The sequence below is a fragment of the Anabrus simplex genome, chromosome 4 (genome assembly GCF_040414725.1).
Source record: "Anabrus simplex isolate iqAnaSimp1 chromosome 4, ASM4041472v1, whole genome shotgun sequence".
Taxonomy (NCBI): Eukaryota; Metazoa; Arthropoda; class Insecta; order Orthoptera; family Tettigoniidae; genus Anabrus; species Anabrus simplex.
Genome location: NC_090268.1, coordinates 88,456,058 through 88,528,146, shown reverse-complemented (window position 1 = coordinate 88,528,146; position 72,089 = coordinate 88,456,058).

The following is a 72,089-nucleotide window of genomic DNA, read 5'->3' as shown; positions in this document are numbered from 1 at the left end:
TTTTGAAAAACAACAACAAACTTCACAACATTTCATTTAGTGAGATAACAATGCCGTTTCAAGTATAAAATAGAGAAAAAATTCCAAGATTTCAGAATTTTAACACTCTTGTCCAGCTCAAATTTACAAAGATCACAAATTTATTCAAAGGGCAGCAATCCCCCAATACATGGAGCACCTGCCCCAACAATGACAATCTCAGGCCTCCCAGAGGCACTTTTACAACACTTGAAAAAGAGCTAACGTGCTCTCAGTTCTCAAGCCTACTCAAGGCAACACCAAAAATATCTTACACCTTTTGGCCTTCCATGGCCCAACTTACAAATTGAATCAGGGGTATCTCGTACCTAACCTATAGGGCCTTCGTGTAAACAGAAATACCAGTCAAATAAATGGCCCGAACACAAAATGAAAGGAGGCGAATGCTTGCGCTCCTAGATATGAATTCCTAAAACCTAAAGGACACTAGGCCGATGAAACAGGGGCTATTCCCAAACTACGGAGGTGACTCATATAAGAATAAATTAAGACTTTTCGGAAAGGAAGAAAACCAGTTACAAAACGTAGTCACCTCAAACCAATATGAAGGGGAGCTCGAGAGGGTACATCGCTCTATATCCCCGATTTACAGTTGAAGATTTTATGAAGTTATTACATAAGCCGGCAGAAGTTACATTTTAGAAAAGGTTACATAGTTAAAGTTTCGGACCTCTCCCTCGGGTTAAACTGCAGAGCTAGCAAGAAATAAAGAATTGGCCATTACCTTGTCGCTGTATTGCTTCCTGATGAATGAGGCGTCTCCCGCCTCCTGCTTGACACACACACACACTAGTTCAGATGACGATCAATTGGCCAAGAGCCGTGAAAATCCGCAGTTTATAAACCCTCAGGGAAGGTTCGAGATCATTCATGAATAATCAAGACACACCCACAGAATTTTATTGGTTGAGTTCAAAAGTGACAATCAGAATCGGAGAAGAAGCCTGTGATACGTGGAAAATTAATTACAGAAATTATTGATTGGTTTGATTCAAAACTTGCGGAAAGAAATGATAAATGAACATCAGTTAGTAAAATAAAACTTATGAATACAAAACTTCTTCAAAAAAAAGTTCTTTCACTTCGCACCAGGGTGCATGATCATAGTTTTTTAGCAATGACATCTGTTGAAGAAAGTCCAAACTTCTTGATGAAGGGCAAACAAAACAAATAGAAATTCACACAGTACAGGTAACTTCACAATATCAAAATTTCATCAGATTTATGTAGTGACATCTTCTGAGTAAAGGTTCAAGTAGGTATAGTTTCAAGTTCACGGTTCCTCCAGTAGATGAGTTCTTTTAGGCGCGAGATTTAAATGTGCGGCGTAGAGGTGTACCTCCCGGTACACATATTAAGACCTAGGTACTTACAATGATACTTACAGGGAACTTTCACCCCATCAACGCAATAATTAAAACTGAGAGTCCTTTTCCTGTTTGTGAAACTCACAGCCTGACTTTTAACCCCGTTTATCATCATACCATTGCCTATTGTCCATCTCACAACATTATCGAGGTCATTTTGCAGTTGCTCACAATCTTATAACTTATTTATTATTCTGTACAGAATAACATCGTCCGCAAAAAGCCTTATCTCTGATTCCATTTCTTTTCACATATCATTGATACATATGTGTAAACATAAAGGTCCAAAAATACTGCCTTCAGGAATTCCCCTCTTAATTATTACAGGGTCAGATAAAGCTGCTTCTACTCTGCTGATGATGATGCTTGCTGTTTAAAGGGGCCTAACATCGAGGTCATCGGCCCCTAATGGTACGAAATGAAATAACCAAAAGTTCAAATTAATCCACTGAACAAAATAAAATAAAAAATGTCATGAAGAATGAATGGATGGATACGAACCCTATATAAAAAAAAAAAAAAAAAAAACAAACAAACAAACGGTTACGGTACACAAGCCGGCTATCTCCATTTCACTCGTAGGCGCCGTAATATGCTGTTAAATATGTTCGTTAGAGTACAAGGAAGGAGTAGAGGTGCGAAAATACTAGGTTTTTGTACTATTACCTGCCATATAGAACACTGAAGAAGACACCATATAGGACTGGTAGAGCACATGGCGACCATGTTTACTTGGTGACGGAGGGGTGGTGACGTCATACCTGACGTCACAGGGTGTGTGAGAGAGAGACAGGAAATTAATATCCGAAAACTAAGTCCGAATTTATGCTACTGCGCATGCGCGACCAATTTTATTATTTAACATTCCATCGTGAACAGCAAAAAGGATCGTGACGTCATAAGTATGACGTCACAACACCCCCTAGTTCTGCTATAGACAACCCATACAGGACACCTGTAAGGATGTGACGTCAGACAGGGCCGCCAACCCTTCCGCGCGCAACGAGGGGGGCGTTACACGTGCGGTCTCGCTGTGCGTTAGTGCATCGAAATATGTACATATCCATGGCACATAACGGAATATTGCACCACATGCATAATCAAGGTGGAGGTTTGTGGACACGATAATTTGCATGATATTAATTTTCGTGGGTTTTCTTGAGCAGCAAAGCGATGAGGAGATCGTGTGTCTAACCTCCAGAGGCAAGGTCTCTTGAACAAGGCTGGGAAATGTCCTCGCTGTACGGTGCCGCGTATATTGGGGGAGAAGAGTGAATTAACGTCCCATCTCGGCCATATCCTTCGCTGCAGAAAGTGTACGAAGAGGAAGTCTTTAGCTGAAGGTACATTCTTTGCGAAAACGCACCTTTCGGTGCGGAATATTCTGCATTTAATGTTCCTTTGGGCTACTGGCTCTACTGTCGGCCTGGCTACGTTGCAATCCGGCATGAGAAAGGGTACTGTGGTTCAGTATTTCACCTTCTTCCGCGATATCGCCTCATGGAAGATTATCCAGGACGTCGATGGGTACCGTTTTGGTGGGCCCAATGTCGTCGTGCAGGTGGTTGAGTCGGTGGTTACACGCAGGAAGTATGGACGAGGTCGTATTGTACCGGCACAATGGGTACTCGGAATCTGTGACACCGTGCTGAAGCGAGGCGTAATTTGGCACGTTGTCGCTAGGAACCGACGTACCCTGTTTCCGATCATACGCCAGTTCGTACTTCCCGGCTCAACCATTTATACGGATGAATGGCCAGCTTATCGTGTTCTGGGTACTCTGGGATACGACCACAGGAACGTTTGTCATAGGGATGGGTACCGTAATCCCGTGGATGGGACCTGCACCAATGCGGTTGAAGGATACTGGAGCCGATTTAAGCGGTTCTGCCGGCGACGATGTGTAAGTACCGCTATTGTACCATAATACGTGGATCCTGTCCTTTGGCGATGTGTAGTGTGTGACGTATATCGTGGGGTTTTTTTAGGTCATGAGCAGTCCTCTCCTTCCCCAGCATATTGACGAATTCATGTGGCGCGAAACGTATTGTAGGCTCGCATCAAGAGCCTTTCCTACAATTTTGCGCCACATCGCCGAGCGGTACCCTCAATAATGCAAGTTGCTTATTATATTGTGTGAATGTATTGCATTCTGCTTCTATGCTATTGAAACAGGGCGCCGTTCCATAATCCGTGAGGTCATGTCCTCTCTCGCCATGTGGTTACGTTCCTTAGGTTGGTACGCCTCCCTCGAGGGTGGAGGGGCGGTGATTAGCTGGAGCAGCAGTCGCCATTACCACGTGGTCGTGAAATTTGTGCCGTTACTGTCAAATCACGTTTCGGATATGTATTTCCGTAATGGCTCGTATATAACCATTGTGCGGTATCGTGTACATGCCCCGTAACGAATAAGGCGTACATTCCATGTGGGTTTATGTGCGTTGTTGTAGGTGTTGTATTGCGTATCCACATGCGATGGAACGAAGATCGTGAGTGCTGTTATATTGAAGTATGCTAGCTGACTTCGTAGACGATGGCCGGCCGTACGGGCAATGGATACCAAAAGGACCGTCTGTATTAATTGGTGAGTACCGTTAGAACACACTACTTCCTATTCTTGGTACTGTGTACATGTGCCATGTACTGTAGCGGGGTCGAAGCCGCGGAGCGGCCCTAGGCCAACATCCCTCCTCTAAAAGCAATTCCATGTACAATGTACATTCGTTGCACATCCATATGATGTTATGCCCGGTGGACTGCGGAAGGTAAAATTTTGCTAAACAGTAAATATATATCATAGGTATGCCGGCGGGTTGCATGGCGGTAATGCTGGCTATTTGCATGGTGTTCCCGTCCTTATACCATTTCGAAGCGGCGGGGCTGCCCTAGGCCTACATTCCTGCTCTACAGGGAATTCCACGTACAATGTACATTCGTTTAACGTCCGTATAATGTTATACCGGGTGGGCTGCGGAAGGTAAAGTTTGTGTTGTAAGTAAATGTATATTATAGGTATGCCGGCTGGTTGCATTGTGTTTAAGCAGGCTATTTGCATTGTGTTCCCTTCCTTATACTGTTATAAACGTTCGGATGCGGAATGTACAGTTTTACCCGGTTCCTTTATATCATAGGTATGCATTCTGTGATTTGCTGTGCTATATTTCTGCTGTAAACCATGGGATGCGTAGTTTGTGTTTGTATGTACATTTAAATGTCAGATGTTTCCTCGTGACGTCATAGTTTCATCATGGCTGACCTTCTAGAGGTTGACGGGATGAACTATGACGTCAACATGGCTACCCTGGCAAGAGAGTCGTAGCGCTTGGCACATATTGGCATTTATTAATTACGTACAAATTGCAAAAACTCTTATTAATTTTCGCATCTAAGTTCTTTTTTTGGACATGGTAGAATTCGCCCTTTAGGTTAAAAAATTTCTGAGACCCGAATTGGAGATAGCCGGCTTGTGTACCGGACCCCAAACGAACAAACAAACAAACAAACAAACAAACAAACAAAAACGGTGGATCAGACACAAAAAAAGGTCGTGAATAATAGTATTACTGACCAAGGGACCATTTATAAAGCACAATGATGCTTGATGTCTGCAGGGGTGTAAAATCCACGACTATGGCCCCACAGATTGGTACATGTCGCGAGTAAAGTAGAACCATGGTATTTGTCATGTTGGGGTACTAATCAAAAGTAGCGCAGACTCACGGTGTTCCACACAACATGGTACTACTCACAAGTATTGTACGCCGTACAGGTAACGCAGACCTATGGTGTTTCCCACACAATGGCGCCACTCATGGCCAACGCAAACCGATGGGGTACCTCACTTAGGTGTACTAAGCACGGGCGCCGGTATTCCCGTGGTGTTCCTCACATAGTGGGTACTAATCACAGGAAACGCAGACCCATGGTGTCGCTCATATAGTGGTACTAATCCCAGGCAACGCCCAGATCCATGGTGTTGCTCACATGGGTACGACTCACGGGTACTGGAAACCCACAGTGACCCTCTCGCTGCTGCTACTAAGCACCAACCTATTGTGTACCTAACATAGTGGTACTACTCGCAAGTAAAGGTGACCCATGGTTTTCCCCGCGTGATGGTACTATTCAAAAGTAGTGTCATGGTTCTCATACAATCATCCCTTGGTCGCCCCTTTTAGTCGCCTCTTACGACAGGCAGGGAATACCGCGGGTGTATTCTACATGTGCGTCCCCCACCCGCCGGGGGTAATGTGTTTGGTCCGCGAGAAGTATTTTATTTCCCTCAAGTCCGCCGGCAAGCCGGTTAGGACCCCCTATCCGCCACCTGGGACGCGCCACGTGGGAGTATCACTTCTCCCCCTGCTACGCCAGCGTAGTAGGTTCGTGGACTGAGGCAATGAGCACTAGGACTCCCTTCCTCCAGTAACCTGCAATAGCACGTACCCCATAGCGTATACAGAGCACTAAGTATAGAGAGGTCGGACTGTAGTATATTTTGGAGCTCAGTCTCCTAAGGTGTAATTGAGTGGAGCAAAGGTACTCTTTGAAATAGTGTACCTTTGGAGCTACAAGTTCATTTTGTAAATTATTGTGTACCTGAAGTTTGACTTAAGTTATTCCTGTCATCAGAGCTGACGTGCTCATGGTAATTCTACCTAACTGTTATTTGTTGTTATTCATAAAAGTTTAAAGTCAGAAAAAAGAAATAATTAAAATTTCCAATTTTAGTGTTTTATATTATGCTCTCATCTTTTCTTTGTCCGCCCATTCACGCCCGCACCTTTTTACACCTCTGCAAACCACGGCATTCCGTAACCAATACTGCAAAAGCTCATTAAAACTTTTATAACAAAAGTATTTTTGATAAATCACACCTTTTGTGGGTTTAAAGTACTTCTAAAGGTATAGCGAAATTATCATAATAATTATAACCTTGTGCTCTCTAAACTTCGGCAGCAGGAATACCGTGAGTATACGCAAACGTTGGAGCATTTTCTATGATCTTCACACACAAGTCCCCTTAACATGCCTGGCAGTGTATAGATTCCTTAACAAACTATGCCAAACTAAGAGTTTTCATGAATAAGACCTACAGTCCATATGTACTTGGTGTCTGAATCCCCATGAGTAATACCACATAATTAATTGAAACCAGCATACGAGATCTCTTAAGAAACGATAATGTACTAGACAACGAAATATACGGTGCAAAGGTCATACGTGGTATGGCGAGGAGTTGAAGAGATAGGATATATGAGGCAGAAGAGAACACATTTTGTAGTAACAGAAGACTGTAGAAGACGGCTAAACGAAACCAGTGCTAAAATAAGCTTAGTTACCGTGGTCACCTTCACGAGCAGAACACTGTATTGGCGGGAGAGATTATTTTTGTTTCGTGTTGATAATCATACGGTTAACGGCCCCTGCCGCTGTTACTAAAATATCGTCGTCATGCCATGGCTGGTATCTCCGAACAGCATGCCTGCATTCTCTCCTGACAAGTGCTCTGAGATAAACATTGACACAGGTGGTCGTTGTTTGCATGGCGGCGATATTAGTTGCCGCTTGAATGATTTAGCGACTGTGCCCGAAGGCTTGTTTCCAATAAGTGGCTAACCTTGTCACCGGGATTGTTTTATAAGGGAAGCTGTCATATGGCAAATATGCGTCACCAATTTCCTCGCCTGATGCGTAGCTGAATACCCTGACTCTGCGTAAAAGTTTATCACTTCTTTTAAAGAGGATGCTCCATATCGGGGCTATAACTGTATGTTATGATGATTTGAGTATGGAATGATAAGGATTATGTTTGTTGTTTAAAAGTGCGAGATGCAACGAAATGAAATGAAACCTGAAGGTTGTGTGAATGATGTTGATCCACGATTATCACTGTAATATTTGTCACAAATGGAAGATACTCATTTATTTTACTCAATTAAAGTCTCAAATCGGAGGTTGATTAAGAAATACCGTCTTAACTAGCAAGAAATATGTATACGTATTTACTGGCTGTAAACAGGAATCCATTATTTTGCATTCCGCTGCTTGCGCCGTCTCGTTTCTTTCTTGAGGTCCAGGGCTGTCACCGAAGAATGGGAGTGCGGGTATTTTGTTGAAAGAAACATAGCATGATCCTGGACCAATATATATATTAAAAGGAAAATAGCATGATCCCTGGACCAATAAATCGTTTAATGAATCAGTTAGTGCACATGAAGTGACAGCCCATCAAATTACAGTACATCGAATGAGAAAAATCAATAAAACGACACCAAAGAACTTCAGTGAGCAAAGACATCACAGACGACAGTGTTGGACAAAGAAAACACTTACGGAAGCGCTGCGACATAGCAGAAATAGTAGTTGTAAGGCAGTAAAGCATGTATTCTCTAAAATAAAATATTTCGTATTATTTCTTAATCAACCTTCGATTTGAGACTTTATTTGAGTAAAAGCAATTAATATCTTCCATTTGTGACAAATATTACAGTGACATTTCGTGGATGAACATCATTCACGTAACCAACCTGAAAAATCTATCCACTGAAGCATAATATAAGACCATGAAACAAATGACCATGAATCGGATCCATATTACAATGCCTCATATTCTGATATTAAGTTTGTTGTCCAAAAGGGGTCCAAAATCCAGGTCAGCGGCCCCTCTTAATAGTAATCACTGGTTAAGCAGAACAATAGTGTTCCTCCTATAGTGGTACTAATCACAGGTAATGTGGAACCATGGTATGTCACGCACAAAATAACACCACTTACAGGTCAGATGAACTAACAGCATGTACAACACCCCATCAACATACCGTTTCCCGATTTCCAAGCTTTCCTTTTTCTCCTCGCATGTTGTCTTCTGCAATTCTCGTCGTCTTCTCCCAACGCGAGTTTTACAAGTATAACAAACAACACACCGTAAAGAAAATTGCAGACATTTTTTTCTGTAACCGGCCACCTCAAAATGTTGAAGACTGACGAAGCCTTCGAACAGGTCAATGCAAGTGAGCGTGCGACAAAAACACGGACGAGTTGCGGAGATGATGTGTTCTACAAGGACGAGCCATGACACGGGCACGTTACAGTCCTATCACGGTATAGTGATGTCTCTCCCGAACTTCATATAGTCTAGTGCGCCGAGAACTTTCTCCACAGTGAGCCCAGTTAATGGACTGCGGTTAGCGGAAGCATATTTTGGCAGTGCAGCCGTGTCACATCCATGGCACGGCCATATATGGCAAAAGCTGATGATGATGATGATACTTGTTGTTTTAAGGGGCCTAACATCGAGGTCATCGGCCCCTAATGGTAGGAAATGAAATAACCAAAATTTCATGGATGGATGGATATGAACCCTACAAAAAAAAAAAAAAAAAAAACAGTGGATCAGACACAAAAAAAGGTCGTGAATAATAGTATTACTGACCAAGGGACCATTTATAAAGCACAATGATGCTTGATGTCTACAGGGGTGCAAAATCCACGACGAAGGCCCCACAGAATGGTACATGTCGCGAGTAAAGTAGAACCATGGTATTTGTCATGTTGGGGTACTAATCAAAAGTAGCGAAGACTCACGGTGTTCCACACAACATGGTACTACTCACAAGTATTGTACTTAGTACAGGGAACGCAGACCTATGGTGTTTCGCACACAATGGCGCCACTCATAGCCAACGCAAAGCGGTAATGTTCCTCACCTAGGTGTACTAGTCACGGGCGCAGGTATTCCCGTGGTGTTCCTCACATAATGGGTACCAATCACAGGCAACGCTGACCCACGGTGCCGCTCATATAGCGGTACAACTCACAGGCTACGCCCAGACCCGCGGTGTTGCTCACATGGGTACGACGCACGGGTACTGGAAACCACCAGGCCAGGCTTTTTACTGCAACTAATCACAAACCTATTTCGTACCAATTTAGTGATACTACTCGGAAGTACATGCAACCCATGGTGCTTCCCGCATGATGGTACGAATCTAGAGTAGTTTCATGGCTCTAATTCTATCATCCCTTGGTCGCCCCTTGTAGTCGCCTCTTACGACAGGCAGGGATACCGCGGGTGTGTTCTACATGTGCGTCCCCCACCCGCAGGGGGTGTGTTTGGTCCGCGAGAGGTATTTTATTTCCCTCAAGTCCGCCGGCAAGCCGGTTAGGACCCCCCTATCCGCCACCTGGGACGCGCCACGTGGGAGTATCACCTCTCCCTCTGCTACGCCTGCGTAGCAGGTTCGTGGAGATTTTTTTTTTTAACTGTCAACTAGTATCTGGATTCTACGAAGTTCCACGCTGAACCAAAAGATGGCAGTGTAGTATAGCATCGTGTATTTTGTCAGCTAAGACACACCAGACGAGCGGTGGGCGATAAAATGTCATGGCGGGCCTTGCCCGACATATGACCGGAACGGGAATATCGTAATGTCGTGCCTCACCCGACAGACGAGGGGTAAGGGTTAAGAAATAATCCGAAATATTTTATTTTAGAGGATACATACTTTACTGCCTTACAACAATTACTATTTCTGCTACGTCGCAGCGCTTCCGTACGTGTTTTGTTTGTCTAACATTGTCGCCTGTGATGTCTTTGCTCACTGAAGTTCTTTGGTATCGTTTTGTTGATCATTCTCATTTGATGTAATTTGAAGGGCTGTCACTTAATGTGCCCTAACTGATTCATTAAACGATTTATTGGTCCAGGGATCATGCTATCTTCCTTTATATATATTGGTCCAGGGATCATGCTATTTCTCTTTTAAGAAAATTCCCGCGCTGGATATATGGAAAAAAATGAGAATTCACAGACTTAGCACTCCCATTCATCGGTACCAGTCCTGGACCTCAAGACAGAAACAAGTACGTATACATATTTTTCTCTAGTAACGACGGTATTTCTTAATCAACCTCCGATTTGAGACTTTATTTGAGAAAAATCAATTACTATCTTCCATTTGTGACATATATTACAGTGATATTTCGTGGATCAACATTATTCACATAACCTCTATGGTGAATGTAACAGCCACTCTTATGTTAATGGAATTTCCCAATTGGAATATAATTGAACATTTCGGGATTAATATCACTGTTAAATATATATACACACACACCTCTCTTGTCAATGATACTGGAATTTCCGTAGATTACGGAGATATAAGAAGGTGTGAATAGTTGAACAGAGAAAGGATGAGAGCATAATTTACAACATTAAATTCTGAAATGTTATTTATTTCCTTTTCTTTCTGATTTCAAACTCTGATAAATGATCTGAATCAACAAATAACAGTTAAAGAGCTCGTCAGCTCGGATATCAAGAGTGGACTTTTAAGTCCAAAAATCAGGTACAATAGAGAAAAAATTTTAGACAATAATTTACAAGAAATGATCTTTGTAGCTCTAAAGTTACACTATTTCAAAGAGCACATCCAGAAATTTTACTATAGTCCAGCCTCTCACAGGCACAAGTTTTGAGTCAAATTTTACACTAGATAAACTTCAAAACCGTGTTTACTCTCAATTCATCTCGACAGTCTATTACACACTTGTCAATAACTAATGACGCTTTAAACAGGGGCAGTAAGTGCCTGTTCTAAATGACCTTAGTGTACAAATGAAAACGTTTACGATATCGGCCATAAACAAAATGCTAGGAGGCAAAACACTTGCACTCCTTTTGAAATACACTTAAAATTATACATGGGCTTATGGACTGAAGTTACAGAGGTTGATCCTATGCTACAGAGGGGTGACTACATGCAAAACATTAAGTTCCAAAATGGTTTGAAGAATTTAGAGATTTAGTAAATCATAGGCACTCCCATACGAAGTTGAATGGGAATTAATAATGGGTGAACACTCTTTATTCAGTAAGTTACATATTTATTTATTATTTATTTATTAATGTCTTTCCGTACATGGCGGGGCTCAGGCTATGAAGCCTGCTATTATGCCCTACCATATAATTATGCACCTGCATAAACATAATATAATGAATATTATAACTACTTAAAATTAAAAATAATTTTGTTATAATTTAAAGTTAATGTGAAGTGTAATTTGAATGAAATGTAAAGCATCATAAAAATCATTTTAACCTTTTTAAAATTAATTTATAATATTTACTATTATTAAAACTATGTCTCGAAAAATATAAACTATAATGTTTCTAACCTTATATTGACATTTTATTCATTTAACTTAATAATGTAAAATTTAAGGGTGCTTCTAAGAGTAAATTAATCTGAGTGTAGATAAATTTTCCAGCACATTCTTCCGAATAGCTTTAGGTTGCTTATATCTCTAATTTCAGCCGGGAGATAATTCCAGGAACGTATGGTCCCCGGTACAAATGACTTGCTATACGTACTACTGTGATGAGTGGGGATGGACAGCAGGGTTCGTACTGATGACCTTGAAGGTGTTCTACCTGAAGGAGAGAGGTAGTTTAAATCTATTCTCAGATAATGTGGTTTACCTGTTCGCAGTATTTTGTGAAGAAGAGAAACAGCATGGTACTTGCGTCTATCACATAATCTTAACGAGGACAGCTGATGGAGGAATGGGCTGATGTGGGAATGGAGCGGAACATTTAGAATGAATCGAATGCAGGCATTATGCGCCCGTAGAAGTTTAGAACCAAGTGAACAACGTATGTTATTATAGACTACATCGCCATAATCAAATATTGGTAATATTAGTCCTTGAACGAGCAGTTTCCTGGTTTTGACAGGTAGAAAATCTCTCAGTTTGTATAGTGAGTGTAATGAACCGAATACACGTTGACAAATTTTTGTTACTTGCTCTGACCAACTTAAATACTCATTAAAAATGATTCCGAGGTTCTTAACGGAGTCTTTCAGTGCTATAGGTGTTTCATTGATCTTGACAACCGGTATATTGATGCTTTCTAACTTGGCATGCGCTTTTTTAGACCCTATCATGATGGCTTGCGATTTTATTGGGTTTACATTCAGGCAGTGGCTACTAGTCCATTCGTTAATGTTAAATAAGTCTTCGTTTATCTGTATGGTTGCTTCTTGTATGTCAGTCGGCTTGGTATGAATATACAATTGGATGTCGTCAGCGTATAAGTGATATTTGCAGTTCGTCAGTTGTTCTGATAGGTCATTCATGTATAGGGAGAACAGAAGTGGTGATAACATCCCACCCTGTGCTACCCCTCTCTCAGTATTTCGCCACCTAGACATATTGTCTCCCACTGACACATATTGTTTACGTCCACTGAGATAGGAACGTACCCAGCATAATACATTATTAGAAAATTTCATCATTTCTAATTTAGCTAGTAAAATGTCTTTATCTACGCAATCAAATGCCTTTGTAAGGTCGAGAAGAATAAGGATCATCTGTCCGTTATCCATTGCTAGCTGAATGTCGTTAGTTACTTTTACTAATGCTGTGCTGGTACTGTAGTTCGATCTAAACCCTGATTGATATCTGTCGAGTAACTTATGATGTAAGAGATAGTTATTTGTTTGTGTGCTAGTTTCTCCAGTACTTTTCCTAGTACAGGGAGGATACTAATAGGGCGGTAATCGTCAAGGGTTGTGGGGGTACTGTTTTTCGGCAAGGGTCGGATGATGGCATTTTTCCAGTTCTCAGGAAAGATTCCAGTCATAAGAGAGGTGTTAATAATATGCGTTATTGTAGGAAGAATTATGTCTAGAATTCTTCTTAAAAGGGACAGGTTTATTCCGTCGTGTCCAGTAGACTGATTTTATGTCACTGAGGGCGCTCTTTACATCACCTGGAGTCACGAGAGAGAAGTAGAATGTTTCACCACCATGCTTTCCTTTTGAAGATATTCTGTCAACAGTGGCTCTCTTGGTATTTCCGTTCATCTGGACGTTTCTTGAGCTAAAATACTCATTCAGATCATCCAAAGGTACATTACAGTTACTGTCCCAACACATACCAAAAAAAAAAAATCAATTTACAAACGCATATGGTTTACAACCGTATAGAATAGAAAGTTCCCTTGAAAAATTAACAGTCCGTCCTACCGCCAGAGGCGGCATTTAAGTCGACAGTAGACACATCTGAAGACTAAAGGGCCAAACTTCTTCAGCTACACAGTTTCGGATTCGTAACACAGGTGGCCTTCTAGAAGGCGCGCAGTTCAAATGGACGGAGATAATGTACCTCCGGTACAGTCAGAATACATATTGGCGCTAGAAAATACATCACACGCAGCGTTTTGCAATTTTTGGAGCTCGAAGCGACGGATGATATATTTAACTTATATGTTTATATAAATAGTAAAACAGCACTTTTCAACATAAAATTCAGGCGCAGAGTGAGCTCTATATTCTAATAACTATGATGGACTAACTGGACATTTAGCAAGGACGGAACTTCAAAAAAATTATTGCTATAAGAACGCGCATTGTCTTGTTCTGTTCCTGGTCAAGACTATACAGTAAAGTTTATTCGTATGTTCAGATAGATGCTGAAATAATAATTTTATTCGAAAACAACTTAGATTTCACAAAGTACCATCTCTATCCCATTCTATTCCTAGTGTCTTGGAGACGTTGAGGTGCCGGAATTTTGTCCCTCAGGAGTTCCCTTACGTGCCAGTTAATCTACCGACAGAAGGCCGGCTTGTTTGAGCACCTTCAAATCCTGAACCGGAATCGAACCCACGAACTAGGAGTCAGAAAGCCAGTGCTCTACCGTTCCAGCCATTCAGTCAGACTCTGACAGAAACAAACATTTACACAATAATCAGCGGCAACTTTCTTCCCTTCGCGCCGTGGTCCTTGGTATTGAAATCTCTCTTGTCTTATGTGAGAAACAACTAATCAGGCATAAAAATGCCATCATTGAAAATGTGATTTTCAGTGGCTTTTAATATTTGCGATGTAGAGAATACGAATGCGTTGAAGTATCATATTCTGAAAGAAACTTGACCACTTTCTGAGACTGAATGTGTTGCACCTTGAAAGGAAACTTCCACACTTTCCAAAGTTTATACTGCTGATAACTCGTTAATTATGAAGAATATATAGAATCACTCTCTTTGTGTTTGTGGCCATTGCAGCTCCCGACTTCTTATAATATTGCCATTTTACATTCTCCTACCACACAGTGGTGGTGTGAATTATTCTGGGAAGTTTTCAGGAAATATTCATGCAGGAAGTCTTCCTAATGTAGATAATAGTACGCGGTGGAACAAAATGAAAGATAAAATAATATATTTAATGTAGAGTCCTATAAAGTGAACTAAAATAAAAACTTTTGGTTATAGATAGTACCATTTATATTACAAGAAAAGATAATAAAACTACAGAGTTGCTCCTGTATAGGGCTAATGGGTCAAAGTTTGTTAGAAACCTTGGTATTACGTCGATAGTATCAGTCTCATTTCTCTGTTAAGTGTCATATGCCAAAAGGCTTAATAGTGTGGGTCTGGAATTATTTTAATGGCGTATTTATAAAAATACCGAGCTCGATGACTGCAGTCGCTTAAGTGCGGCCAGTATCCAGTAATCAGGAGATAGTGGGTTCGAACCCCACTGTCGGCAGCCCTGAAGATGGTTTTCCGTGGTTTCCCATTTTCACACCAGGCAAATGCTGGGGCTGTACCTTAATTAAGGCCACGGCCGATTCCTTCCCCTTCCTAGGCCTTTCCTAGCCCATCGTCGCCATAAGACATATCTGTGTCGTGCGATGTAAAGCAAATAGCAAAAAGAACAAAATATATATATTACCTGGCTCCTTGGTTTCAAGATCAGGGTTCAGAGGGGCCTAGGTTCGATTCCCGGCAGAACTGCTGATTTTAACTGCATGTGATTAATGCCTCTGATGATCATGATGATGATGGTGCTTGTCTAAAGGGGCCTAACATCTAAGTCACCGGCCCCTAATGGTACGAAATGAAACGAAATATAATGACAATTTATACGTCCAAAACTCATCCAGTGACCAGAATTCAAAACGTGATGATTAAGAATGAATGGATAAACATGAATTAAAAATAATCAGCGGATCCAGCCCGCATTTTTGAAAGTTAAAAATAATTCCAAAATCAATCCACTGACTAGATTTAAAGAAAAGAGAAAATGAACAATGATTATGAACTTAATACAATCAGTGGATTCGAAAAGCAATGCAGCACTTTCCTAGAAACTATCTCAAAATAATAGTATATAACTTACTGACCAAGGGGCTGCTTCCAAAGCACAATCCTGAATCGACGGTGCTTGTTGTTTAAAGTGGTCCAAAATCCAGGTCAACGCCCCTCATAATGATACTTATCGCTAGGAAAGTAAGAACCATGGTATTTCTCATTTAGCGGTACTAATCATGAATAACATGGACTTATGGAGCTCTAGACATTATGGCACTACTCACAGACCAATGGCGTTTCTCACATTACGGCGCCACTCATGGGCAATGCAAACCCACTGTGTCCCTCGTATAGGTGAGCTAATCACAGGCACTCGTACAATCCCGTGGTGTTTCTCACTGGTACTGTAAAACCCATACTGATTCACCCTCTGTTGCTACTGATCACAAACCTATTGTCTATCTGACACAATGGTACTATTCGCAAGTAAAGGCGACCCGTGGTGTTCCTCGCATAATGGTGATGATTATGATGATGGTGCTTGTTGTTTTAAGGGGCCTAACATCGAAGGACATCGGACCCTAATGGAACGAAAGGAAACGACAACAAAAAATTCAAAATCATCCACTGACCAAAATAAACAAAAATCGTCATGAAGAAGGAATGGATGGACATTAACAAAAAATAACTACAAAAACAACAACAAAAAACGAGCAAACAAAAAAATAGTGGATCCAACTAAAAAAAAGATCGTAAATAATTGATTACTGAACAAGGGACCACTCAAAGCACAATCCTGAATCGAGGATGCTTGATGTCTAAAGGGGTCCAAAATCCAAGTCTAAGGGCCCTCAGAAAGGTTCATGTCGAGAGTAAAGTAGAACCATGGTATTTCTCATGTTGGGGTACTGATCAAAAGTAGCGAAGACTCACAGTGATCTACACATGATGGTACCACTCACAAATATCGCACTTCGTACAGGCAACGCAGACCCACGGTGTCGCTCATATGGGTACGATGCACGGGTACAGGAAACCCCCAGGTCAGCCTCTTTACTGCTACAAATCACAAACCTATTTCGTACCTAATATAGTGGTACTACTCGCAAGTACAGGCAACCCATGGTGTTCCCCGCGTGATGGTACGAATCAAAAGTAGTTTCATGGTTCTAATTCAGTCAGCCCTTGGTCGCCCCTTTTAGTAGCCTCTCACGACAGACAGGGGATACCGCGGGTGTATTCTACATGTGCGACCCCACCCGCAGGGGGTAGTGTGTTTGGTCCGCGAGAGGTATTTTATTTCCCTCAAGTCCGTCGGCAAGCCGGTTAGGACCCTCCTATCCGCCACCTGGGACCTCGCGTGATGGTACTAATTACAAGTAGCCTTATGGTTCTAATTTTATCATGCCCTGATCACCCCTTTTAGTCGCTTCTTACGACAAACGGGGGTTACGGTGGGTGTATCTTTCGTCTGTGTCCCCCACCTACAGGAGTTTATCAGATGAATTACCGACCCAGCCTGGAATTAAACCAGGGCTTTCTGAACCGAAGGCAACCATGTTGACCATTTAGCCAAGTTATCGGACATACGTGAATTATATTTCTTCCAAATTTTGTTACGATGTATATCAAGCTAGGAATTGTATTATCTACAAAGTTCTACGGGTTCGCCCTTGGAAGATTCCTTCATCTTGAACAAAGAAAAGTAATTAAGCCATCAGAGCAGAGTTCCTTCAAGAGCAGGGAACAGAAATGATACAGATGTACAGTAATTACATTTACTTCTAATTAAAGAAGATGGAACGCAGTTGATATTTATTGGGTTGTAATTCTGAACATAAGCTCTGGTTTGAAATGCTCGCTAATTTGTTTCTACACGCAGCTTCAATGGAATTAAAATACAATCCCTGCTATTTACCGGGATAAGAATAAAATAAATGGCGGCATTCATTGTATTAGAGCTATTCACAATTTTACTTCATAATTAATTGAGGTTTAACCCGTCATCGGGTAAATTAATACCATGAATAAGTAGTAGTTGAATATTTAACAATGATGGGCTTCGATAATCACAATGCAAAATAATTACATTATATTTAATGGCTGCAGCAGAAATGTTGTGGTATTGATGATGATGCATTTTTAGATGTAGACTAAGGTCCACATTATAGAAAGGCTTAAGATGACTTCGATTAAAGTTGAAACACGAGTACTCTGAATGGAATATGATGTTGATGATGATGATGATGAAGATTGTTGTTTGAAAGGGCGTGATGATAATGATGATGCTTGTTGTTTAAAGGGGACTATCATCCAGGTCAACGACCCCTAATGATACGAAATGAGACGAAATGTAATGACAATTTGAAAATCCAAAATCATCGACTGACCAGATTTCATAACGTGAGGACGAAGAATGAATGGATGGACAGAAATTTAAAACAATCAGCGGATCCGAACCGCAATGTCTCGCCTTTACACGAACTGACGTGAAACAATAGTATTACTGACAAAGGGACTGCGTTTATACCATAATACTGAAACGATGATGCTTTTAGTCTAAAGTGGTCATGTTGTGGTACTAATCAAAACTAGCGTAGACTCGCGGCATTCCAAACAGTATGGTACTACTCAGAGGTAATGAAACTCGCACATGGAATACAGACCTATGGTGTTTCGCACATTGCGGCGCCATTTACAGGCAACACATGATGATGATGATGATGCTTGTTGTTTAAAGGGGCCTAACATCGAGGTCATCGGCCCCTAATGGTACGAAATGAAAGAACAAAAAATTCAAATTCATCCACTGAACAAAATAAAATAAAAAATGTCATGAAGAATGAATGGACGGACGTGAACCCAACAAAAACAAACAAACAAAAAAACAGTGGATCAGACTCAAAAAGAAGGTAGTGAATTAGAGTATTACTGAACAAGGGACCATTTATAAAGCACAATGATGCTTGATGTTTGAAGGGGTGCTAAATTCACGTCTAAGGCCCCACAGAATGGTACATGTCGCGAGTAAAGTAGAACCATGGTATTTGTCATGTTGGGGTACTGATCAAAAGTAGCGAAGACTCACGGTGTTCCACACAAGATGGTACTACTCACAAGTATTGTACATCGTACAAGTTACGCTGACCTATGGTGTTCCTAACACAATGGCGCCACTCAGAGCCAACGCAAACCGATAAGGTTCCTCACCGAGTGTACTAACTACAGGGACTCGCACTATCCCGTGGTATTCCTCAACATAGTGGGGACTAATCACAGGCAACGCTGACCCACGGCGCCGCTCAGAGCCAACGCAAACCGGGAAGGCTCCTCACCGAGTGTACTAACTAGAGGGACTCGCACTATTCCGTGCTGTTCCTCAACATAGTGGGTACCAATCACAGGCAACGCTGACCCACGGTGCCGCTCATATAGCGGTACAACTCACAGGCTACGCCTAGACCCGCGGTGTTGCTCACATGGGCACGACGCACGGGTACTGGAATCCACCCGGACAGGCTCTTTACTGCTACTAATCACAAACCCATTTCGTACCGAATATAGTGGTACAACTCTCAAGTACAGGCAACCCATGGTGTTCCCGCGTGATGGTACGAATCAAAAGTAGTTTCATGGTTCTAATTCAATCATCCCTTGGTCGCCCCTTTTATTCGCCTCTCACGACAGGCAGAGAATACCGTGGGTGTATTATTCGTCTGCGTCCCCCACCCACAGGGGGTAAAGAGAGAGAGAAAGGAAGAAGAAGGAAGGGATCCGTCACTTCGAACGATGAAGTAACGGACGAAGAAAGGCAAGGGCCACGAAGGGCGTGAAATGAAAGACTCCCTAGGCCTCGAATGCTCTAATACCGTCGGGGTCGGAAAAGAACAAGCGTTGACCAAGGGAGGTCGGACAGGATAGACGAAAGTGAGGAGCCTGACACAAGTAAGTGGAAGCAATGCAAAGACTCAGCTAATGACTCCGTGGTCGCCAATCCACACTCCCAAGTTGAGAGCCCCTTAGGCCCCTGTTAGTCGCCTCTTACGGCAGGCAGGGGATACCGCGGGTGTATTCTACATGTGCGTCCCCCACCCGCAGGGGGTACAGGCAACACAAACTTATGGTGTTCATCATATACAGTGGCTCAAAAAATTATTGGTCTGTCGAGATATGCTACATGTGAGGACGAGGAATCGAATGGAATGATAATAAAAATTGACGTATACTAGAATCCTTGATTATATATCATCTTATGAAACATGTGCAGTCTGAAAAACATAATTTTTCTACGTCCATATAACTAGAAAACCATAATTTAAAACAAGCATTTTCACTTGCCACCAAAAAAGTATTGGTCTGAATTATTTTAACGCAGTTTCTTGATCCTTTGTGAACGTTTCAGTACTTTGTAGGTTCTCATTTCCTCTTTTATAATACAGTCTCATCTAACCTATTTGGTATCGATCGTACCAAGGTTTCCGCAGTTTCTGTTGGTATATTGATGATGATGATGATGATGATGATGATGATGATGATGATGAAGCATGTAGTTTAAAGGGGCCTAACATCTAGGTCATCGGCCTCTGATGGTACAAAATGAGACGAAATGCAATGACAAAATAAAATCCTCCACTGACCAGAATTCAAAACGTGAGGAAGAATGAACGGATGGATATGAAGTTAAAACAATCAGTGGAGCCAACACGCAATGCCTCAGTCTCAGAAACTGACGGAAAACAATAGTAATGGTTGATGATGCTTGTTGTTTTAAGGGGCCTAACATCGAAGGCCATCGGCCCCAATTGGAACGAAATGAATGACATGAGACATGAAGTTAAAATTTAAAAAAGTATCCACTGACTAGAGTTAAAAAAGAATGGTGATGAAGAAAAATGAGGGTGAGATTAAAACATTCAGTGGATCTAATACGCAATGCCTTATGTTGTATTAAAATAAGAGAAAATACAGGAAAACGAAGGAATAAGGCATTGCCCAGTAATACAGATATTAACACATAATTTACGTTAGACGTTAAAATAACACATTAAAATGCGCAACACAAACTAAAATGAAGTCAATGAGATAAAAACGCAACTGACATAAACAACACTAGGACAAAGGACATCACACACGATAAAACGGGCCGCTATCCCTCATAAAGCGGATGACGAGGTCTGCTGACTGCTCGTCATCTCGCAAGATAAGGGAGATTGTACTCGGAAGGTTAAGACTACGGCGCAGATCGACCAGGTCCACACACTCCGTAAGGATGTGTACCACGGTAAGATGGTCGCCGCAAGTACACACCGGAGGGGGTTCTCCTTTCAGTAGATGGGAGTGCGTCAAGATACCGTGGCCGATCCGAAGGCGACATAATACCACGGCTTCCCTCCATATCTTCGTTGTTCCTTTTATCGCTCTCAGCTTATTGGGAAGTGGGATGGCCTGCCACTCCATCTCCCAATGAGACATAACCAGATGTCTCAGATGAGAGCGAATATCACTTGCTGGAACCTTGAAAGGCAACGGGGGCAGTGTAACTGCCTCCTTGGCAGCCTGATCTGCTAACTCGTTTCCCTCTATGCCCATGTGGCTGGGTAGCCACACAAACGTAATTCTGGTGCCGGCATCCAAACACCCGGCCAGCAGGTCCTGGATCCGCTACACCCGAGGGTGCCGAGGGAAACAGGTATCAATAGACTGGAGCGAGCTCAAGGAGTCAGTACACACGAGAAAGTGTCGGCGTTCATTGTACAGTGCGTACCGCAGAGCTCCACAGATAGCATAAAGCTCCGCTGTGTACACACTACAGGTTTCCGGGAGAGCAAAAAGAAACCGATCATTTCCGACAACGAACGCACAGCCCACCTTCGTATCTGTCCTTGAACCATCCGTGTAAACGACGACTGAACCTGGATAGCGGCCAACAACGGACAGGTAGAGCCTCCGATAAATCGAAGGGTCCGTGTCTCCTTTCGGGCCAGTGTGCAAATCCAGGATGATTTCAGGTCGTCGTACAACCCACGGAGATACCCCACTTGGTTGTCTGACAAGGCATGAAACGGAAGGTACGTTAAACAACCTGTAACAGCTCTCCAAGCGTATGCCAACCGGCCGCGTTGCCCGAGGACAAGCAGCGTATAGAAAACGGTTGCAAAACTATAGTAATACTGACCAAGGGACTGCTTCTATAGCTCAATACTGAATCGATGATGCTTGCAAGCTAAAGGAGTCCAAAATATAGGTCATCGGCCTCTCAAAATGGTACTTCTCGCTTGGAAAGGAGAACCATGGTATTAGACATGGTGCGGTACTAATCAAAAGTATCGTAGACTCGCGGTATTCCACACATTATGGTACTACTCACAGGCAACGAAATTCGCACATGTAATACAGACCTATGGTGTTTCACACATAGTGGCGCCATTTACAGGCAACGCAAACCTATGGTTTTCATCACATAAGTGTACTAACCACAGGGACTCGTACTATCTCGTGGTTCCCTATATAGTGGGTACTAAGCATAGGCAAGCCAGAACCCTGGTGTCGCTCATATAGTGTTACTAATCACAGGTACCGTAAAAGCATGACCGCACAGTGCTCCTGATTGCTACTACTCATAAACCTATTTGGTACCTAACATAGTAGTACTACGCGCAAGTAAAGGCGACCCGTGGTGTTCCCAGCGTGATAGTACTAATCAAAAGTAGTTGCATGGTTCTAAGACCATCATCACTTGGTCGCACTTTTAGTCTCCTTCACGACACGCAGGGGATACCGTGGGTGTATTTTTCGTCTGCGTCCCCCACCCAGAGGGGTAGAGAGAGAGAGAGAGAGAGAGAGAGAGAGAGAGAAAGAAAGAAAGAAAAGGAGAAGGGATCCGTCACTTCGAAAAATGAAGTAACGGACGAAGAAAGGCAAGGGCCACGAAGGGCGTGAGAATGAAAGACTCCCTAGGCCTCGAATGCTGTAATACCGTCGGGGTCGGGAAAGAACAAGAGCTGACCAAGGGGGGTCGGACAGGATGGACGAAAGTGAGGAGACTGGCACAAGTGGAAGCAATGCCAGAAACCAGTTAAGGGCCCTAAGGTCTCCAACCCACGCACTAATCTTATGAGCCCCTTGGGGCTGTTTTAGTCACATCTCAAGACAGACAGGGCATAGTGTGGGTGTATTCTTCGTCTGCGTCCCCCACCCGCATTGGGTGGAATGTTGTTTCCGAGGAGTATCTTAAGACGTCGCAAATCAGAGACTGGGAATCGCTCTTAAATACCCTCAAATGCTGCTTACCACCTTAGGGACTGAACAGGTTATATATGGAACATACAGACTAACTTTGCCACCGCGGTCAGGATTAATATGATCCACTGTGTATACTTGTGTCAATGAAAGGAATATTCAAACGTGAATGACAGCGGTAAGACTCGAATCACGGTGGAAGTGTAGTAACCTACAAGCAATTCCTTTTTTAAATCAATCACACTTCCACAGATGCATAATGTCAATACGAGAGAGTTATTCAAGCGAGATTCTTATTTCCTGTATGATCATAATATAAAATATATGACGTAGAAACGAAGTTTCCACCCGTGGCTCAGACAAGCTTCAGCTGTCTCATTTATCTTCTACAATGTCATATCCTGTGAAATATTACATACTGTGTGGTAAGAAATGTTGTTGGAGTTAAGGAAACAGGTCTGTTATTTATCTGAAGGACATTCTGTGAATGAGGGTTATCACTGGAATTGACACTGATTGACAATAGGAAATAGAATGTTGATTCTTGAGGAAAGAATTCAAGAGAGGTAGTTGATGATGATGATGCTTGTTGTTTTAAGGGGCCTAACATCGAAGGTCATCGGCCCCTAATGGAACGTGATGGACGACATGATACATGATATTTAAATTTTTTTAAATGTATCCACTGACAAGAGTTAAAAAATATGGTGATAAAAGAATGAGTATGAGATTAAAACAGCAGTGGATCTAATTCGCAATGCCTTATTTTCTAATAAAATAAGAGAAAATACAGGGAGAAAAGGAATAAGGCATTGCCTGGTGGTGCATATATATATACTTCATTTACATTAGACGTTAAAATAACACATTAAAATACGAAACACAAACTAAAATGAAGTCAATGGGATAAAAGCGCAATTGGTTTATTCGTGAAAGGTCTCGAACTATCCCCGAGGGTTTATATACTGCGGATTTTCCCGTCTCTTAGCCAATTGATCGTCATCTGACCTTGTGTGTGTGTGTCAAAGCAGGAGGCGGGCGGCGACTCTTTCATCAGGCAGCAGTACACCGACAAGGTAATGGCCAAATAACATCTTTTATTTCTTGCTAGCTCCGCAGTTTAACCTGAGGGAATGGTCCGAGTCATTAACTATGTAACGTACTTTTCCTAAAAATGTTACCTTCTGCCGGCTTATTGTAATAATTTAATAAAATCTTTAACTGTAAATCGGAGATAGAGAGTGATGTACCCTCTCGAGCTCCCCTTCATATTGGTTTGAGGTGACTACGTTTTGTAACTGGTTTTCTTCCTTTCCATAATGTCTTAATTTATTCTTATATGAGTCACCTCCATAGTTTGGGAATAGCCCCTGCTTCATCGGCCTAGTGCCCTTTAGGTTTTAAGTGCTCATATCTAGGAGTGCAAGCTTTCGCCTCCATTCCTTTTCTGTTCGGGCCATTTATTTAACTGTTTTTCCTTTTACATGAAGGCCCAGTAGGTTGGGTATTAAATACCCCTGTTTAATCATTTTTTTCTTTTCCTCTATTTTAAGTGGTGCCTTGAGAGGCCAGGCAGTGTTTAGTTGATGCTGCCTCGGGTAGGCTTGGAAAACTGAGAGCCTGTTAGCTCTTTTTCAAAGTAAGATTACTGTATGCCTCTTGAAGGCTAGATGTTGTATTTTCGGAGCAAGTGCTATATGAATTTAGGGGATTTCTGCCCTTTGAACAAATTTATGCTCGCCTGTAAAATTTGAGCTGGGGGCTCAAAAATGGTAAAACTAGGGGCTTGTAGCCCGAGAGTGTTCAAGTTCTGAAATTTTGCATTTTTTAAGGTTTTGTACCTGAAATGTTATTGTTATCTCACTAAGCGAAAGTTGTTAAGTTGGTTGTTTTTCGAAAAAATAGCCTTCATTTTAAGTTTTAAATTCTTTTCTTGACATTGTAGTTAGACCCATTCATCAGGCACCTTCTTTAACCTCTGCGGTCCACAAATACCCCGGTACAGGGAATATCAAGGAAAGAGGAATAATTCGCAACGAGCAATTTGGCTTCAGTAACGGGCATTCTGCCCCTCAACTAATCACGCGATTCATAGAACAAGCTACCATAGGTTTCAATAAACGAAGGGACACAGGTTCGGTTTTCCTTGATATACAGAAAGCTTTTGACAAAGTTTGGCACGAAGACCTACTAGCGAAACTAAGAGACCTCGAATTCCTCACAGGCTATATAAGGCTAATCAAATCCTATCTGGAGGGCCGAGAGCTCCAAGTTGACATACACAACACGCTGTCAAGCACGCGAAGGATTAGAGCGGGCGTAGCCCAAAGGTCCCTTATTGGCCCAATCCTCTTCGTGCTATATACGAACGACATGCCCACTACGGAACATACCTTTATACACCTCTACGCTGATGACACTGCTATCACAATCCAACGCCCACAACTAGCGTGCACTCGGAAGAGGCTACAAGTAGCGCTACGAACTCTCGAGCAATGGCTAACGAAATGGCGCATCAAGGTCAATGTTGACAAGTGCAAAGCTGTGCTATTCACTAGGAAGAACAGACGCACACGCGGACCAGTCAACATAAAACCACTAAAGCTTCTCAATCAAGATATAGCATGGCATGACAAAGCCAAATACCTAGGTGTAGTCCTAGACCGAAAGCTCACCATGCTACACCATATCGAAGGTATCCAAAGGAAAGCTCACAGTAGACTCAGCTAGCTATACCCTAAACTGAACAAAAAGTCCAGTATAAACACAAACGTCGCCATAAACATGTGTAAGGCCTTAATTAGGCCAATAATCATGTACGCAGCCCCAGCGTGGGGGTTCACTGCAAAGACGAACCTGGATAAGCTAGAACGAATACAAAATAAATGCATTCGAGCAGCGGCCGGACTCCCTTTCGACACACCAATACGCTAACTACGCGATATTGCGAAAGTCAACCAGATGGCCAAGAACGAACCAATCCACCTCCGCCCTCCGAAAGTGACACGGGAGCGGAACGCCAGCCCGCGCCCTATAACGAAGACAGCAGTACTTATATACTTATGTGTTTGTGTTATCTCATTATTATTTAGGTAGTACACTTCACATGAGAGCAGGCAAGCAGCCGGCACTCAAACGAACACCTGTACATATATATATATTTACTGTTACTTATAACCTTAGCATTGTTGCAGATCTGCAGTGACAAGTGTGTTCCAACAACACCGCACACAGGGACATCGCCAGGAGGAAGATGATTATGCTTGTTGTTTTAAGGGACCTAACATCGAAGGTCATCGGCCCCTAATGGAACGAGATGGACGACATGATACATGATATTTAATAGTTTAAAATGTATCCACTGACAAGAGTTTAAAAAATGGTGATAAGAAAATGAGTATGAGATTAAAACAGCAGTGGATCTAATTCGCAATGCCTTATTTTCTAATAAAATAAGAGAAAATACAGGGGGAAAAATACAGGCCAAGATTCCACTCACTTTTAAACAATTTAAAGTTTCCATTGAAGAACTTAGTTACTGTACCGGCTGGTACACCTATACGCTGCACATTTGAATTTTCCGCCTTATGATGATGATGCTTGTTGTTTTAAGGGGCCTAACATCGAGGTCATCGGCCCCTGATGGTACGAAATGAGACGAAATGCAATGACGAAATAAAAATACAAAATCCTGCACTGACCAGAATTCAAAACGTGAGGACGAAAAATGAACGGATGGATATAAAGTTAAAACAATCAGTGGAGCCGACCCGCAATACCTCAGTCTCAGGAACTGACGGAGAACAATGGTAATACTGACCAAGGGACTGCTTCTAGAGGGCAATACTGAATTGATGATGCTTGCAAGCTAAAGGGGTCAACGGCCTCTCATAATGGTACTTATCGCTTGGAAAGAAGAACCATGGTATTGGACATGGTGCGGTACTAAACAACAGTATCGTAGACTGACGGTATTCCACACATTATGGTACTACTCACAGGTAATGAAATTCGCACAGGTAATACAGACCTATGGTGTTTCACACATAGCGGCGCCATTTATAGGCAACGCAAACCTATGGTTTTCAGCACATACGTGTACTAACCACAGGGACTCGTACTATCCCGTGGTGTTCCTTATGTAGTGGGTACTAATCATAGGCAAGCCAGAACCCTGGTGTCGCTCATATAGTGTTACTAATCAAGGGTACCGTAAAAGCCTGACCGCACGGTGCTCCTGATTGCTACTAATCACAAACCTATTTGGTACCTAACATAGTGGTACTACGCGCAAGTAATAACGACCCATGGGGTTCCCCGCGTGGTGGTACTAATCACAAGTAGTTTCATGGTTCTAATCCAATCATCCCTTGGTCGCCCCTTTTAGTCGCCTCTCACGACAGGCAGGGGACACCGTGGGTGTATTATTCGTCAGCCTCCCCCACCCACAGGGGGTGTGTGTTTGGTCCGCGAGAGATATTTTAATTCCCTCAAGTCCGCCGGCAAGTCGGTTAGGACCCCCCTATCCGCCACCTGGGACGCGCCACGTGGGAGTATCACCTCTCCCCGTGCTACGCCTGCGTTGCAGGTTCGTGGTTTCCGCCTTAAAGTACGCCTCTACAGCTGAAACTCTGAACTTTAAAACTGAATTAATTCAACCGTTTATCTGAAGATGTCACTGTGTGTATTTCGATTTGTTTTGTTTTTAATTGATCAAGAAGTCTGGACATTCTCTTATAGATGTCACTGCAAAAGATAAAAAAAAAAAAAAAAAAACGATGAGCACGCACCCTGGTGCGAAGTGAAGGAACCTTTTTGAAGAAATTTTGTATTCAGAAGTTTTGGTCTTTACTAAATTTTGTTCTTTCATCTGTGCGTTGGCAATATTAATTTTTCTTTCCGCCAGTTTTGAACTTAGCCAATCCCGAATTTCTTTAATTAATTTTGGACCAATCGGGTCCATCTTTCTCGATTTTTGATTTGTAACTTTTAGACGACCAATAAAAGTCTGTGGGTGTGTCTTAATCATTCATGAAAGGTCTCGAATCTTCCACGAGGGTATAAAAACTGCTGATTTTCTTGTCTCCCGGCCACTTCAACAACATCTTGCTTAGTGTATAGAAGCATAGCAGGGGGCGGGTAGCGGCTCTTCCTTCGGGCAGCAGCTCTTCAACAAGGTAATGGCCGTTTAACATCTTTCTTTTCTCCTTCCTACCTCAGCAGTTTAACCCGCGGGGCAGGTCCGAAACCTTTAATATGTAACCTTTAACTTAAAACATGTAAATTTTTTCCATCTTTGTAAAACTTCATATATCTTTAAATGTAAATCGCGGATAGCGAGTGCCTTACCCTCTCGAGCTCCCCTTCATCTTGAGTTGAGGTGACTACGTTTTCACAACCGATTTTCTACTCTTAACGTCTTAATATTTTCTTATTCGATTCACCTCCCTAGCTTTGGTAATTGCCCCTGTGTCAGCGGCCTAGTGCCCCTTAGGTTTTATATTTTTCATGTAGGAGAGCGTATTCCAAACGGCCGCGTTGCTCGAGAACAAGCAGCGTACAGCAAACGGTTGCCATTGTTGAACACGCAAGGATAGCTTGGATGAAGTGGCATCTGTCGCAAATTTGCAGCATACAAAAGAAGCATTTGCTGGCGCCTCAGATGTAAAGGCGGCATACCAGACTCTGCGAGCAGGCTGGCAATGGGGCTTGTACGGAAAGCTCCCGTCGCCAAACTAATCTCGCTGTGGTGGATGCTGTTCAGCTTCCCAAGTACGCTTGGCCTTGCTGAGCCATATGCTGCACTGCCGTAGTCTAACCTGGATAAAATGTGTGCCCCGTAAAATCGGAGGAGCACCATACGGTCAGCTCCCCAATTAGTGCTGCTAAGAAACTTCAAGAGGTTAAGACTCTTGGTGCACTGCACTTTTAGCTCCCGCACGTGTGGCTCCCACGATAATTTACTGTCAAAAAGGAGCCCAAGAAATCGGTAAGTGTCAACAACTGGAGGAACGATATTTCCTAAATAAAGCTCAGGATGTGGGTGGAGAGTACGGTGACGACAAAAGTGGACAAAGGAGGTCTTTGCGGCAGAAAACGGAAAGCCATGTTCGAAGGTCCACTTCTCCACCCTCCTAATAGCTTGCTGTAATTGTCGCTCTGCGACTGCCACACTGCATGACCTATAGTGCAGAGCAAAATCGTCCACATATAGCGACGGTATTACTGCTGGACCAGCAGCAGCGACAATACCGTTTATGGCAATCGCGAACAGAGTGACACTAAGGACCGATCCCTGTGGGACTCCATTTTCTTGAACGTGATATTGCGAATATGTCCTCCCTACTCGGACACGGAATAGACGGAGGGACAAAAAATTCGCAATAAATACCGGCAAGTTACCTCGGAATCTCCACTGATGCAGGACTGAAAGGATACCATATCGCCATGTGGTGTCGTAGGCCTTCTCTAAGTCAAAGAAAACTGCTACCAAGTGCTGTTTACGGAGAAACGCATCCTGGATAGAGCTCTCCAGGCGGACCAAGTGGTCAGTGGTGGATCGAGCGGCTCGAAAACCACACTGGTATTCCGACAAGAGTCCTTGTTTCTCCAGACACCACACGAGTCGGCGATTTACCATCCTCTCAAAAAGCTTACACAGGCAGTTGGTAAGACAAACTGTAACTTCCTGCATACTTAGGATCTTTGTCAGGCTTGACGACAGGAATGACTATGCCCTCTCGCCACTGAAACGGAAAATCACCCTCCATCCAGATACAGTTGAACACACGAAGGAGATAGAGTAGACTATCATCACTAAGGTGTTTCAACATCTGGTTATGGGTGTTGTCCGGTCCAGGAGACGTGTCCTTGCAAAGCGCTAGGGCGCTGCGGAGTTCCCACTCCGTAAAGGGCACATTGTAGTCCTCTGAAGCTTGAGAGGAAAAACTAAGGTGATGACGTTCTGCCTCCCGCTTCACAGCGAGGAAATCAGGATGGTATTTCCCGGAGGCAGATACATCCGCGAAATGACTAGCTAGATGGTCAGCAATCTAGAGTGGTTCAGTGACGATATTGCCTGCAATGGAAATTCCCGGTACCGAAGATGATCCTTGGATACCCGAAATACGCCGAAGTTTAGTCCACACTTGAGATGATGGAGTGTGTGACGTCATAGACGACACATATCTCTCCCATGAAGCCTTCTTACTTTGGCGAATAAAAACCCGCGCCTTAGCGCGGAATTTCTTAAATGTTACCAAGTTGGCCGCAGTAGGCTGTCTACGGTAACGTTTATGAGCACGACGGCGTTCTTTGATAGCTGCTGCTATTTCATCGTTCCACCAAGGAACGAGTTTTCGGCGAGGAGTCCCCGAGAAAACTGAATGCACTCCTCAGCAGCATCAAGAATAACTTGGGTGATGTAAGTTATATCCTCGCCGACGATCCGCCTGATACGGTCGTTAAGGACAGCTAGTGACGTGTACTTTGGCCAATCAGCATGTTTAAAAATCCATCGAGGGGGAGCCTCGACGGATTTTTGGTTCAGCAAAGTAAGAATGATGGGAAAATGGTCACTGTCACAAAGATCGTCGTGTGTGTTCCACCAAAACAGCGGAACCAACGTTCGGCTGCAAAGACTTACGTCTATGCGAGAATATGTGCCGTAACGTACACTGAAGTGTGTTGGTTCCCCTGTGTTCAAAATACATAAATCCAGGTCTGTTACCAATGTTTCCAGCTCTCTTCCCCGGGGGCAAGGCGTCTCAGAGCCCCATATGGGGTGATGGGCGTTAAAATCACCCAACAGGAGGAAGGGAGGTGGAAGCTGATCTAGAAGATCAGTGACATCAGTAATGTTAAGAGGTAGCCCTGGAGGCTGTTGTTATGACAGGCAGCGGGACGCGAACAGCTACAGCCTCTAGCGGGGTTCGTAATGGAACCTCCTCGCTGTAGGTATCAGAACGGACAAAAATGCCAACGCCACCGGAAGCCCGGTGAGCATAATGTCGTTCTGTCGAGTATAGTCGAAAATCTCGCAATACCGTATGATGATCTGGTCTGAAATTTGTTTCCTGAATACAAACTATACTCGCCGAATACTCGCTAATGAGCTGGCGCAGCTCAGCAAGATGCCTATCATAACCGTTACAGTTCCATTGTAACAGTGCCATATTCTAAGTATGGACTTCTGAGGCCTAGGATAGGAGCAGCGTAATGCTGCCTAACCTAACCTTCACTCACATCCCCATCCGAAGATGGAGATTCATGCTCCACGTGCATCTCCCCGTCACTGGACGAGGTGATGCATGCCTTCAGTTTCTTCGACTTCGCGCAGGTCTTCTAGAAAGACCCTCCAGGTGGAGGGCGTGAGGCCCCATTCGTAGGGGAAGTGGAAGAACGCCTGGCAAGGGCGTTCTTCTTCCCCACCGTCGATTCTTGTTTAGACGGGCTGGGATGTGGTTTTCCAGCCCTGGTCGACGATGCCGCCTCCGCCGGCTTAGGCTCGGCATTCGCCGACCGCGTAGGGGAAAGGACGCTGTCTTCTTCCCCATCTGTGCCGGCGTCTTTTTCTTAGCCGGCACAGGTATTGCACCCGTCCACCTCCCGAGTCCCAGACTAGCATTTATCTCAGGGGTGTCGGTTCATTATTTAAGTCATCAAATATAAATATAGCGGCATCAATGAACACGGGAATGAACGGAGCAATTTAAAATTAAAATGGGGAAGGCTCGATTGTAAACTTGAATTTAAGGACTCCATGATAGGACTAGGAAGTGACTTAACTTTAAAAAGGGCATCATCTAACTACAATAAAAAGATTATGAGAATGTTTTCCTTTGAAATAATTTGCCAGAAGGAGCAGTTTATTACGCCATCCGACGTACGAAACTTTGATACATTTGGCAACGATATTTAAATTCCCACACATGTTACATAAATAAATCACTTGCTATACCACAAGTGGTATCAATATGTTGCTGGGTTGCTTCTGAAAGAAATTACAAGTGGAGTATAACTTACGGATCGATTCCATTTGAATCGAACCGTTGTTCAAGGATATAGCTTCCTTCTATCGGGAGCCCGAGCATAACGCATGTTACGGTCGACTTCTCGATTTAACTAAGATGATGTACCCCGGCTATATACATTTTTCCGAGACCGGTACTCGGACTGGGTAATGTTTCTCGTGAATTACGAAAAATGGATTACACGGACAGTTCCTATCTTACGATGTCCAGCTGATGCCATACCACTGAATTAGCATTTATATTTTATTTACATATGATCTGAAATGTTACAAAGTAGCCTCAGTAGACTACTGCCACAGATGAGATAACGAGAAGCGGTGGGAAATACCGTGCGGGAACCGTACGATAACGAGGTAACAAATGACTATAATATTTATCATTCTTATTATTCAAACATACGAATCGAAGGATGTTGTCACCAATTAATTAATTAATTCACTATCGTCAGAATATTCATGAAATTATCATCCTTGAAATTATTATTATTATTATTATTACTCAACGGTTCCTGGCACCGTCACGTTTGATTAATATCGTCATTATTATGCGGGACGCAAACACCAATGGTTATTACTGTTGTTATTATTATTATTATTATTATTATTATTATTATTATTATTATATCCCTCTTGTGGTTATTATTATTATTATTAATGAATAGGTGACTCCAGATATTATTATTATTATTATTATTATTATTATTATTATTATTATTATTATTATTATTATTATTATTATTAACGTCACTCAAGATGTTATTATTATTAATGAACCGGTCACTTCCGCCAAAATATATTAAGATATCGGTCGCAATTATAATTATTTCACTGATCAACCAACGACATCATTACTGTTATTATTATGACAATTATTATTAATCTGACCGCGATGATTTAACATCGTCCTTACATTATTATTATTATTATCGGTTGCATATTATCATTTAGATTCCCGTTTAACATCTTTATCAACGCTCATTTAATTAAAGCGGTCCAATCCTTTATCTGCAATATTTATTATTATTATTATCACGACATCATGATTGTCATCACTCGTCATTACAATGATTACACTATACGATCATTTCTGTGGACTCTGAACTCTTATTATCCTTAGATCCGTAGTATCTCAACGAATAGCTGTGCAGTCTATTTATTTCGTACATGCTGTCACGGGTTCGAATTCTACCCGCTATGTAACTCAGTATTTCTCTGTGACACTGCCCGTACATTTTACACTCATTTCAATATCCTAAGTGTCTCTCGTACGGAATTTATATCCCTTTCTATCTCAATATTCCTCGATTCATTTATTTCTCACAGAATTATCAACTGACTTATTCACTTCTGACATCGTACGACCTTTTATTATCTGACTGCAGATTCTTTAACATTTTCTATCTCATTTTGATCTACGCCTTAGTTCATTCTCCACAAATAATCGTAACATCTTGAAATTATATTTACCAAAATTTGACAATCATGGTTTCGTAATATTAGTCCTACGTGTTCCGGCTACTGAATTGCAACTTTAAGACACGACATTTATACGTAAAAATATATTGGACCGTAATTTAAACCACACGTTCATTAACATGTACGGATTATTAGCACCGATCTTAAATTTCAATATTATTAATTTATCAAGTTAAATTACCACACACTTTAATTCCGAATTAAAAACGACATCCCGTCATTAAATGATTCCCGATAAACTCAACGCCTGATCACTTAAATTTTATTATTACGCACGGCTCACTAAATTTCCGATATCTCATGAATTATTATATCCAATTTATAAAAAAAAATCTCCAAAAAAGTAGTTTTATTTTATTTATTATTATTATTAATTTAAAAAAATTAATTTTGCCTGTTACACGGTAGTCCACGTTTACTATGTTTAACGCATAACCCCCTTTTACAATTTCGATTTATTCTGGCACTAATCAATCCAGATATGATTTACTTGGAAATTTATTATTATAATCGCTTCTCACAAATTTTAACAACTTCACTTTGAAACTGTGAACGTACTAATCAACAACAAAACACAACTGGTATGACGAAGCTGGACTTTCCTTCAATGTCATTACATAGCTCGTTAAAACGACAAACAGAAAAGCACATATCGGGTCTATTTAACTATAATAACCAAAATCAAATGTAAAGAAAATTATTCTTGAATACAAAGAAAATATGAATGCATGCATGACTTAACGTACTACCCTATATCTACAAAATTTACATCTACAACAAACTGAATACATAAAAAACCGATTATTTACATTGTTATTATTTACTACTGTCCGTGCTACAAATTTAGGATGGGGTCGTTAAGCGACTCATCTTGTTACAGAAGGTAACCAAGTCTAATCAAATAATCCCCATTTTTTCAATCACGCTAACATTTCCCAAATATTATTTACATTATGTACTCATCTTAGTTTCTCGGTATTCCATTACAGCTTTGCAGATGAGAGGCTCCTTTCGGCCCCTCTCTGCTATTTTACTCCTCCATTCTTGATGGCGTAGTTCCACAAAAGATTTCCTGGCACCTTACCATTTTACACTAATACCTTAATTATCACAAAACTTCACCATTGACAACGTTAACACTGAACACTTTAACTTTCATATAACAAATTAATATCCTAGACCCAAAAATTTAATATTTTACACTATTTTAATCTTCGTCCAATTACCGCACAATGGACCTGGACACGTACGACGAGGTGTCAAATTTTACGCCCGTCGCGATTTATGTCCTCCGACGCGATACGCCCGTTTCATACGGCACTCTTGAAGTGTTCATGATAGCGGTTCGATATTGCAAAGTACAGGCTATTATTCCCTTAAAGTACTGTTCGTCACACAGTCTGTTATTTACGTACTTATTGTGGTACAATTTATATTACTCTCTTACAGTGCAATTAATTTACTTCACTGATATTTATAACTGGCAAACACTGTCCTACGTTAACTATTTCCAGTTCATGTTGCTTGAGCGCGATCACATTTTATAAACACTGGCGGATGCTCGCGCCATTAAATGTTGAGTTACTGTACACCCGTAGAATTCTAAGTTAGCTGCGACCGACTGTTCAGCTCCAGAGATTCATTTCAAGTGTGTCGGCGAGTATCCCTTGTCCCGTATATATGGATGAAGCTTTCCCTCGCGGATTCATTGACGTCATACCCCTGAGGGAGGGGTGGAAATTTAATATCGGTACTTGCACTCCGAATTGGACGTTAAAATTTACATCAAATTAATCCACTCCGCTAATATATTTGCTGGATTAAATATGAACTCCTGGCGATCACAGATTTAGGAGATAGGGGTGGATTTAGCTCCTCACATTTCGCGCCTTCGGAAGCGTCCCTTACAACGTGGTCTTCGTCCAGCCAATGACATTCAAGCTGTCTGGTTTCCAAGAAATCCAGCCTTCAATTTATTTAATTTGCCAATAATTATTGATTATTTTTCCATGCGTGACATCTAATAAATTCATTACATCGATCCGTGTACTCACAATAATTTATTACTGATTACTTTTGAAGTTACGAGAATATCTCATCCATCATTCCTTAAGATGGTATCCCTGAGTCTTCCATCAAATTTTAGCGATTGGCCGGCAAGCGGTCACGTGATTTAAATCTCCACCTGCCCGAACCTAGGCTAGCGAATGTCCTCGCAACCGCTGTAGTTTTCCATGACGGCACGGGAATCTCCGTCCTGCCAAAAATATCCCAGCGCATTACTCATGTTGCGAGCTTCCTTTGTGTCACCTACCCCTTCTCTTTCTGACCAAGACTTATTTGTGGACTTGTATTTCCTTGTTCGCCAACTAATGAGATCCCCTGCTGTGAAGTAGCTAAATGTTGTTGTGTCGAGCTAAGCGTCACGGCTCCAGCCTGTCGCGTACTCAACCTATTATTTCAACAAAGCTTGTACGGAATAAGTTTTCTGTATTTCAATAAATGTACCATATATTATTTTATCAATCAAATCATGACTGACTATGGACCTATGTCACTCGGGTTCAGTATATTGGTGGTCGAAGGCCGGGATGGACCAACCTTCGAGCTTGTTCGCGTTGTCTTGGGCGCAGCGATCTTCTGAATAGGTGTTCGAGTTGAAAATGAGGAACCTGGCAGGGACTGTGTTATCAAGCTGAAGTCAAGTGTCTTGGCCGGTGCATTTAGAGAATTAAACTTGCGGCGCGCTTCCTGGTAGGAAAGACCATCCAGGGTCTTGATCTCCTGGATCTTCTTCAAGTCGGACAGTTCCGATCCCGAGGAGAATGAAGACCAGAGCAGTTAGTGCACTTGTACGGAGGTGTGCACTCTTCCGCACCGTGAGCTACTTTCCCACATGTACCACACACTGACTGATTCGAGCAACGAGATACCATGTGTCCGAATCTTTGGCATTGATAGCACCGCATAAGAGGCGGGATGTACAGCCTCACATCGCAACGATAGGTTGTTACCTTGACCTTCTCCGGCAACACCGACAATTTGAAGGAGACTATGAATGCACCCGTGGCAAAGTCTTCACCGTTGACTTTGCGCGTAATGCGCCGGACGTGTGTCACACCACGGTGCTTCATGTCTTCCATCAATTCATCGTCGGTATTCAGAATAAGATCACGGTGGAAAATAACTCCACGAACCAGATTCAAGCTTTTGTGCTCTTCCACTTTGACAGGGATGTCGCCAAGTGGTCGCACTTAAGCAACTGGTCGGCTTGGAGCGCAGTGCTCTTCTTCAGGAGCAAACCACCATTGCGCATTTTCTTAAGGTCCTCAAGTTCACCGTATACACCTTCGATATGCCGACTAAAAAGTATCGATTTAACCATATTGAAGTCCTGCCCGTCGGTTCTGGTAGCAACCAGGAACCTAGGGAAGCTGGAACCCAGACCAATTCGCTGCGCTTGTTCCCAAGGGGTTGAACCCCTTAGGGAATCAAGTGTTAAAGAATTGGGTAGCGAACTACCCGAGGTGACAGGCGGAAGTTGTTTCGACGCCATACCCGAAATCATCCTCCCCGAATGCCACCCACTCAGATCAGGGGTCTCTGTAGCCGAACCAAGCAGCCAAGGCAATACCCACCTGGTCGTAGCAGGTATTGTCCGAGGTCCGATGTTGAACGATGCCTAATACGGGATGACTGAGGCAATGAGCACTAGGACTCCCTTCCTCCAGTCACCCGCAATAGCATGTACCCCATAGCGTGTACAGAGCACTAAATATAGAAAAAATAAATTTAAAAAATTAATAATAATATGTCCTTCTGGCATTCGGCTGTGCGGGGATCTGCGTTGTCAGGCGGATACTACTGCCCGCGTACATGACACTCCCACCCGCCGCGTCCTGGGTGGTTGCTGGCACGGGCTTTTGAGCGTAGTCGCACACATAGGAGCTCCATCGCCGTACAGCACGCACATCAAAATTTTGAATGGTCTACATCTGACCCTCGGAAAAATAAAAAAAATAAAGAGGGGACCATGGCCACATGACCCTTTAAGTCGCCTTCTACGACAGGCAGGGATTACCTATGGATGTATTCAGCCTCTCCCATCCACAGGAGGTCCAACACATTATACCAAACCACAATCCATGTCCACGCCAAGGTCGCCCCTTTTTGTCGCCTCTTACGACAGGCAGGGGATACCGTGGGTGTATTCTATATGTGCGTCCCCCACCCGCAGGGGGTAGTGTGTTTGGTCCGCGAGAGGTATTTTATTTCCCTAACGTCCGCCGGCAAGCCGGTTAGGACCCCCCTATCCGCCACCTGAGATGCGCCACGTGGGAGTATCACCTCTAACCATGCTACGGCTGCGAAGCAGGTTCGTGGTTCTTTCACCTCTGCTGATCCACCAAAACACGGTAACAGTTACAACTCTCTTTCGAGCTGTGCGTGTGCTGTATTTGAAACTCCGCGAGTCCTACACAGGCTCATACGTAAGCGGTGCTTCGACATTCGTGTTTGTAGCTGGTTAAGTTTGAAAGTGACTGTCTTGGAACAGCTTTATTTGAACAATATTGTGATTTCGGGTTGCATAATAATTTTGATGATGATGATGCTTGTTGTTTAAAGGGGCCTAACATCGAGGTCATCGGCCCCTAATGGTACGAAATGAAATAACAAAAAATTCAAATTCATCCACTGACCAAAATAAAATAAAAAAATGTCATGAAGAATGAATGGATGGACATGAACCCAACAAAAACAAACAAAAACAATCAAACAAAAAAAACAGTGGATCAGACTCAAAAAGAAGGTAGTTAATTAGAGTATTACTGACCAAGGGACCATTTATAAAGCACAATGATGCTTGATGTCTGAAGGGGTGCTAAATTCACGTCTAACGCCCCACAGAATGGTACATGTCGCGAGTAAAATAGAACCATGGTATGTGTCATGTTGGGGTATTAATCAGAAGTAGCGAAGACTCACGGTGTTCCACAAAAGATGGTACTACTCACAAGTATTGCAATACGTACAAGTAACGCAGACCTATGGTGTGTCTCACACAATGGCCCAACTCAGAGTCAACGCAAACCGAGAAGGTTCCCCACCTAGGTGTACTAAACACGGGCGCCGGTATTCCCGTGGTGTTCCTCACATAGTGGGTACTAATCACAGGCAACGCAGACCCACGGTGCTGCTCATATAGCGGTACAACTCACAGGCTACGCCCAGACCCGCGGTGTTGCACACATGCGTACGATGGACGGGTACTGGAATCCACCAGGCCAGGCTTTTACTGCTACTAATCACAAACCGATTTCGTACCGAATTTAGTGGTACTACTCGCAAGTACAGGCAACCTATGGTGTTCCCCGCGTGATGGTACGATTCAAAATTTGTTTCATGGTTCCAATTCAGTCAGCCCTTGGTCGCCCCTTTTAGTCGCCTCTTACGACAGGCAGGGGATACCGCGGGTGTATTATACATGTGCGTCCCCCACCCGCAGGGGGTAGTGTGTTTGGTCCGCGAGAGGTATTTTATTTCCCTCAAGTCCGCCGGCAAGCCGGTTAGGACCCCCCTATCCGCCACCTGGGACGCGCCACGTGGGAGTATCACCTCTCCCCATGCTACGCCTGCGTAGCAGGTTCGTGGAGAGAACTTCGAGAGACTACACTACTTGTCCCAGCCGGTTACCGCCTCTCGGTACCTAGGGTTAGATAGGGAATCTGTAGGCCAGGGACCCGCTTAACAACGGATCATCCCGCGTCTACTAGCTCGTAATAGAATGTCCACACATAAACACACACGGGACCAGGCTCATTCTTTCAAAAATAGCAATCTTTTGAAAGAGCAATTTGTCAATGAGCCTGGTACCATACAGGCACACGACGATCACCGAGAGCTGACGGAGAGTGAGGAGTTGCCGTTTTCACGGCACTCTGACCACTCTATGGCCGTCAATTCATCAGCGGAGGGCAAAGCGCTGTTATCACTGCGCCGCCACTCGCCAACCACCCCTATCGGTTATATATTATTCAGTAATAATGTATTGAATATGTCGTTAGGGTTCAACGCTACAAGCGCGCATAGTGTCTCACTATCGGCCCTCGCTCAAGTCAATGACCCGGCCGAGCGGGAGCTGGTGGTGACTCAGCGGCAGACCTGCTCTGAGAACAGGAAACGACAAGCGTTAGAGGAGCTGGGAGCAGATTACTCACCTGACTCTCAGCAAGTAAACCTAACAACGGACGTTTACCTGACGGAGTGCGGTTTGCACAACTATGCGTGCACCACTACTACCACCACCACGACATCTCCAATTAGCACCCCGTCAGTACAAACCAGCTCGCACATACCAGTGCAGCCGCTCCCCACTTGGTCGGCCAGCCGCAGGGCTGACCCCCGAAATAAGAGCAGGCGATGCCTGGAAGCCGAGCTGGGTGCGTGACGTTGTGCTCGGTCGAACGGGAACCGGAGCTAGGCCCCGATGTGCCGGAACCCGAGCATGGGAAGGAACAGTCACATGGCTCCGCTGAGCCAGTGACTGGAGCAACACCAACACAAACTGGAGGCTGCCTCTCCGCCTAACATGAACCGAACCCTCACACCCAACCCAGTGGCCAGCCAGCGGGACGCCGGGAAAGCGGGACCCAGTTCCGCCAACCTGAACGCAGAGGCATCAGCGCACAAGGGAGGGAGGAGGAAGAAGAAGCGGACTCGGCGAATGGCGCCAATTAAAGTCCAACCCCCACTCGGGCGAGCGGAAAACTCGGACTCGGAGTCGGACGAGGCCGCACTGGTGGTTGACCTTTCATGCGCATCCCAGGAGGCCGAATCTGAGAGTTCCGAGGGATAGAGACTCAGCCAGCACAGGGTGACCGAACCCGAGGTACCAGCCACCCAGCCGGAAAACCTGGGTGACGGCTTCAGGGAGGCAAAAGGGCGGAAGAGGGGGAAGGGGAAAGGGAACTAACCCAGCCCCTGAACCGCAAGGTCAAGGCAGGCGGGAGAAACAAACCAAGTACCCGAGTCGATAGTAGCACCGAAACATCTATCGGCTCAACCCAACCCCAGCATTCCACAAACAAGAGGCAGACTCGTCAGAGCCCACCTCCACCACCACAACAAAAGAAACAGATCACCCGTAAGGGGTCAACCCACCACCCCTTACGGTTTTCACTACTAACACGAAAACACTCGAAACGGAGCTCCTCAAAAGGCTGCCGCACGACCAGAGAAAGTACTACTTCTCCAGGCCGAGAGTTGACGCGCATGAAGCGATCCGGCTCCACATGCAAAGCTTCGAGAGCTACGAAACTGCTATCGGAGTGCTAAAAAGGCTAAATATTAATTTTGTAAAAGTATTGCCCAACAGCACAATGAAGCGGTTCGTAGTGAGGACCCCCGTTAACGGAAGTAATGCGGACGAAATCCAGCTTTCATTGAAAGCACAGGATATCCCCGCATTCTCCGTTGTGCGGATGCGAGTAGGGAATAGGCCAGCCAAGGGCAACCTATTCCTAGTTGCCGTGGCGGACACCCCAGACGCGGACAATCTGCGGAAAATGCGGATGCTCGCGAACATGCTGGTGTCGGTCGAGCCATACCGCCCCCCAGCCACTGGCCCCCAATGTGGAGTGTGTCAGAGGCATGGCCAACCAGGGGCGGAGTGCCGACTGGAGCCCAGATGCCGCAGATGCGCCGCCTCCCACTTGTCCCGCGACTGCTCCCACGGCAACGACCCCGCGTACTCCAAGTGCGCTAACTGCGGGGGAAAACACGCGGCCAATTTTAAAGACTGTCCTAGCCGCAAGGACTACGAAGCCGCTCATCAAGGCAAAGGGCCGAAAGGTAACAAGCGTGGCAACCCTAAGGCCCAAGCAGACCCCTCAGGTACAGTCGCTTCACGAAAGAAGAAAACTGGCCCATATGGCAAAAAGGACCCTTCAGGTCCCGCAGGCCCGTCAGGCACAAAGGGCCAAAAACAACGTCCTTCAGACAACCAGCGCCCATCAGGCGGAGGCATATTAAATTTTAAACCATTACGGACGAAGGGTGAACTCAACCCCGGGCCCTGAGCCCAATCAGCCCCCACCACCGTCCAAATTAAGACCTCAAATAATAATAATAAAAAGAAGGCCCAACCCCTTGCATAGAACCCAAGGCAGGTTAAGTCCACGCCAGCACCTCCCGAGCTGCTAGAGGGCCCGCCCCAGACCAGCTCCACCCCCCGCAGAGAACCTGCCGATAGTCAGCCGGCATCCGCACCACCACCCCCCTCGCCCCCCCCCCCCCACTCGCCAAACTAATCACACCAACTACACAGGAACAGGTACAAAAGCCAGCGGGGAACATGGCAGTAAATGCGTTCAGGGAAAGGATAGAAATCCTGAAAACCTTCTTTCCGAACCTGAACCTCTCGGTAGCCATAACCACTGGGGTTATGATGGCCAACATGCTCCCCTACCCCTGGCTAAGGGACCTGGCTAATGCAATCTCCGAACTCCTAACCCCGGATGGCTGAACAACCCAACGAAGATAATAATAATAATAATAATAATAATAATAATAATAATAATAATAATTGTACCGGGCGGTACACCTCCAGGCCGCTAATTCAAAAGGTGCGCCAGTTGAAACTCCTCTGCTGGAGGAAACCTGAACTTTATTGACGGTATTAATTTTCTACTTTCTCAGAAGATGTCACTACCTGTAAATTTCGGAGTTTTAGAACTGTGTCATTTTTGATGTGTTTTTGTTTTGCTTGAAGTAAGAAGTGTGAACTTTCTCTTCTAGAGGACACTACTGAAGAACTACAATAGTGCACCCTAGTGCGAAGAAAAAGAACTGTTCTTTGGAGAAATTTTTATTTCAAAAGTTTGTTTCTTGTTAAATTTCCTTCTGTTATGGTTTAAGTTGGCTGTATACCCCTCTCTTTCTCCTTGTTTTGTATTCAACCAATCCCGAATTTCTTAACTTAATTTTCCACCAATAATGTGTTTCTTCTTCATCTTGTGTAGGGGTTTCTCTTTATTCTCCAATAAAGACTTTGTGGGAGGGTGTTTTCATTCCCCTAACGCCTCGAACCTTCCGCGAGAGGATATAAACTGCTGATTTTAGGGTCTCCGGGCCACTTCTGTTCCATCTTTCAGTGTGTATAGTACATAGCAGGGGGCGGGAAGCGCCTCTTTCTTCGGCAGCGGTCAACAACAAGGTAATGGCCAATTAATAACTTCTTTCTTTGCTAGCTCAGCAGTTTAACTCTCGGGGCGGGTCCGAAGTTTTTCCGTTATGTAACCTTCCTTAAAAATGTAAAGAATCTGGTATCTATTTTACCTTTTAAACTACGTATTGGGATAGAGAGTGCTTAACCCTCTCGATCTCCCACTCATATTGTTTTGAGGTGAAATTTTTTTCTCAACCTATTCTTCCTTAACATTATGTAAATTTGTTTCTTTTCTAAAGTCACCTCCGTAGTATGGGATTAGCTCTTGCATCAGTGGCCTAAGAGCCAAATTAGGTTTTAAAAACAAAGTGTATTAGGAGTGCAGATCGCCTCCTCTCAAATTGTTATTTTGGAGGTCATGTAATCAACCTTCTTTTCATTTAATAGACCTCAGTAGGTTGGGTATTTTACCCCTGTGTCTATGTCCAGTGAGGACAACTCGAAGGTGGAGTTTGGTGTGGCCTTTGAGAGGCTTAAAGTTGAGAGCGAGTGGCTCTTTTTGAAAATTGAGTGTTGTATGCCTCGTGGAGGCTTTTCAGTGTAATTTGGAGCAAGGGCTCCTAGGCATGAATGGGGTTTTCTGCCCCTCTGTTGAAACTTGTGTTTGGGGTAAAACTGAGCTGATTGCCCAAGCATTGTGAAGTCAGGGCGCGAAGCCCAAATCCTGTAAATATTGTAACTACCCTTTTGACTTGCTACTTTGTACCTGCCATGCTTGTTATTTCCTTATTTTGAAAAGAAAATATAACCTTGTTAAATTTCAAATTAATTTTACTTTCGTAGCTTGAGACCCGTTCACACCCGCACCTTCTTTCACCTCTACCTACCGCTAAAACACGGTAACAATAATAATAATAATAATAATAATAATAATAATAATAATAATAATTGTTACGGAGTATAGTGGATGTGCAGAGGTGAAAGAAGGTGCGGGGGTGAACAGGTCTCAAAATACGAAATTAAAGTTAAGATAAAATTTAACAAGGTTATATTTTCTTTTCAAGATTAAGAAATGACAAATAGAACAGGTACTCAGTAGCCGAAACACAATTCGAAAATGTACAATTACAGTGATTACAGGATTTGGGCTCCGAGAGCCAAACACACAATTCTTGAGCTATAAGCCCAACCTTACGATATACAGAATTCAACAAAGGGGCAGAAGACCCCAATCATGCCTAGGAGCACTTGCTCCTCTTTACACGATAAAGCCTCCTCGAGGCATACAACACTCAATTTTCAAGAAAGAGCAACTCGCTCTCAAAATTTAAGCCTATCAAAGGCCACACCAAACTCTACATTCAAGTTGTCCTCCAAGGACATGAAAACAGGGGTAAAAGTACCCAACCTACTGAGGCCTATTAAGTAAAGAAACAGGTTAATTACATGGCCTCTGAAATACCAACTTGAGAGGAGGCGTTCTTGCACTCCTAATGCACTTTATATAAAACCTACTTGGCACTAGGCCGTTAATTCAAGGGCTAATCCCATACTAAAGAGGTGACTTTTAGAAGGAAACAATTTACATTACGTTAAGGAAGAAACGGTTGTGAAAATAAGTTCACCTCAATGCAATATGAGTGGGAGCTCGAGAGGGTTAAGCACTCTCTATCCCAATATGTAGTTTAAAAGACAGAATTGATACTAAGTGTCTTTACATTTTAGGGGAAAAGTTACATGGTGGAAAGGCTTCGGACCTGCCCCGAGAGTTAAACTGCTGAGCTGACAAGAAAAGAAGTTATTAAACGGCCATTACCTGGTGGCTGAACTGCTGCCCGAAGAAAGAGGCGCTTCCCGCCCCCTGCTACGTACTTTACGCGCTGATAGATGTTACTGAAGTGGCCCGGAGACCCAAAAATCAGCAGTTTATATACCCTCGTGGAAAGTTCGAGGCGTTTCAGGAATGAGAACACCCTCCCACAAAAATTTTATTGGCTAGGGTTAAGCAACATATCCAAGTTGAAGAAGATACACCTGATTGGTCATTAATTAATTAAAGAAATTCGGGATTGGCTAAATTCAAACCTGGCGGAAGGAAGGGGTTAATATTGCCAACATAAACAATAACTGAAAGAAATTTAACAAAGAACAAACTTATGAACACAAAATTTCTTCAAAAACATAGTTCTTTCACCTCGCACTAGGGTGCATAATTGTATTTCTTCAGTAGTGCCATCTGGAAGAGAATGTCCACACTTCTTACTACAGGCAAAACAAAAATACATCGAAAACGACCCAGTTCTGAAACTTCAAAATTTACAAGTAGTGACATCTTCTGAGAAACTAGAAAATTAACACAGTAGATAAAGTTCAGACTTCCTCCACTAGAGGAGTTTCAACTGGCGCAAAGTTTGAATTAGCGGCGTGGGGGTGTTCCACAGATACCTCGGAATAATAATAATAATAATAATAATAATAATAATAATAATAATAATAATAATAATAATAATAATAATAATAATAATAATACACAGGAGCTTCGAGTTCTAATAAGGAACTGCCAGGGTGTCAGGTCTAGAAAATATGAACTCGAAGCCTTCCTAGCCGCGAACACCATACACGTAGCTCTCCTAACAGAAACCTTCCTCTGCGCTGATGACACCGCTATCACAGTTCAACATCCACAGCTAGCGTGCGCTCGAAAGAGGCTACAAGTAGCACTAAGAACTCTCGAGCCATGGCTACCGAAATGGCGCATCGTGATGATGATGATGCTTGTTGTTTTAAGGGGCCTAACATCAAAGGTCATCGGCCCCTAATGGTACGAAATGAAAGAACAAAAATTGCAAAGGCATCCACTGACCAAAATAAAAATAAAATATGGCATGAAGAATGAATGGATGGACAGGAACTCAACACAAAACAAACAAACAAAAACCAGTGGATCGGACTCAATACAGATCGAAAATAACATTATTACCGACCAAGGAACCACTTATAAAGCACAATGATGCTTGGTGTCTAAAGGGGGTGCAAAATCCACGTCTAAGGCCCCACAGAATGGTACATGTCGCGAGTAAAATAGAACCATGGTATGTGTCATGTTGGGGTATTAATCAGAAGTAGCGAAGACTCACGGTGTTCCACAAAAGATGGTACTACTCACAAGTATTGCAATACGTACAAGTAACGCAGACCTATGGTGTGTCTCACACAATGGCCCAACTCAGAGTCAACGCAAACCGAGAAGGTTCCCCACCTAGGTGTACTAAACACGGGCGCCGGTATTCCCGTGGTGTTCCTCACATAGTGGGTACTAATCACAGGCAACGCAGACCCACGGTGCTGCTCATATAGTGGTACAACTCACAGGCTACGCCCAGACCCGCGGTGTTGCACACATGGGTACAACGCACGCGTACTGGAATCCACCAGGCCAGGCTTTTACTGCTACTAATCACAAACCTATTTCGTACCGAATTTAGTGGTACTACTCGCAAGTACAGGCAACCTATGGTGTTCCCCGCGTGATGGTACGACAGAGACATGGGAGCGGAACACCAGCCCGCGCCCTACAAACAGCACTAATATCTATCTGTTTAATGAGTTCACCCCTATTTAGGTAGAACGCTGGACATGAGAGCAGGCAAACAGCCGGCACTCCAATGAGAACCTGTATATACATATGTTATTAATAACTTTAATTTTAGATCTGCAGTGACAAGTGTGTTCCAAAAACACCGCATAGAGGGACATCGACAGGCGGAAGAAGATAGCCCCTTGCATGCAAGGCTTGGCTCTAATTCCCCCTCTCCAAAAGGAGACTTGGCTGCTGGACAATAGGACGAACCTGTGGCCCAAAGCTCAGAGGCTAGCAGACCCGAGCCGACCCGGCAGTGACAAGAAGGACTGATCCCCATAATAACAGAAAATGGCAAGGAAGTGGTTATGATAGCTGTACCGGTTGGTACACCTATACGCCTATACGCCTTAAAGTACTTCTCTATTGGAGAAACCCTGAACTTTAACAACTGAACTAACTCTATTGGTTATCAGAAGATGTCACTGTGTGTTTTTGATTTGCTTTTGTTTTTCATTGATCAAGAAGTGTGGACATTCTCTACCAGATGTCTCTACCAAAAACTATGATAACGCACTCTGGTGTAAAGGAATGAAACTTCTTGGAGAAATGTTGTATTCATAAGTTTTGTCTTTACTAAATTTTGTTCTATCTTTTGTGGGTTGGCAATAATAAGGTTTCTTTCCACCTGTTTTGAATTTCACCAATCCTAAAATTCTGTAATTAATTTTCCACCAATCAGGTGTTTCTTTATCGATTTGTATGTAACTTTTGCGGTCAACCAATAAAAATTGAGTGGGTGTGTCTACTCATTCCTGAAAGGTCTCGAATTTTCCACGAGGGTATAAAACTGCTGAATTTCTTGTCTCCGGGCCACTCGTATAATATTTTGCTCTGTGTGTGAATATGTAGCAGGGGGCGGGAAGCGCCTCTTTCTTCAGCAGCAGCACTTCAACAAGGTAATGGCCCTTTAACATCTTTATTTCTCGCTAGCTCAGCAGTTTAACTCGCGGGGAAGGTTCGAAACCTTTAATATGTAAACTATAAAACATGTAAACCCTTTTCCTGGTAAACATTTTTCTTGAACTTTAATTCGGGGATAGAGAGTGCTTTACCCTCTCGAACTCCCCTTTATTTTTGGAATTTGAGGTGACTACGTTTTCGTAACCGTTTTTCTCTTCCTTCTTAAAGTGTTAAATTTATTTTGCAGACTAGTCACCTCCATAGATTGGGATAAGCCCCTGTATTATCGGCCTTGCGCCACATAGGTTTTAACAAGCTTTAGTGTAGGAGTGCAAGTACTTGCCTCCATTCATCTTTGTGTTTGGGCCATTTAATTAACCTTTAATTTGCTATTCAGGCCTCGTAGGTTGGGTACTAGATACCCCTGTGTATTTATAATTGAGCCTTGAGAGGCAGTTTAGAGGAAAGTTTGTTGTTTTCTTTAACAGGCGTGAGAAATTGAGGGCGGGTTATCTCTTTCTGAGGTGATAGATGTGCCTCTAGGAGGCCCAATATGTGTCTTTGGAGCTAACGCTCCCTGTAATGAAGGGGTTTTCTGCCCTTTGAAATGTAATTCTGTAACTTGGTATTGTTGAGCTAAAGCTCAAAGATTGTCAGATTGAGGCTCGGACCACAGAACTTGTAAAGAACCCGAAACTCGGGCTTTCCTTGTAAAACTACTCTGGTACCTGATTTTGTTTTTGTTATTTCCCCTAGTGGAAACTGGCTAAATTTTTATCTAATCTTGGACTTCTTGATCATACCTGATTTAACTTCTTGTTATTTGTTGTATGCTCAAAATTCTAGGTCACCATTGTTTACTTTCGAAAATATAACCTTTATTGAAATTTTAATTCATCTTTCGGACTTGTAGTTAGACCCATTCCATCCCGCACCTTGTTTCACCTCTGCCTTCCACGGATAACTCCGTAACAATTGCATGACACTTATTCCTAACTAACACAACCTCTGGTCTTTTTTCAGCCCACATCCTTGCATGTGCTATCAAAAGACGTCAGGTTTTACATGTAGGCTCTTTCTTCTTTCTGCCTATGTGGTTTTTCCCTGACCCTTCAACACCATACATCAACACCACCTTACCTAACACAAACTCTTGCCGTGGTAGCGAGTCTGACTCGGAAACCGGCAGATACTCCTTGTATCACTTCCCACTCCTCCCTGCTATCTCTTTCTTCTTCTTCTTCTTAGAAATAATAGCATGTCGGAGGCCATGTAGATTGAGTCGATGGTCACGCGGGGGGAGCGGGCTTTGCCTCCCGCCCCCCCCCCCGAAAAAAAGGCTACGCCCAGACCCGCGATGTTACTCACATGGGTACGACGCACGGGTACTGGAAACCACCAGGCCAGGCTTTTTACTGCAACTAATCACAAACCTATTTCGTACTGAAATTAGTGGTACTACTCGCAAGTACATGCAACCCATGGTGTTCCCCGCATGATGGTACGAATCAAGAGTAGTTTCATGGTTCTAATTCAATCATCCCTTGGTCGCCCCTTGTAGTCGCCTCTTACGACAGGCAAGGGATACCGCGGGTGTATTCTACATGTGCGTCCCCCACCCGCAGGGGGTAGTGTGTTTGGTCCGCGAGAGGTATTTTATTTCCCTCAAGTCCGCCGGCAAGCCGGTTAGGACCCCCCTATATGCCACCTGGGACGCGCCTCGTGGGGGTATCACCTCTCCCCCTGCTACGCCAGCGTAGTAGGTTCGTGGCATAATAATTTTACTTGCTATCTATTCGTGTGATAACTAATGGTGACTGATGCAGTTCTGATTTATATATTTGGACTTTACTTCGAAGATTTCTTGCTGTTGTATTCTGATCTTGTAATTGTGTTTATGTTTTTCCTTATGTTTCTTGCTATTCTTGGTTTCTCATCAGATGGGCGTATTTTTCCTTTTCCTTGCTTGTTCCTTTCCATTCCTGCTTTGTTCTTCCTCATTTGCTCTCTTTCCCTTAGATTTTTTTTTTTTTGTATAAAGATTCGAATTTTTGTATAACTGGTTCTTCTTTTTGTGAAAATTTGTAAGATGTTCGGTTTCTTTATTTCAATATATCGGCTCCGGTAAAGAAGTAGGGGACTGGAAATAATAATATTGCATTGAAAATTACTCACTTGTGCTCAGGACTCCATTTTGAGTATTATTAGGTCCCGAAATATGGCATTCTTAGTATTTTTGTGGGTAATATTGGTAATAATTGCACATATTAAGTACAAAGATGTGTTCATGATAGCCATCTTTGTTTGTTTCCAGAGATGTTATGGAATAGACAGGTTACTTTGACATTGGAAAGCATGGTAGCATGGAAGTTAGAATCCAAAGCATGGATGTTACAATAGAAAGCATGGAAGTTACAATGCAAATATGTTATTGTCATGACAGAGATTGGCCTGGATTTTGAAAAGATAGGTTACAGCCACTAAATTATACTTTTTTCTTGCCGTGCGGGCAGTATGCGCCGTGGCGATAGTTTAGAGCCTCTCGAAGGGAGTGTGGCCCCCGAAGGGGGCCACTGTTCTCATGACAGAGCTTGGCCTGGATTTTGAAAAGGTAAGTTACAGCTGCTTAATTAGAGGAGTTATACGGGGCGAAGGGTGGCGGGGTGTGGGGGCGTAAGCCCCCAGTTCAGTTCTGTGGAGGGGTGTTAATTCTCTAGGATGGTATGGAAAGGGGGATGGTCTGATTTGGGTAGGTGAGGATAGTATCTTGACCATGTGTGTGCATATGTTATGGTGGGCTTGTGGCAAGACCATTAGGGGTGCATTCTTAGTAAATTATATGCTGTTATTGTTCTGAGAGGGATATAGGGACTCTCTTGTTTTAGGATGTAATTGAACAGTTCCATTTAAGAATATAGGTATTCAGTGCTCTACAATGGAGGGAATTAGAACAGCAAGTGATCTGCATACGTTCCTCAATAAGGATAATAAGTATATAATTGAAGAATTGCAGCGTATGCGTTTGTTGCCACGGCTTGGGGAGTGTAATCGTTGCCGAAAGCAAATGAAATTGTGGAAGAACGGGACGAGTAAATTCGGGTATACCCGTGTTTGTCCCCAGTGCCGACGTAAGAAATCTTTGTTTTTAGGCACGTTCTTCGAAAATACCCACCTACCTCTTCGTAAGATTATTGAAATGATGTTTTATTGGTCTATTCATGTAAGTGTTTCTACCTCAGTGTCTTTGAGTGGTATTTCCAAAATAAGTGTCATTCAGTATTATACATTCTTCAGGGACATTTGTTCATGGAAGATTATCCAGGACGTGCAAAATTTTCAGTTTGGTGGACCTGGTGTGACTGTTCAGATTGACGAGTCTTTAGTTGCTAGAAGGAAATACGATAGAGGTCATTTAGTGCGGGAAAGGTGGGTATTGGGTATTTACGACACCCAACTCCGACGTGGAATGGTAATATACGTCGTTAGGAGAAATAGAGCAAATTTGATTCCCGTTATTCAACAGTATGTACTCCCAGGGTCAACGATTTACACTGATGAATGGAGAGCATATCGTGGTCTGGGAAATTTAGGATATGTGCATCATCGTGTAAATCATTCTCGGAATTTCGTTGACCCTGTTACAGGAGTGCATACCAATAATGTTGAAAATTACTGGAGCGTTTTGAAAAACTTCCTGAGAAGAACTGACGTATTGAAAAGTGCCCTATTGCCAGAGCATATCGACGAATTTTTATGGCGGCAAACATACTGTAGGGATCAAAAGGAAGCGTTTAAAACTCTTATTTCCCACATCTGTGAAAGATATCGTGTATGATTTCTGATACTGAATTGTGCCCATGACGTTGGGTAAACTCTATTGACTAGAAACTGTTATTTTTTCTAAATATCGTGTGTTGGTTGTGATATTCAATTGTCTGAATGACGTATTTTTAACTGAATTCTATATAAACTGGCAATTGTTATAATGACGTAAACTGAACTGAATTCTCTACAAATTCTTATTCCTTGGAGTTGTATCTTCCATGCTTCATTGAATTGCACTGTGCTTTCATCGTTTGAACAGTCTGTTCATTAATATCTTTGCTTTCAACATGGCGTTTGTGTGTGACATATTATGGCCAACATAATGATTAATTCCCTTGAAAACCTCATTTTCGGGAGGTGAAAATATTCAAAATGGAGTCCTGAACACATGTGAGTGATTTTCAATACATTATTATTATTATTATTATTATTATTATTATTATTATTATTATTTCCAGTCCCCTACTTCTTTACCACTGCCCAATATATCTGTCTCCAAAGTTTATTATGCTTTCTTATCTATTCTTCACCCGTCATGTGCCTAATTTCACTTGACACTCCGGTTTTTTTTTCTAATGTTCTTCCGCACGATTTCCACTGCGCTATGTGCTAGTTCCTCTTGAATGCTATTATCTTGATAGTAGGAAATCTTTATTACCACGGACTCTATTCTCAATTTGGCGTAACTGGATGGCGTGAATACTATAACCTACCGATTTGGGAACTACTCGGTGTCGTCGATATATTCGGATCTTCCCTTTGCACAATTATTATTATTATTATTATTATTATTATTATTATTATTATTATTATGTATAACCCTATTGGGTTACACCAGTGTGCAGATCCAGGATTAATTCAAGTCGAACGACCCACGGAGGTACCCCACTTGGTTGTCTGACAAGGCAAGGAACCGAAGGTACGTCAAAAAATCTGTAACTGCTATCCAAGCGTATTCCAACCGGCCGCGTTGCTCGAGGACAAGCAGCGTACAGCAAACGGTTGACATTGTTGAACACGCAAGGATAGCTTGGATGAAGTGGCATCTGTCGCAAATTAGCAGCATATGTAAGAAGCATTTGCTGGCGCCTCAGATGTAAAGGTGGCACACCAGACTCAACAAGCAGGCTAGCTATAGGGCTTGGTCGAAAGGCTCCCGTCGCCAACCGAACCCCGCTGTGGTGGATGCTGTTCAGGTTTGAAAGGACACTTGGTCTTGCTGAGCAATATGCTGCACTGCCGTAATCTAACCGGGATAAAATATGTGCCCTATAGAATCGTAGGAGCACCGTGCGAACCGCTCCCCAATTAGTGCTGCTAAGAAACTTCAAGATGATGATTGTTGTTTAAAGGGGCCTAACATGGAGGTCATCGGCCCCTAATGCTGCCAAATGAAATGACAACAAAAGTCAAAATAATCCACTGACCAAAATTTTAAAAAATATCATGAAGAAGGAATGGATGGACATGAACCTAACGGCAAAAAAAAAAAAGCAAACAAAAAAACAGTGGATCCAACTCAAAAAAGGTCAAATATTGGATTACTGACCAAGGGACCGCTTATAAAGCATAATCCTGAATCGAGTATGCTTGATGACTAAAGGGTCAAAAATTCATGTCGAAGCCCCCTCAGAAATGTACATGTCGCGAGTAAAGTAGAACCATGATATTTGTCATGTTGGGTACTAATCAGAAGTAGCGAAGACTCACGCTGTTCCACACAAGATGGTACTACACTCAAGTATTGCACTTCGTACAGGGAACGCAGACCTATGGTGTTTCTCACGCAATGGCGCCACTCATAGATAACGCGAACCCATGAGGTTCCTCACCTAGGTATACTAACCACAGGGACTCGTACTATCCCGTGGTGTTTCTCACATAGTGGGTACTAATCACAGGCAACGCAGACCCACGGTGTCGCTCATATAGTGGTACAACTCACAGGCAACGCCCAGACCCGTGGTGTTGCTCACATGGATACGACTCACGGGTACTGGAAAACACATACTGATATACCCCCCTGTTGCTACTAAACACAAACCTATTTCGTACGTAATATAGTGGTACAACTCGCAAGTTCAGGCAACCCATGGTGTTCCCCGCGTGATGGTAATAATCAAATGTAGTTTCATAGTTCTAATACAAGCATCCCCTGGTCGCCCCTTTTAGTCGCCTCTCACGACAGGCAGGGGATACCGTGGGTGTATTTTTGTCCGCATCCCTCACCCACTGGGGTAAACAGAGAGAAAAAATATAAAAGAAGGGATCCGTCACTTCGAAAAATGAAGTAACGGACGAGAAATGCAAGGGCCACGAAGGGCGTGAAAATGAAATACTCCCTAGGCCTCGACTGCTCTAATACCGTCGGGGTCGGAAAAGAACAAGTGTTGACCAAGGGAGGTTGGACATGATAGACGAAAGTGAGAAGCCTGGCACAAGTAAGTGGAAGCAATGCCAGGACTCAGCTAAGGGCCCCGTGGTCGCCACCCCATGCTCCCAAGTTGAGAGCCCCTTGGGCCCCTTTTAGTCGCCTCTTACGACAGGCGGGGAATACCGTGAGTGTGCGTCCCCCACCCACAGGTGGTACAGGTACTGTAAACCCACAGTGAATCAGTCTGTGCTGCTACTTATTGCTAACCTATTTTGTAGTTAACATAGTGGTACTACTCGCAAGTAAAGGCGACGTATGTTGTTCCCCGCGTGATGGCACTAAGCACAAGTACTGTAAGTTCAAGGTTCTAATTCAATCATACCTTGGCCATCCCTTTTTGTCGCCTCTTATGGTAGGCAGGTGATACTGTGGGTGTATTCTTCATTTGCGTCCCCCACCCACAGTGGAGAGAGAGAGATGATGATGCTTGTTATTTAAAAGGGCCTAACATCGAGGTCATCGGCCCCTAATGGTACGAAATGAAATTACAACAAAAAGTTCAAAATCATCCACTGACCAAAATAAGAAAAATGTCATGAAGGAATGGATGGACATGAAAAAATAAAGAAACACTGGATCCAACGCAGTGAAGATCATATATAGCAGTATTACTGACCAGGGGACCACTTATAAAGCGCAATCTTGAATCGAGTATGCTTGATGTCGAGAGGGGTTCAAAATCCAGGTCTAAGGCCCCTCAAAATGGTACTTATCGCTAGTAAAGTAGAACCATGGTATTTGTCATGGTGGGGTACTAATCAAAAGTAGCGAAGACTCACGGTGTTCCGCACAAGATGGTACTACTCACAAATATTGTACTTCGTACAGATAACGCAGACCTATGGTGTTTCCCACACAATGGCGCCACTCATAGCCAACGCAAACCGATGAGTTTCCTCACCTAGGTGTACTAGTCACGGGTGCCGGTCCAACGGGCCCCGTAGTGTTCCTCACATAGTGGGTACTAATCACAGGCCACGCAGACCCACGGTGTCGCTCATATAGTGGTACAACTCGCTGGCAACGCCCAGATCCGCGGTGTTGCTCACATGGGTACGACGCACGGGTACTGGAAAACCACCAGGCCAGGCTCTGTACTGCTACTAATCACAAACCTATTTCGTACCTAATATAGTGGTACTACTCGCAAGTTCAGGCAACCCATGGTGTTCACCGCGTGATGGTACGAATCAAAAGTAGTTTCATGGTTCTAATTAAATCGTCCCTTTTAGTCGCCTCACACAACAGGCAGGGGTACCGTGGGTGTATTATTCGTCTGCGTCCCCCACCCACAGGGGGTGAAGAGAGTGAAAAATAAGAAAGACGGGATCCGTCACTTCGAACAATGAAGTAACGGACGAAGAAAGGCAAGGGTCACGAGGGGCGTGAACCATGAAATACTCCCTAGGACTCGAATGCACTAATACCGTCGGGGTCGGAAAAGAACAAGAGGTGACCAGGGGAGGTCGGACAGAATAGACGAAAGTGAGGAGCCTGGCACAAGTGGAAGCAATGCCAAGACTCAGCTATGGGCCCCGTGGTCACCAATCCACACTCCCAAGTTGAGAGCCTCTTTGGGCCCCTGTTAGTCGCCTCATACGACAGGCAGGAGATACCGCGGGTGTATTCTAGATGTGCGTCCCCCACCCGCAGGGGGTAGTGTGTTTGGTCCGCGAGAGGTATTTAATTTCCCTCAAGTCCGCCGGCAAGCCGGTTAGGACCCCCCTATCCGCCACCTGGGACGTGCCACGTGGGGGTTATCACCTCTCCAACTGTTACGCCAGCGTAGTAGGTTGGTGGAGAGAGAGAGATTAAAGGGATTCACTTGGAAAATTGCAGTGAAGGGACGAAGACAGGCCAATGCCACGAAGGTCGTGAAAATAAAAGACTACCTAGAACTCGAATGCTCCAATACCATACGGGTTGGAAAAGAACAAGAGTTGACCAAGGGAGGTCGGACAGGTTAAATGAATTTGAGGCGCATGACAAGTTAAGTGGAAGGAACGCCAGGACTTAACTAAGGGTACTGTTGCCGCCAACCCTCGCTCCCAAGTTGAGAGCCCCTGGGGTCTCTTTTAGCCGCCTCCTACGGGATGTAGGACATACCGTGGGTGTTGTCCTCCCACCCCCACCTTTAGGGGGTAAAGACTGCAAAAATGACGAGTTATATAATGACCCATCGAATACGTGAGTGAGTTTATAAACGAGGACATTCATCGCCGACAGAAAAGTTTAACATGTTCAAGACCGCTGTTATCGAAGTCCACTGTTAGAGGGACACTTTAAACATATTGTACGTTGTATATTTTAACAGATATGCACATTGTGGCGACTGGGCTCTCTGGATTTTCCCCCCATAACATCGAAGACCAAAGGCGTCCTCAAGGTCACAATGATGACTAGTAGAACGCAATGTTCCAATAAAGGTTGCATATTTTAGCGGTTACACGCACGTTAGGGAACGTAGTATACAACCGATCAATTTTAGATGTACCGTACCCACCATCTTCCCTACAGTTTCTGTTTACGTCATCTAAATACCACCAACGAAGCAATCGTTTTTGAAGTTACGCTTAATTCTGTCACGACTTTTAAAAACAATTATTCTACAAAACTTTCGACGATATACAAGCAGGTCCTGCAGCTCATTAAACTGCGTTTAAATATCACCTTTCTGCTGGCGTGTTCCGAAACTGCATCGGTAAACTAATAGACAAATGCTGCTGAAGTCCAATAGAAAGGATGAAAGAGCGTAAACCAATTGAAACGAAAAACCAGATGTTATTCTCTTATTGTTACCCTATTATGAGCACAGAAACACATAACTCACTCAGGAGCAGCATACGAAATACGGAGAACATCAGTAGAAGCTGCGTTCTAGCTTAGTTCATCATACCTACGCTCATTTCAGAATGACAGATCGTGTCATCTAGAACTTCACATACATTGCCTCTCGAAGTACAATCCCTCGGAAAGTAATAATTTGCACCTGCAAAAACCAAACACGTGGCCTAAGTCAATCACTCGGAAATTAATAATTTATTTCCACCAGCAAACATTCCTCTAACACAGGCAAATTTATGCCACTGTTCTTAAAAGAGCTCGCAAATACTGTACTCGACAGTAACATAAATCTCCTCTCCCCATTTGCCCCCCTACTCCGCTGGGAAACTCCAGAGCACATGTTCACAGCAAGACGACAGCAGACAGAAAGAGAAAGGAGCTCCTTCGTAGTTCATGATTAGTTGACGTTAGCCCCGGACGGGACGTACTCGAGCTGCACGGCCGAGCCCTTACGGAGCACGCCGAAGTTTTCCGAACGGCGTACTCTGGCCTTGAGGTGAGGGTACAAGGAACGAACTGTAGTAGCGTTTATGAGCCTATGAGGTACTCTTGGGCCCGGTTGTATAAAGACATCTGACTGGAGATCAATTAAGAACTTAGTTCTGAAAATGAACTGAGGTTACGACTTCATCGCGTTGTATAAAACTGAACTCGGTTTACACATGTGTAGTTCAAATGTAATCGGAGTTCAAAATAGTGGACGTGGCAACACCGCAAAGCAAATGAAATACGAAATAGCTCGGCCCTTTGGATAATACATAAATGGCGGGATTGACCTGGCCGTGACTGTAAACAAATGAAATACGAAACTGCCGTGACTGTTGAAGCAGGAGAAGAAGAAGAAATATTGAAATCTCGCGAAGTAAACATGGAAGGAAATTCAAAGGAGCGTTCTGCGAATTTCACACCGAAATAAAAGGACGATCTGGTGGATATTGTACTGTCGAGCTACAAACATATAATAGAAAAGAAAAGAACCGATATGGTGACATCAAAGTTGAACGAGAAAGCCGTTGACTTGTCAATTTAAAGAAATCTCCAACAACCAATTGAAAACTTCTTGTAGCATAAAACATACACATGGGTGACAGGGGATAATTTCTTTGAGTAGGTTTTTGTAGTATGTCCCTTAACTTCAGTTCCAGTCGTTCCTCAACATCTTTCGAGAAACGGAATCTCATTTTGAACATTTGATCACTCATTTCAATCATCGGATTCCGTCTGTACCGAAAGACGCGAGGAGCTCATTGTAAAATCAACTCTTCTTCATCAGACGAAAAGTCGGAATAATCTGACATCCCTGCTAGTTGCTTTGTTTTGTAAACTTGAAACATAATTTAAAATAATTCATTATTGAAGCAGTATCATAAAACTAAGTAACAACAACGTGTTGGTATGGCAGTAGGCTATTGTTTATATTATATTCACATAACCTCACTTCTGAAATAATCTAGCGATCTTTAGCAATATAATTTAATTACTAGCATTCAAGATATTTATAACTCATCTCGATATTATTAAGACGCGGTATTCTTACGCAGATACGATACAAGGAAACACTTCTCAAGTCTTCAGGACTAGTTCAATGTTTAATATGAACGATAATGATCTAGGTTCAAGGAGATTAACCGACGAATATTCGCCAGTCAAATCTGAACTTAGATCGAGACGAGATGATCTTAGATTAGCGTTTATACAACGGAAAATCGAAGTTCAACTTGACTGGCAGCCATTTTTCCTCGTTAAACTCAGATCAAATGTTTTATACAACCGGGCCTTGGCCATCTGTCGCTTCGCCATTCCCATATCCGACAACAGCGGAGGTTTCCTCACCCGCCTGATGCATAGGCCACGGGTTTAGTAATAATAATAATAATAATAATAATAATAATAATAATAATAATAATAATAATAATAATAATGTTATTTGCTTTACGTCCCACTAACTACTTTTTCGGTCTTCGGAGACGCCGAGGTGCCGGAATTTAGTCCCGGGTCAGAAGGCCAGCGCTTTAACCGTCTGAGCCACTCGGGTTTAGTGATGAGGCGCGTATGTAAACAAACTTCAATTTCCAATAGTGTTTTTTTTTTCGTAATGTCTCGTTTATTCAGTGTATTAGATTAGTTATTTTGTGCACACAAATTCCATGCGCTAAATTCGTTTAATTATATTCATTTCATTAGGTCGCATGGAAAACAGAATTATTTTGACATGTTATAACTAAAAATTCCTTTGACTATTGCCTGTATTCATAGAAATACTGCAGGCGACATAAAAGCTAGTTTAGGATTACAGCATAAACAACTGCAATGAACTGTGTGAACATAACATATTCAGCCAGGTGCAGTGCTGTGGCGTTGCTTGCTCCTTCACTCCCCATATCGTCATCTAGTCTTTACAATGAGTGGCTTCAGACGGTTGAGGCGATGACCTTCTGACCCCAGCTTGGCAGGTTCGATCCTGGCTCAGCCCGGTGGTATTTGAAGGTGCCAAAGTATGTCACTCGCGTCGGTAAATTTACTGGCACGTAAAAGAACTCCTGCGGGACGACATTCCGGCACTTAGGCGTCTCCGAAAACCGTAAAAGTAGTTGTTGATGCCCGTAGTCGCAAACCCATGATCCCAAGTTGAGAGCCCCTGGGGCCCATTTTAGTCGCCTCTTACGACACGCAGGGGATATCGTGGGTGTATTCTTCGTCTGCGTTACCCACCCACAGGGGCTGAAAATGGGAAACCACAGAAAACCTACCTCAAGGCTGCCGACAGTGGGGTTCGAACCCACTATCTCCCGGATGCGAGCTCACAGCTGCGCCCCCCCTAACTGCACGGCCAATTCGCCCGGTCTTCTAAGTATTTGTGGCAGGCGAACTCAAAGAACGAATGTGTCAACAAAGGATCCTAAGGAATACTTCAGGAAGGTAGGGGACTATTCTTGCCTTTTGTTGACCCCTTAAGAAGACTTTGTGATATTGTTAATATAGTGACCGCTTTAGAAGGGTTTATTCCAAATAACCTTTGTAAGTTTTCAGTGGACGAAATTATTAAAAGCGGCAGAAATGTATAAAGCGGGTTGCACAGCAACAAGTTTAGAATTAAGGGCGGAAATATATATATAGAGAGACTTGGACTACGTCTCATCCAGAAGAAAGTAAAAAAGGCCAAAAAGTGCATTATTAGCTCCATGTAATGAAGACTTGTTCCCATTATTAGACTAGTGCTACAAATATTTGCCACCCTGCCAGTCATGACGGCTTCTACAGAAAAAAACTTGCTCAGCCCTACGTAAGCAAAAAACCAAAATGTACAATGGCAGAGAACCGGTTTAATGGCCTTGTACTAGCAAAGAACCACAAGGAAAAGGCAATAAATAAGATCTCCTTATATCAAAACCACACAGGTTGGATATTTCTAACTCTTCAAATGTTGAGTGATGTGAACTGCTAATACGCAACTGTACCTAGTAATTTACACATAACGTAACGGAATTTTGTGATGAAGTAAATATCAATAAATTACCTTAGTTAGCGTTTAGTATGCTGCAACACCTTCCTTAAAATAAACTTGGGAAATTTCTTCACTATGGAAGTAAAATATCCCAATTAATCGTTTTTGCTTTGTGGTATGGTATTTCTTTTAAGTTAGCACCTCCCTTTAGGGAATTCTGGACCCGCCTCTGATCAGAAGTCAGCTGCTCTCTACTCTTACCTATGAGTAGAGGCATGACTTTTTCGCATTAACGATAAACGCGACAAAACATATTTTGAAGCGATTTTGCTATATCTTTACGAATCATATGTTTCTGGTTAAGAAAATATGGATATTATGTACGCGAATTGAAGCGAATTAAAGCGATAAGGCCATTTAAAAGCGAAATTCAATTATTTCGCGATAAGCACGATATTACAGCGAAACCTGTAGTGAATAACGAACTTGACATTTTGTTCCAATATTATGTATGAATAGAAAAGGAAGAGAGAACAAAGATTCATCAACAGGAAAGAAATATGTTATCATTAATGTTCTGGAAAATCTCTCTAAGACATGGCATCAAAGAATAGGGGTTGGCTCCCAGGCTTCTTGCCAAACGAAATGTTTGGAATGTTGTTCTTGTGGTGGCTGGTAATCCCACCCCAGCCTGTCTCCTCACGGCACTGTGCAATCCTGGAATCCCTAATGACGTCTACAAGCAGCACGATTGACTGGTGTATTTCGGCTTCGTGGTCAGGTAAAATTAAGAAAGTGATCACAGACAGTAGCGAAGATTGGTCGCTCGACAAGTGTTACGGTGCACAGCAGAGCAAAATAGTTTGCGAGTGAAGCCTTATACGTTTCGGAAAACAATATTTCAATGTGTAAATTTTGAAATATTCGTATCGAGTGGGAGAAAAAAGATACTGTCTCAAAAAATAAGGAACATTCAGAACGTAAATTTAGCACTCCAACAGTGAAACGGCAGGCCACAATAGAACTCTCATTAGATGTGCAAAAGAAAGCTAAGAATGAAAAAATATAATTTATTCACGAAACAACAGCGATGCTACTCAAAGCCAACATCCCGGTGGAGAAGGTAGACGACCCTGCAGTCCGGAAATGGCCTCAAAAGTATGTACCAGGTATGTACCGTCTATCAAATAAACCTCCACAATCAACGATCAGTGATAGTAAAGAAACCTTTAATGATTAATTTTAATATTTCATTAAAGCGATGCGGCAATATCTATTTCGCGAAATAACGCGAAAATTAATATCCTTCTCGCGAAATCGTTCAAAAATCAATGCGAAAATATCATGCCTCTACCTATGAGGTAGGGTCTAGTAGACTCAGTACACAGCTTGTATTTCTTTCTGGAGTGAAGACAAACCTGATGCAGTCTTCTGAGCACTGTTTGATCTGAGATATCAACCACCATTGTTATGAAGAGATCAAATCCAAGATCCCTCGAGCTGATGAAGGGCATCTGCAAACTAACACTTGGAGGAAACGATCCTGGCATAGTGTTGTAGTGTTGTAAAACTATGGAGACTATTACTAGGCCTATCATTCACATTGCCAGGACTTACATTCAACCAATCAGCAACATCTTTCTGTGTGTCGCCTGCTCATAACAAAGCCACTAGCTGAAAGCTGTTGAACTCTTTCATGATTTTCCGTGGCACGTCGGTGCGAGGACGACGACGACGGTGATAAAGAAGTTTTCATTTCCCACCCTGAAGGGTGGCGAGAAATGGGGGTAGTTTCGGGAGATGTGATGGAGGAAGGAGTTGGGAAAACCTGGTGCTATGGAGTTCGAGTCGATTGTGGAGAGAGTATAGCTAAGTGACTTCAATTTACAGAGGGGTGACAAATAAATATAGCCTACTCACCACGCTCCAAATGAAATTCGCACTGACATTTTTTTCGGTAAAACATGAGTAAAATGTTAGTTGTTTTGTAACTTCTCCTTTCTCTGACAGTAATCAATGAATAATCTTTAATTGAGAGCCAGGTAAAATTAAACATCTCTCTTTATGTAACCAAATACGATGTTTCTGAAAAAATACAATTTACTTAGTACGTTTCCAATGTAAGTATAATGTGATTTACGCAAGAAATAGATAATAATAATAATAATAATAATAATAATAATAATAATAATAATAATAATAATAATAATAATAATAATACCGGGGGGTACACCTCTACGCCGCACATTCGAATTTTCCGCCTTAAAGTACTCCTCTACAGGAGAAACAGTGAACTTAATACTGGACCTACTTAAATTTTTCCTCTGAAGATGTAACTGTGTGAATTTCGACTTGCTTTTGCTTACTATTTATCAAGAAGTGTGGATATTCTCTCATAGATGTCTCTACTAAGAAACTATGATCATGCACCCTGGTGCGAAGTGATGGAACTTTTTTGAAGAAATTTTGTACTCATAAGTTTTTGTCCTTTCTAAATTTCGTTCTTTCATTTGTGGGTTGGCAATATTAATCTTTCCTTCCGCCAGTTTTGAACTTAGCCAATCCAGAATTTCTGTAATTAATCGTGTTTTTCTTCTTCGATTTTGTGTGTAACTGTGTACTGTAGCCAATAAAAGCCTGTGGGTGTGTCTTAATTATTCATGAAAGGTCTCGAATCTTCCCCGAGGGTATAAAAACTGCTGATTTTCTTGTATCTCGGCCACTTCATCAACATCTAACTTAGTGTATGGACGTGTAGCAGGAGGCGGGAAGCGCCTCTTTCTTCAGGCAGCAGTTCTTCAGTAAGGTAATGGCCGCTTAACATCTTTATTTCTTGTTAGCTCAGCAGTTTAACCCGCGGGGAAGGACCGAAACTTTTACCATGTAACCCATCTCTATAAACATGTAAATTTCTTCCAGTTTAAGTAAAAACTGCATATATCTGTAACTGTAAATCGGGGATAGAGGGTGTTTTACCCTCTCGAGCTCCCCTTCATTTTGTCTTGAGGTGACTACGTTTTAGTAACTGATTTTCTACTCTTCCTTAATGTGTTAAATTTATTCATTATACGAGTCACCTCCATAGTTTGGGATTAGCCCCTGTTTCATCGGCCTAGTGCCTCTTAGGTTTTAAGAAGTTTCATGTAGGAGTGCAAATTCACGCCTCCATTCATTTTTGCATTTTGGGACATTTACTTAACCTATTATTTTTCTACTATGGCCCAGTGGGCTGGGTAAAAGATACCCCTGTTTCATGTTGTGTAAGTTGTGCCTTGATGGCAATTTAGTGTAAAGCCTGGTATTGCCTTTAATAGGCTTGGAAAACTGAGAGCGGGTCAGCTCTTTTAAGTATTGGAAATGTGCCTCTAGGAGGCTTGACATTGCTAGGTGGGAACAAATGCTCCATGTTATTAGGGGATTTCTGCCCTTTGGTAAATATGTGTTTGTGAGCTGAGAGCTCAGAAATTGTAAAACTTAGGGATGGAAGCCCAGATTTTAAATTGTCTCTATATCTTGGCTTTTCCTGTTCTTGTACCTGAGTGTCGGTTATTTGTTGACTTGTTGTTATGTGTTAAATTTTGAAATTCTATGTGAAAATTGTTGTTTTGCTATTTTCGAAAATATAACCTTTAATGAAATTGTAATTCATATCTCCGCCTTGTAGTTCGACCCATTCACCCCGGCACCTTCTTTCACCTCTGCTGTTCCACAGTAACCTCGGAACAACAACAATAATAATACAATAATAATAATAATAATAATAATAATAATAATAATAATAATAATTTCGTGTGGCTATTTCTAGCCGAGTGCAGCCCTTGTAAGGCAGAGGGTGGGTGGCATCTGCCATGTGTATGATTGATAATTGATGTTTGTTGTTTAAAGGGGCCTAACATCGAGGTCATCTGCCCCTAATGGTACGAAATGAGACGAAACGAACTGACAAATTGAAATTCGAAAATCCTCCACTGACCAGAATTCAAAGCATGAGGGCGAAGAATGAATGGATGGACGGATATGAATTTAAAACGATCAGTGGATCCGACCCACAGTGCCTCACATACACAGAAGCTGGCACAAAACAATAGCATTATTGACCAAGGGACTGCTTCTATAGCACGATGCTGAATCGATTATGCTTATAGTCGAAACGGGTCCAAAATCCAGGTCGTCAGCCCCTTATAATGGTATTTATCTCTAGGAGAGTAGAACCATGCTATGTGTAATGTTGCGGTACTAATCAAAAGTAGCGGAGACTCGCGGTATTCCACACATTATGGTACTATTCACAGATAGTGTAACGCGCACATGTAACACAGACCTACGGTGTTTCGCACATTGCAGGCGTTCCTCACATAAGTGGACTAACCACTGGGACCCGTACTATCCCGTGGAATTCCTCACATAGTGGGAACTGAGCATAGGTAAGGCAGAACCATGGTGTCGCTCATCCCATGGTGTCGCTCATCCCATGGTGTCGCTCATCCCATGGTGTCGCACATATAGGGGTACGAATTAGAGGTACTGTAGGACCCACATCCTGATTCACAAACTGTCGCTAGTAATCACAAACCTATTGCGTACCTAACATAGTGGTACTACGCGCAAGTAAATGCAACCCACGGTGTTCCCTGTGTGATGGTACTAATTACAAGTAGTTTCATGGTTCTAATTGGATCACCCTTGGTCACCCCTTTTAGTCGCCTCTTACGACAGGCAGGGGATACCGTGGGTGAATTCTTCGTCTGCCTCCCCCACCCATAGGGGGTGTGTGTTTGGTCTGCAAGAGGTATTTTATTTCCCTCAAGTCCGCCGGCAAGCCGGTTAGGACCCGCTATCCGCCACCTGGTACGCGCCACGTGGGAGTATCACGTTCGTGGCTGCCATGTGTAGGTAACTGCGTGTTATTGTGGTGGAGGATAGTGTGATGTGTGTAGTGTGAGTTGGGATGTAGGGGACAGCACGAACACCCAACACCCGGGCCACTGGAATTAACCAATGAAAGAATCGAACCTGGGACCCTCGGAGCCGAAGGCCAGGACGCTGACCATTCAGCCAACGAGTCGGACGGGAAATAGATAAATTTGTTCGATACTATAGTAATTTTTATTTCACTGCCATTTTGGGCTGTATATTTTTGCAATTTTATCATCTTATACACCTACTGAAGGTCGAAATGGAACAAACCATTATGAGCACTATTTCCAATCAATCAATCAATCAATCAATCAATCAATCAATCAATCAATCAATCAATCAATCAATCAATCAATCAATCAATCAATCAATCAATCAATCAATCAATCAATCAATCAATCAATCAATCAATCAATCAATCAATCAATCAATCAATCAATCAATCAATCAATCAATCAATCAATCAATCCTAATCTGCATTTAAGGCAGTCGCCCAGGTGGCATACCCTATTTGTTGTTTTTAGCCTTTTCTTAAACGATTGCAAAGAAATTGGAAATTTATTTAACATCTCCCTTGGTAAGTTATTCCAATCCCTAACTCCCCTTCCTATAAACGAATATTTGCCCCAATTTGTCCTCTTGAATTCCAACTTTGTCTTCATATTGTGATCTTCCTACTTTTAAAGACACCACTCAAACTTATTCGTCTACTGATGTCATTCCGCGCTATCTCTCCACTGACAGCTCAGAACATACCACTTGGTCGAGTAGCTCGTCTCCTTTCTTCCAAGTCTTCCCAGCCCAAACTTTGTGACATATTTTTAACGCTACTCTTTTGTCGGAAATCACCCAGAACAAATCGAGCTGATTTTCTTTGGATTTTTTCCAGTTCTTGAATGAAGAAATCCTGGTGAGGGTCCCATACACTGGAACAATACTCTAGTTGGGGTCTTACCAGAGACTTATATGCCCTCTCTTTTTCATCCGTAATATAACCCCTAAATACCCTCATAACCATGTGCAGAGATCTGTATCCCGTATTAACAATCCCATTTATGTGATTACCCCAATGAAAATATTTCCTTATATTAACACCAAGATACTTCCTATGATCCCCAAAAGGAACTTTCACCCCATCAACGCAGTACATACAACTGAGAGGATGTTTCCTATTTGTTAAACTCACAACCTGACTTTTAACTCCGTTTATCATCATACCATTGCCTACTGTCCTTCTCACAACATTATCGAGGTCATTTTGCAGTTGCTCACAATCTTGTAACTTATTTATTACTCTGTACAGAATAACATCATCTGCAAAAAGCCTTATCTCTGATTCCACTTCTTTACACATATCATTGATATATATAAGAAAACATAAAGGTCCAATAATACTGCCTTGAGGTATTCCCCTCTTAATTATTACAAGGACAGATAAAGCTTCGCCTACTCGAATTCTCCGAGTTCTATTTTCTAGAAACATCGCCATCCATTCATTCACTCCTTTATCAAGTCCAATTGCACTGATTTTTGCCAGTAGTCTCCCATGATCTATCCTATCAAATGCTTTAGACAGGTCAATAGCGATACATTGGTTTAGGTACAAAGATGTTACAAAGAGTCCAAGTTAAAAATAGTACTGTATAGATGTGTAGAAAATCTGGCATATATGCAGAGTGAGTATAATAATTTATCACCCCACTGTATTTATGCAGAATGGACGTGTACAGAGAGTACAGTATTCTACAATAGAGACACTTACAGTAGTTCATAGTTATAAGTGATATGTTTTACATTTAACCTGGACATTAATAATTTTAGAGGGTAAATTTGGTGCATACTAAGTGATATACTATATATCTCTTTACAAGACGTAGATATATATCATTAAAAAGTCAACGGATTTTAAAATTAAATATATACTTGCTTTGTTTTATTTTTATTATTTTTTATTTATTTTGTTTTTGTGTTTTATTATTTTTTTCTTTCCTTCTGTCTTTCTTAAAACGTTTACCGACCAGGGTTGGTTTTTCCCTCGGATTTAGCGAGGGATCCCACCAATACTGCCTCAAACGCAGTGTTATGGGGCGTGACACATTGAGTCGGGGTTACATCGATCGTCTGTAGGGCCTACTGTGTTTAGGAAAAGTATTGAAATGAAAATCCACAGATTGTTCCCAGTCATTCGAACGGGTCAGGAATGGAATGAATGAATCCCCCATCTAGCGGCGAGGGTAGGAATTGTGCCAACTGCTGAAGCCTGTCGCACTCCTCTAGGGAAATGATTAATGAATGACAGATGAAATGAAATGATATTGGGGGGGTGTTGCCGGAATGAAAGATGACAGTGAAAACCGGAGTACCCGGAGAAAAACCTGTCCCGCCTCCGCTTTGTCCAGCACAAATCTCACATGGAGTGACCGGGATTTGAACCACGGAACCCAGCGGTAAGAGGCAGACGCGCTGCTCCCTGAGCCACGGAGGCTCTTGAAAAAGTATTATTAGTAGCAAAATAAAGTATATAGTTATTATTTTTATCATTATTAACAAAAATGTCGTAAATGGGAAATATCCCTGCGGCAATGGTCACTTAGAGTAGTGTAATAATAAACATAATTACTCAACAAAACAAACAACAAGGGCACAACAAGCATTTCCATGGAAAGAAAATATGACAAGAAATAATACTAGTTTAACTTTCTCAACCCAGCGTCATTATATACAAATTCACATACAACTTAATTAAATATTTCCAATACTTAACACTACAGCTTACTACTAGCTTAACACTACAAGTGATAGTAAAGTGAAGTTAAAAACGTAACTACTCAACAGCGACAACTGAAGTACAACAAGATATACCTACCCTCAAAATGCATCCTTCGCCACTGCTATCTATGCAGCTGAGATCTGGGCAATCAAACAGGCAGATAAGAGGAAAACGGAGAGCTTAGAGATGTGGGTTTATCGATGCATTCTCCGAACATTTTGGGGTGAACATTGAACTAATGAGTCAATGCTGGAAGAACTAGACGCCCCAACGCCGCGCATTCAAAATCAGCGCCTAAATGAATTCCTCTATTAGTCAAACAATGAAACTGAAACTACACCAACTTGGAACTTTAATCAGAAGATGTCACCACCAAAATATTGAGTAATTTTGTTATTGTGAAGTTTCCTAAACTGACTGTATTTCTCCTAGTTTTGTTTGCTATACATCAAGAAGTTTGGACATTTCTCCACAGATGACACTACCAAAAAACTATGAATATGCACCCTGGTGCAAAGTGATAGAACTTATAATTTAAAGAAGTTTTGTATTTCTAGGTTTTTGTAACTGATTGATGTTCATTTATTTTTGAGTTGGCAATATTTCCTTTTCCTTTCCGCCAGTTTTGAATCTGGCCAATGAAAAATTTCTGTAATTAATTTTCAACCTATCACAGGCTTCTTGTTCGATTTTGAGTGTTACTTTTGAACTCAACCAATAAAGTTGAGAGGGTGTGGCTAGTTTAGTCTTGAATGATCTCGAACCTTCCCTGAGGGCTTATAAACTGCGGCTTTTCACGTTTCTTGGCCAATTGATCGTCATCTATCTTAGTGTGTGTGTTAAGCAGGAGGCGGGCGGTCTTTTTCGTCGGCAGCTGAACATCTATATGATAATGGCCACATAAACTACATCTTTCTTGTTGTAGCTACCTCCGCAGATTATTCCAAGGGGAAGGTCCGAATCTTTAACCATGTAACCTACGTTTCTAAAATGTAACTTTCTTCCGGCTAATGTAAAAAAATTCATAAAATCTTTGACTGTAAATCGGAGATAGAGAGTGAATTACCTTTTCAAGCTCCCCTTCATCTTGGTTTGAGGTGACTACGTTTTGTAACTTTTTCTTTTGTAAGGTGTTAAAGCAATTTCTATACGAGTCACCTCAATAGTTTGGGAATAGCCCGTGTTTCATCGGCCTAGATCCCTTTAGGTTTTAAGTGTTCATTATCTTGGAGCGCTGTGTGCCTCCATTCACCTTGGGTTTGGGCCAGTTATCTAACCTGATCTTTTCCACGAAGGCCCGGTAGGTTGGATGTTAAATACCCCTGTAAAATAAGTTCCATTTGTAAATGGTGGTTTGAGAGACCAGAGATTGATGTAATGTTGCCTGAGTAGGCAGTGAGGAACCGAGAGCCTGTTAGCTCTTTTTCAAGTTTTTTAATTGTAAAGAGTGCCTCTGGAAGGCTAGATAGTGTAATTTTAGGAGCAAGTGCTCTTTGAATTAGGGGTTTTCTGCCATTGACTAAATTTGTTCTCATTTTTTAATTGTAAATTTGAACTGGGAGCTCATGAGTTGTAAAGCGAGGGGCTTGAAGCCCAGGATCTGTAAAGTTCAATAGTCTTGTATTTTCCTTGACTTATTTCAAGACTGTCATTGTACCTGATGTTTCATTGTTATGAAAAATTGTTAAGTTTGAAGTGCTAAAAATATAACCTTCAGTTTAAGTGTTTAATTAATTTTGATATTTTAGATAGACCCATTCACCCCGGCACGTTCTTTAACCTCTTTCTGCTCCACGGGTAACACCGTAACAATTATTATTACCATTATTAACAAATATGTCGTAAATGGGAAATATCCCGGCGGCAATGGTCACTTAGAGTAGTGTAATAATAAAAATAATTATCCAACAAAAACAAACAACAAGGGTACAACAAGAAATCCCATGGAAAGAAAATATGACAAGAAATAATACTAGTTTAACTTTCTAAATCCAGCGTCATTATATACAAATTCACACGCAACTTAATTATTTCCAATACTTAACACTATAGCTTACTACTAGTTTAACACTACAAGTGATAATAAAGTAGAGTTAAAAACATAACTACCCAACAACGACAACTGAAGTACAACAAGCTTATCTACCTACACTCAAAATGCATCCTTCGCCACTGCTATCTATGCAGCTGAGATCTGGGCAATCAAACAGGCAGATAAGAGGAAAACGGAGAGCTTAGAGATGTGGGTTTATCGATGCATTCTCCGAACATCTTGGGGTGAACACTGAACTAATGAGTCAATGCTGGAGGAACTAGGCTCCTCGAGCGGATCAGCCAGGCTTACCTCTGGTATTTCAAACATCGCCAGGAGGGGAACTCTGGAGAAACTTGTAGTGGAGGGAAAGATTAATGGTAAGAGATCGCGCGAATACATCCAATCAGATGTAAGGATGAGCTGCAGCCTCTATTGGGGAAATCCTTCCACGAGGCAACGCTTGTAGCGACAGACAGCCAGACTTGGAGAAAGAAAATCAGGACAGTGAAATATTATGAATGCCACCATCTCCTGTCAAGGGTATAAAAGTTGAGGACAAGGAGGAGGAGGAGGAGGAGGAGGAGGAGGAGGAGGAGGAGGAGGAGGAGGAGAGAGTAATCGTGAGAATTGCACCCAGTGAAATTACTCTCCTGTTAAACTGATAGCCAGTAGCGGAATAATAATAATAATAATAATAATAATAATAATAATAATAATAATGGTTGTGGCCCCCGAAGAGGTCTTTGGCAGGTCTTTCGAGCTAGCGCCGTATAGGCGACCAGCGCGTCTATGAGTATGAATTCTAATGATGAAGACGGCACACATACCTAGCCTCCGAGCCATTGCAATTGACTAATGAAGGTTAGAATCCCCGACCCAGCCGGCAATTGAACCCAGGACCCTCTGGATCAAAGGGCAGCAGGCTAACCATTTAGCCATAGAGCCGGACGCCAGCAGCGGTGATTAGGGGGATGAGGGGGAGCAGTCCCCACTCCCACACACACTTTTTGTGAAAAATATATTCGATTTTTATTCCATTTTATTGCGACTGAAACTAGGAATTATTAAAAAAGCTTTTGCCTGGAGGAGAAGTGGGAAACCACGGAAAATCTCTTCTAGGATGGCTGAGGTGGGAATCGAACCTACCTCTACTCAGTCGAGGCTAAGTGGACAGCGTTCCAGCCCTCGTACCACTTTTCAAATTTCGTGGCAGAGCCGGGAATCGAACCCGGGCCTCCGGGGGTGGTAGCTAATCACACTAACCACTACACCACAGAGGCGGACAAGAAATATATTATTACCGCACTTAAGCTGGTAAACTGCCAACCTTTACCCCTCTGTCGAAATTAGCCCAGAGAGCATTTAAAAATTTACCATTTTCTAGCTTCTTGTGTTTCAGTTTTGATGTCCTGTATATCCTGTATATTCCCCCGCCCGCTATATTCCACAAACCGGGTAATTTTTGTTGTTTTTAGATATTTTTTTTGCTTCGACACCCCAGTGGGTGTGGCTGTTTTATTCATGAAAGGTCTCGAACTCTCCCCGAGGGTATAAAAACTGCTGATTTTCACGTCTCCTGGCCACTTCAACAACATCTAACCTAGTGTATGGACGTGTAGCAGGAGGCGGGAAGCGCCTCTTTCGTCAGGCAGCAGCTCTTCAGTAAGGTAATGGCCGTTTAACATCTTTATTTTCTTGTTAGCCTAACAGTTTAACCCGCGGGAAAGGTCCGAAACTTTTACCATGTAACCTACATTTTTGCCTGCTTATGTAAATATCTTTAACTATAAATCGGGGATAGAGAGTGCCTTACCCTCTCGAGCTCCCCTTCATTTTGATTTGAGGTGACTACGTTTTGGTAACTGATTTTCTTCTCTTCCTTAATGTTTAAATTTCTTCTTTATACGGATCACCTCCATAGTTTGGGAATAGCCCCTGTTTCATCGGCATAGTGCCTTTTAGGTTTTAAGAAGTTTCATGTAGGAGTGCAAGTACATGCCTCCATTCAACTTGGTGTCGCGGGCCAATTACTTAACCTGTTATTTTCTGCTATGGCCCAGTAGGTTGGGTACGAGATACCCCTGTTTCATTTGTTGTAAGTTGTGCCTTGATGGCAATATATTGTAAAGTCTGACATTGCCTTAAATAGACTTGAAAAACTGAGAGCGCGAAGATTTTGCCGTTGATTGATTGTTAAAATTCAAAAATATAACCTTTTTTTGAAATTTTAAAATTAACTTTGATTCTGTAGTTAGACCCATTCATCCCGGCACCTTCTTTCACCTCTGCTAATCCACCAAACCACGGTAACAATTACAATTAATTAAAAAATTGCTTCACATAACACAAATTTTTATTTTTGACGTAATAATTTATAGTACGGTATATTCTATCGCCTTTGCTGGCGAGATGTAGTGTTTATAGTGCATTATGTCTTCTGGTATGGGCTAGAATAAATTTGTTACTTTCATTGACATGTCTCAGTCTTAGCCTGGCTTTGACAATATGAAAGTGACTGAGGTATGAGCAATGCTAGTAATACCATTCCTTATTCAGCCAGTCCCCGTTATGAATGGTGTGAAAATATCGCTCATAGGGTCGGTTGGTTCATGCACTTCAGTGGGCTTGGCAGACTGATATGCAATAACAACAACAACAACAACTACTTCTGGCTCCGTGAGGAAAGCAACGGGAAACTACCTCACTCGTCATTTCCCTAGTAAGCCTCTTCAGTGACGCCTAGGCTCTGTATGACAGCTGTTGGCGGAGCTGTGGGGGATCAAACCAGCCTTCGGGCTGAATACCCAACATACAGTATATTCTACTATAATGGATTGAAGGAGATGACCGAGTTTTGAAA